Source organism: Aquarana catesbeiana, linkage group LG09, assembly GCF_042186555.1.
Source record: "Aquarana catesbeiana isolate 2022-GZ linkage group LG09, ASM4218655v1, whole genome shotgun sequence".
NCBI classification, from domain to species: Eukaryota; Metazoa; Chordata; class Amphibia; order Anura; family Ranidae; genus Aquarana; species Aquarana catesbeiana.
The window spans coordinates 286,602,126-286,674,214 of NC_133332.1; positions in this window are offsets into that span (position 1 = coordinate 286,602,126).

Consider the following 72,089-nt stretch of genomic DNA (forward strand, 5'->3'; position numbering starts at 1 on the left):
TAAGATTTTTATCCTTTAATATCACATTTTATTGTATTTATTGTTTGATAATGTATTGTATTTCTTTCCTCATTCCCTAATTACCATGATTGTAATATGCTGTGAATGTCCCCTTTGTCCTCATGCATGCTGGATTTTTATCTAATTATTTTTTTGTCCTTCATACGTATGTGCCTTCACTAACCTCCCCAGCATGGTCTACAGGCCCTATATTCACCTCATGTAGTCACTTAACAATGTATTTTGTCAGCTCCATAGTAGTGCTTTACCCCAAACACCCCCTAAAATGTTTTAAAATGTGATTGGTGCTTTAAATTCAGGCAGAGTGCCAGAGGCTTTTTTGTTGGGGTGTCCCCAAATCATTTTTAACCCTCCCTCCCCCCAACTGCTAAGTCAGCTGATACCAATTCTCTATCTATCCTCAATCATCTTTCTGCTGACTTTGCCAAATCCATAAACACTATGCCCACCTCTTTTGTGCTCAGATGTATGGATGAATTCCCCAAAGCATGTAGTGCAAGGGCCTGCCTGTTTACTTTCAAATGGTACTGTTTAATTTTTTTTTATCCTATTATTATCTTGATAGGTAATAGCAGAATGTCCAAATGTGCTGAAATGTGTACAGTGTGTATTTATATCTTTGTATTATAACACTTCTTACCTGTCCAGTGGGCTGTCAATAGTGTTACTAAGGAGGGGCTGTTTAAAGTAATACCCATTATTTAGGCATTCATCTCTCAATGAAGTGGAGAGGGTTACCTGTCCAAGAGCTCCCCCCCTATAATGTTAGAAATGGCCCATGAGAGGGGGTGGGGGAGGGGGAATCTGATAGGTGTACCTTATACTTTGGTGTTTAAAAATTCCCATTAATAAATGTTATCTTGATGTTGGCCAAGAATGTTTGTGTCTAATCTGCTTTCCATGTTTTAATGTGCAAAAAGACTAATTTTATTTGTTTTTCCTCCACAGTTTCCTTCCACGCCACAGGAATGGCAGACTGTGGCCTCCCACTTTGCCCAGCGGTGGGACTTTGCCAATTGATGGGAAACATGTCCACATCGTCCCACCATCCAACTCGGGGTCATACTATTATAATTATAAAGGGTTCAATAGTATTGTGATGTTGGCGGTGGTGTCGGCTAAATATGAGTTCCTGTATGTGGACGTGGGGAAGAATGGTCGGATGTCCGATGGTGAAGTCATCGCCCAGATGAAGTTTTACAGGTGTCTCCAGAATGGCAGCTTGGACTTGCCACCTCCAGAAGACAATGTGGAAGGACTCCCATTCGTCATTGTTGCGGATGAAGCCTTTGCGCTGGGGGACCACCTTTTGCGGCCATTCCCAATGAGGACCCTCACCCTGGACCAGAGGGTTTTCAATTACCGGCTGGCCAAAGCCAGAAGAGTGGTGGAGAACACATTTGGAATCATGGCCAGCCGGTTCTGCCTATTTCTTACACCCATCCATATGGCGGAGTATAACCTGAATCATATAATCCTGGCGTGCTGTGTTCTACATAACTTTTTACAGCAACATTCTGCCAACTATGCTGGATCAGTTGGGCCTGAGGCCGGAATTATAAATGAAACAACCCTGACGGCACTTGAAAGTGGCCGTCCTGGCTTGCCCTCCCTGAGTGCCCGTGATGTCCGGCTAAGATACCTTGAGTTCTTTGCGGGTAGGGGGGCCATCAATATGCCAGACAATTTGTGAAACCTTGATCAAATAAAAAAAAATTAAGCAAATCTTTGGTGACATTTGCTGCTTGTGTTTGTTTTAGCTGACCCTGACCGAAATGTGGTGAGTCCTGAAAATGGCGTGATTGAGTAACTTACAAAGCACTGTTGGGTGTTATTTACTAAAGGCAAAGACACTTTGCACTACAAGTGCACTTGAAAATGCACTGAAACTGCACTTGTAGTGCAAAGTGGATTTGCCCTTAGGAAATAACCCCCATTGTCACAGAAAACAAACACCAATTAGAGCACCACAAAAGTGTTGGAGCGTTGAGACAATAATCCACACATTCTTGATTAACAATCTTTTTAACACCTGCACAATCACATGTGCATTTAGAAAAGGTTTTTAAAACAAACCAACATGTTTGTTGTATAACAATTTTTGGGGTGGCATTATCAAAAATAGAAATGTCCATTTAAGATAAAACAGGCATGTTTCAAAACAACAAGAAAGACACAAATCTTGAACTTACAAAGTTCACATTTGGTAGAACTTGAAAGCAATATCAGACATGAGTATTTAGGAACTGTGTTTGATATTGCGTTCAGATGGGGTGAAGTCACCTCAGGAAAAGCCAAATTTTGAAGATGCACACCAATTTACGAATGTCAACATGTGCTAGCTGCCATCACGGGGTATCAAGGGACGTGTTTTGGGGGAGCAACCCCTTCCTCTCAGTTACTTTATTATTGAGGAAGGGGTTGCACCCCCAAAACGCGCCCATTGATCTCCCGTGATGGCAGATAGCACATATTGACACACTGTGTGCATCCTCAAAATTTGGCTTTTCTAAAAATCGCTAAAACATTTTTAACATTGTAGCACACAAAAAAACAAAGGGATTTGGAGGGGTTTTAAACTCTCCCCAAAACACCAATGATGTTCTTATTTTTTTTGAATAACATCATTGATGTTTTTCTTGAGGTTTTCCAATGCTAAATTACACCCCATGATCTCCCCGATCAGGATCTGTGCACTTTCCGAGGTGAAATGCCCTGGATCTACAACATCACCATCACCTAAAAAGAGAGAAACCAAAAAAAAACATGTATTATAAATATGCCGGCATCCATCTCTTACCTGAGCCTGTGGTCGCATACACTCACCTGTTGTGGTGACTAGTTCCACCACGTTTTCTTCCTCCTGCTTTTCTTGTGTTGGGGGTATTTCACCTTCTTCCAGAGGTGGGGAGTCTCTGGTCTCCTCGGATGAGGGGTGTCCTCCGAGTCTTTTCTCCCCTATGTAAAACAAAAATGGTATACCTAGCACACAGATATTTGATGGCATAACTATAAATAGGAAACATTGCTTGGAAGTGGGGTACAATTGTCTGTTTTGGCAGAGTTCCAAGATGTAGAATTTTGAGTGTCCTTTGTCAAGCTTCAATACTTTACTTGTCTTGTACAAGCTTCACAGATGGAGACATCCCTATAGTATACACTGGAGCACCTGTGTGGGCCCCCTAATAAAAAGGGTGTTCTTGTGTCCCACACTAGTGGTCCAGCGTCCAGATGTGAAAACTGCTGCTGAGTGTCCTCTCCTTACACATCTAGTTTGTGTCCTCTCCTTACACATCTAGTTTGCATTTCATTCTAGTAACAAACCCATCTACACAACCAAATTATTTTCATACAAGTAGGCCCTAAAAAATGTGGGCAAATGCATATGGCCAAAACAATGGTATTTTATAGGCCGAAAGAAAAATGTTTGATATGAACGAATAATGTACCCATGAACATGAAAGTTGCCATCTTAAACTGTACAACATTTAAGAAAAGCACATGGAGCAGCACGAACATAATAAAGACACAAAGAATAGGAACACAGCACAACTACTTACTTTTTTGCAGCACTCTCTGGATCTTTCTGTACTGCTCATGTTCTCGTAATTTCAGGTCTGACCACCGCTTCCTGAGCTGATCTTTCGATCGATGTACCCTGAAATTCCGGTGCAGACTTTTGACCACATTCGCCATGATCTTGGCCTTTCAACAGTGGGGTTGGGGTAAGGTCCATACTTCCCATCATAGTCGGCCTTCTTCAGGATGTCGACCATCTCCAACATCTCCCCAAAGGACATATTTGAGGCCTTAAATTGTCTCCTTCTGGATCGGGATGTTTCCGGATGCACGCACCTGCTGTGCCTCCGCCATGTGCTCTTCCCCCACTTCGCCGAACGAAAAGGGGTGGGGAAAAGACTAGAAAGAACGTCAGGGGCGGGCAGAGTTACACGCATGCACAGTGAGTATAAAGCATAACACGCGTGCGTAGTACGTACGATCTGTGAGCAGAGGAAGGAGCATCGGAGGCGCCGATCGTGAGAACAAAGGTAAGATCTAAACTTGGGCCTATACTGCTTCTAAATTGAAGCCTATATTGTAACAAGATTAGGAGAGTTTGGCCTGACATTAGGGTTTGTCTTGTGATGTGTCTTGCAGAGAAAATGGATGGCTTCAACTACCACAATTTCCTCCCCCTGTTCATAGACAAATACAGGGAGCTGCCCTGTCTGTGGCAGGTGAGACATCTTCATTATAATAATATACAAAAGAGGCAGGCAGCGCTGGAGAAACTGCTGGAGTTGGTGATGCTGGTGGTCCCCACGGCAACCATCCCCTATTTAAAAACCAAAATTGGTGGCCTGAGGAGCACTTATCTTAGGGAGCGCAAGAAGGTCACGGATTCCCAGAGATCAGGAGCAGGAGCAGATGACGTTTATGTCCCCAGGCTGTGGTACTATGAGAGACTGCGATTTCTGTCAGACCACACTGAAGTCAGGGAATCCCTCTCTACTCTTCCTTCCACTCTTCCTTCCACCCCAGCTGAGGCTTCCGATGTCCAACCTGTGCCTTCCAGCCAGGAAGAAATGGAGGAGCCCAGCTTGAGTGAGGTATAGCATTCTTCTACAGATTTCTGGACAATAAATAAACGATGTTTACTAGATGTCATTATTGATCACTAATTGCTGATTGAAAAAAGTGTTTTACATATCAATAGACAGTAGCGGGCACAAAAAATTGGGACAAGAATGAAAAATGCTGGGCTCAGAAGGATAGTCTGTTATATTTGCAACAATCAGGAGGTGAAAATTGTGTGAAAATTGTGTGTGATTGATGAATAAAAAACTAAAACGACGTCCCTTTTTCATACACAGGAAGACCTCAGCCAGGAGGAGGCTGTGGAATGTGGCAGACAGGAGGAGGCGGGGCTAAGTTGCAGCCAGGAGGAGGTGGGGCTAAGTGTCAGCCAGGAGAAGCCTGGGACAAGTCGAAGCCTGACCGAATCGCAGGTTCCTCCCCTCCGCCTTCCATACAAAAGAGCGAGGAAGGCGACTCACATGCAGGATTCAGCGCTCAGGCTCATTCAGGAGGCTTCTGCGTCCCTCAGAGCCTTACCCACTCCTGAAGAGGCCTTTGCCTGCATGGCTGCCACAAAACTGCAGGGCATGCAGGAGGGTCAACGCAAACTATGTGAGGACCTCCTTTATAAAGTCCTAAGTAAGGGGGTGAGTGGTGAACTAACACCCACTACCCACCTGAGTGAGTTGGCCCCTCCTCCTCCTCCTGCCCCAACTCCACCACCAGAGCCACAGCATGGAAGGAAGCGTGAAAGGAAGACCAGAGAGTGATGGCCCTGGGTTCAGTCTGGTCTGACAAAAGATGCAGTCTCTTGTATGACCACAGCCTGGGGACACAGATGTCTTCTGCTGCTTTCCGGATCTCTGGGACTTCTGGACCAGACTAGGGGTGCTGAAATTAATCGTTGCATTGATGCATCGCGATTCGGGTGTCCCCGATGCGGCATCGATGCATAAAACCCCGAAAATCGATGTTTGGTGACGTCATTAGTAGCCCCGCCCCTCCCGGGAAAGCGCTCGAGAAAATTTTTAAACCGTCTTTATTTTAATAAATATATTACAAAGGATGGTGTGCCCCCGCTGTATGTGCTTTTTTAAAAAACAATGTCACTTCATACCGAACTTCGCCGGTATACGATCATGTGACTCCCGGCCCGCCCCGCCCCTCTCCGCTCTTTTCTTCGCTCTCCGCTTCCGTCTCCTGAGTCCTGACGTCAGCGGGGATTTCTCAGTCTCGCCCGCCTCTCTTCTGATAAGATAACTATAGTCAGCGGGCGGGACTGAGAATTCCCCGCTGACGTCAGGACTCAGGAGACACGTGAGCGGAGAGCGGAGAGGGAAGAGGAGAGCGGAGAGGGGCGGGACGGCCGGGGGTCACATGATCGTATACCGGCAAAATTTGGTATGAAGTGACATCGTTTTTTAAAAGCACATACAGCGGGGGCACACCATCCTTTGTAATATATTTATTAAAAGAAAGTAATTGGGGGGGGGGTCAGTGATGGCTGCGTTTGGCGGGCACAGGTGGCTGCGTTTGGGCACAGGTGGCTGCGTTTGGCGGGCACAAGTGGCTGCGTTTTGGCACAGGTGGCTAAGTTTGGTGGGCACAAGTGACTGCGTTTGGGCACAAGTGGCTGCGTTTGGGCACAAGTGGCTGAGTTTTGGCACAGGTGGCTGAGTTTGGCGGGCACAAGTGGCTGCGTTTGGGCACAAGTGGCTGCGTTTGGGCACAAGTGGCTGAGTTTGGGCACAGGTGGCTGAGTTTGGCGGGCACAAGTGGCTGCGTTTTGGCACAGGTGGCTAAGTTTGATGGGCACAAGTGGCTGCGTTTGGGCACAAGTGGCTGCGTTTGGGCACAGGTGGCTGAGTTTGGGCACAGGTGGTTGAGTTTGGGCACAGGTGGCTGAGTTTGGGCACAGGTGGCTGCGTTTTGGCACAGGTGGCTGCGTTTTGGCACAGGTGGCTGAGTTTGGCTGGTACAAGTGGCTGAGTTTGGGCACAAGTGGCTGCGTTTTGGCACAGGTGGCTGAGTTTGGCGGGCACAAGTGGCTGCGTTTGGGCACAAGTGGCTGCGTTTGGGCACAGTGGCTGCGTTTGGGCACAGTGGCTGCGTTTGGGCACAGGTGGCTGAGTTTGGCGGGCACAAGTGGCTGCGTTTTGGCACAGGTGGCTAAGTTTGATGGGCACAAGTGGCTGCGTTTGGGCACAAGTGGCTGCGTTTGGGCACAGGTGGCTGAGTTTGGGCACAGGTGGTTGAGTTTGGGCACAGGTGGCTGAGTTTGGGCACAGGTGGCTGAGTTTGGGCACAAGTGGCTGCGTTTTGGCACAGGTGGCTGAGTTTGGCGGGCACAAGTGGCTGCGTTTGGGCACAAGTGGCTGCGTTTGGGCACAGTGGCTGCGTTTGGGCACAGTGGCTGCGTTTGGGCACAGGTGGCTGCATTTGATGGGAACAGGTGGCTGCGTTTGACAGGCACAAGTGGCTGCGTTTGACGGGCACAAGTGGCTGCGTTTGATGGGCACAGATGGCTGCGTTTGACGGGGGAGGTTCAGTATTTTTCAGTTTGTTTGCGCCCCCCAAAAAAATTTTGAGCACCAGCCGCCACTGGTCAGCACAGAGACAGTACAAGGAACTTCACAGGGCTGTTTGTCATCTGTGGATTCTATCCCTTTTGACCTCCCAGCAGCAGTGTGTGTGAATCTCTGTACCCTGTAGTGCACCGGATTAGTGCACTTTTTAGGGAGTGAGGTTATTTTTAATTCAAAACGGAGTTCCAGCCAATTTTTTGTTTATTAGAAGTCAGCAGCTACAAAAAAAGTGCATGTTCTGACTTTTAATAAAAAGACACTCACCTGTCCCACAATCCAGCGACGTGGCCACCCAAACCCTCCCTTCTTTCCCCCGCCTGTCCACAGCGCTGGCAATACTACTGTGGGCATCCGGCTGTGACAGCTTGCAGCTTCACAGCCGGGTGCGCATGTCTCACTGCGCTGTCCTGCATAGCCGGGCAATCTTTTGGGAACTGTGATGTGTCCCAGAAGATTGCAGGGTGGAAGGGCCACCTAGGCGGCCCAAGCGGAAGTGGGAGCTCGTCGGTAATCGTGATGCATCGTGATGCATCGCGGAATCGAATCGAATCGTTGACCAGATAATCGGAATCGAATCGTGAGACCAGTGAAGATGCGCAGCCCTAGACCAGACTGCACTCCCTTAGATATGGACTCCTCAGGCCACCAATTTTGCTTGAAAATAGTTGATGTGTGCCCTGGGGGCCAAAGGCTTCACCCATTTCTGCTGTTTCTCCAGTGTTGTGAGCCCTTAATAAATTAAATTTTTGTTCAATTATACACTCCTATGTGTGTTTGCATTCAAAAAGGACAGTTTGTTTGTGAGGAGGCAGGTACATTTCAAAATACAATGTGAAATTAACAAGGGACACCAACACCAAGCAATCTCCTACAGATTATAAATAATATAAGATATCAATGGTGTTGTGGTAACTTGACACACAAAACACACACAAAAATATTATAGAGTAAAACACAACAAAAAGAACAATAAAAACACAACCTTGAAAAACAAACCCCCAAAAAATACAAAACCAGCCTGGAAGAAAACAAAAAAAAATTACAAACCACCAAAAACTAATTTGGTCAGATGTGACAAATCTAAATATATTGAGGGAATCCCAATAAATAATAAAGAAATACGTTTGTGAGAACTCTGTGTGAATATGAACAGCAAAACTACTTCATTCTTCTCACATTATAAAGAAGAAGAGAGTGCGCTGTATTAAACAATTTTTGACATTGCAGCGTGACGAAAGTGCTGTATCCATTCCGAACGCTAATTTTACCCGACCGAGCTGTTCCGTCTCGGAATTTCTTCTGAGCATGCGTGTCACTTTGTGCATTGGAACTGGCCACACACGGTCGGAATTGACGCGATCAGATTTTGTGGTCGGAAAATTTTATAGCCTGCTCTCAAACTTTGTGTGTCGGAAAATCCGATGGAAAATGTCTGATGGAGCCCACACACGGTTGGAATTTCCGACAACACGCTCCGATCAGACATTTTCCATCGGAAAATCCGACCGTGTGTACGGGGCATTACAGGAACAGGAAGTACAGTAAACTACTATTCCCCCCTCCCCTGTGCAATGGAGATGAAGAGAGAAGGATATGTTTGAAGGCCACCCTGGGTGACGACCACAGCTCCCTCCATAGATACAATACAGTGAGTGTGTTTTCACCCTAGCCGAATTAATAGGTGAAAAGCAAGGGAAAAAAAACACAAATGCAGCCACCATCTCTAAGAACTGGTAAGCTACAAAAAATGTTTTTTTTTTTGTTTTTGGGTTAACATGGCAGAAAACCAGTTTGCTAAGTACCATGTAGAAGGTAAACCACACAAATTAAAATGAATTAATAACAGTTGGCAAAGAGCAGTATACCTAGCAGTCAAAAAGACATCGGACTTGAAAAAAACACAAGGTTTCAGTGGCTGGACCCCCCCTTTGTTAAGCAACTTCTACCTGACCTGGCTCCATGTTCTCGTCACCACCCATCCCATACAGTAACTTATAGCAGTGGTCATCAACCGTGTCCTCAGGGCCCACTAACAGGCCAGGTTTTCAAGATAACTGAAATACATCACAGGTGATATAATTTGCTGCTCAGTGATTGCAGTATTCTAGTCTGCATCTCTCCGAAGTAATACATAAAACCTGGCCTGTTAGTGGGCCCTGAGGACAGGGTTGATGACCACTGACTTATAGGACTGTTAACCTGATAATACATTTTGATGGGGTAATTTAGCTAATAATAATTTTGGCTTATGGGCAGTTATTTTGTTTTTGAATTAATGATTACAACACATGTGTGCACCTAGTGACATTCCAGAAAAAACCTTGGTGCATTATATCTGATCTCAACAAAAATAGTTGTCTTTATGCAATTGGACAATTTCATGTAACACAGCAGTTTTTCATGTACAAGGTTTTTACAGCAGACTGTCTGACGTGCTTAGGAAAATTATAGCCAGATCATGAAAATGTGTCTTTAATATTGTCAATTGACTAGCTCCCCAAACCATTGCAAACATAATGATAATAAATGCCTCTTTCGCATAAAGCAAATTGCATGTTAGGTTCCATTATATTTTTAACGCAGTCCATTTAAATTATTCCTACACAATGATTATGATGGTTTTTTTCATGAAAAATCTTTACTTTATCTACACCGAAAACTTCCGAATCCTTCTAAAGATCATGTTGTAAGATGAACCAAACATGAAGACTAAAGTGCCTCCCTTGACCAAGAATCCTTTCTGTCTTTTAATCTTCTGGAAATCTGGCTTTCCACCTTCCACAAGAAATGCCTAAAATTACAAAAGTCCAATATTTTAATCATTTGGTTCAATGGTGGACAAAATTTAATAAAACCTCCAGGACTCGTTAAACTAAATTCCAGCCTCACAACATCCAAAGACAGACCTGCAAAATAAGAAGAATACTTTCAAAAGGTTCATCTTTATCAAAGAGAAACATTTACCAGCAGACTCAAAGTGTGAGATACTCAGAGGTATTGCTTGATACAGCAGTGATAAAGAATATGACTCAAAGAGACAGAACATTCTGCAGTACTGAAAATGAGAATGGGAAGATCAGACTGCACAGAGGCAATGATTGTGTTCAATCTCTGAACAATGGCCAAAGAAGAATCAAACTTTTCCTGTGATGTATTCAGTAGTTGTAAATAGAACTCACACTCTGTGTAAATGTATAAGCTGAAAGTGAGGAACAGTACCTTCATCTGCAGTCACTGTACAATAGACTGTTGGGGAATAGTGCATTTGTTCTGTACTGCTGAAGAGCTCTTGTTACAGGAAATCACAAGAGAAAGAAATAGAGCTTAGTTATATACCAACCAGTAGTTGGGTCTGGAGAAAGATAGGGGGGTTGTAGTTGTCCTTTAGGCTGTACTGTTTTCTGTTGCTTGCACCTAAAAGTGTGCAATACCTATAATTCAGATGCAACTTTCTGCAATTGCAAGCTGTGTTTTCTGTGCATAGTAATGTTTGCAATTGTCAATAAAAAGTGATTAAAGATCAAGGAGTACATATAGCCAATACTTGCTTTATTAATTTTGAATAGAGTAGGAAAAGATTAAAAACATTTTGTTTTATTTTTATGTACAATTATGTAGCACTCTCTAGTGTGCTACTAGTGTGAGTGCAGGAAAATGTACATATTTACTCATGTTTAAAACCTGTGAGTTTTAATCTGGGTCAGGGTTATTAGAGTTCAGGGCTGGATGACTTATTCTGGCAGCTCTCTGGTGCCTCCCCCAGTTCTGGAAAGTTGGAGAACATTCTGGAACCTGGAGGCTAGGAGAGTTGTACTGCATATTTAGGAGAATTTAGCCGATCCCCAGGTGGTGGGCCTGGCAGGGCACTAAGTGAGCCCTTAAATATGGATGAGTCATGCCAGCAGGGGAGTCGGGTGGAAGATGGAGATTGAGTGCTGAGGGGACTGTCGGTGGCCCTTGAGGCAAACGCCCTAGTCTTGGGGGTGGGGATGCTCTGCTTCGGCGAGGGCTCGGATGCTGGCCAGGGAGGATCCTGACAACAGGAAAAAGCTTAGAAGGAGTCTTCCCTGAGAGGCAGCAAGAGCCAGGAGGACAGTCAGAGTACTACAGCATGGTGCAGGGACTTACCAGGGAAGAGACTGCCACATGTAGAAGGTCTCTCTGGAAGATAGCAGTGTGCTTGAATCTTCCATAACCTTGCCCTGGGAGATCTACAGAGAGTCATTTGGATATACTGGTGAAGAGAGTCAGTCGGGGAGACTGGTAAGGAAGCAGCCAGGTGGGCTGGTGGAGAAGCAGCCAGGTGGGCTAGCATTTCCTGCTGTGGGACCAGCGTCTACAAGGGAGATGGAGTTGCTCCTTGATGCAGTTCACAACACATCATGCTGCTTACTCTTTTGTGTCTGTAGAAAGTGTGGAAGTTACTGTTGGTTTGGTTGTGCAGCAGTGGGGAACCTTGTCATCTGCAACCCCTACAAGTATATCAAAGGTGACTCCATTAAGTGCGATCAACTGTTTATGCTAAGGTCCCTAAAGAGCACATCCAGCCATGATTTGAGGTTAGAAGGGTTTCACCTTTCCAAAAAAAATCTGCCTGGGCAGATAAGGGGCACCTGTAGACAAAAACAAACCATGTAGCTTTGACTTAAGTTGAATAATTCCCATGCTATAGGTGTGGACCATTTGTGTACCTCATGAAGCCTAACCTGAAAACTCTCAGGACGTTGCTATGTGAGGCTCAGCTATTACTGTTCACACCTTCAGAAGAGTGAGCTCTTTCTCTTAATCAAACTTTCTCACATGTGCTTTCTTTCCCCTGATGCCTTAGCTCAGAGCTCATGGTTCGCTCCTGTGATGGTGAAGGTGAACAGTAACAGCTGGGCCTTGCTTAGCCATCACAGGAGTGAATGCAGAGCTCAGAGCTACAGCATCAGGGGTGAGAAAGCACTTGTGAGGAGGTTTGAATTAGAGAAAGAGCTCACATCTGTGAAGGTGAACAGTACTCACTGGGCCTCACACAAAATCCTAGCAGTTTCCTGGGAGTTTTCAGGTCATGCTTCATGATGTATGTAGATGGTCTACACCTATAGCACGGGAATTATTCAGCTTTAGCCTTCATTCATACTGAACGTGGGTTTGAAATCATGTGAGTTCAGCTGAACTCACACGATTTCAAACCTGCATTTCAGTGCGAGCTCGACGGTGATTTGAAAGACATCTGTGCGGGTTCATGCACAGATGTCTATTGAAATTGCTCCCGAAGTCACCAAAAGTAGTGCAGGAACTACTTTTGGAAATCTGTGCTGAGTCGCAAAGTCTGCATCCCACCGATTGGGACAGTGCCCTTGCTGGAAATAGGCTGCGATTTGACATGTTAAATCGCATGTGAAATCACGCCGATGTGAACAGAGGCTTAGTCAAAGCTGGACAGTTTGTTTTTATCTACAGATGCTCTTTATCTACATAGGCAGTTTTTGGGGAAAAGGTGAACTAACTCTTTAACCTTAAATAGGAACTGTAGTCTGCTCACATAATTTTATAATAAAAATATCTTTGTCATTCTGAAGCTTCCCTCCAACCACTTGACATATTATTTTATATATATACTGAAGCCGCTGCCTGTTCACTTCCTAGATACAAATCACACACATACACACAGATAGGTTGAACTGGATGGACCTGTGTCTTTTATGAACCTTATAAACTTTGTAACTATGTCTGTTTCCCATTCAGGGCATTTCCCTAAACTTTCTGAACCAGAGATGCATTGATGAGTGAGAGGCAATCTCTAAAAAGTGAAGGTAAATCCCCTATTTGACATTTGTCATGTATAAAATAGGCAACTGAACAATTTTGGACTTTTCACCAGGACACATAGAAAGAGTGACTCTTCCTAGCAGGTAGCATACTTGACAGTGGTTCTAGTTTTTCTCTACTCTACCCAAAACAAAAACAATTGTCTATACATGTTAGGTACATTTTTGTTTTGTTTGTATTTTTTTACAGTTTTACCATTTTTATTTTTGTTGTACAATAAATATTTTTGGGGAGGGGTAATAGAGTTTTTATGGGAGGGATTAAATTCCATATCCAGCCAAAACCTTTTTTTCATTTTGGATAGTACGGGGAAGGGTTAGAACCTTGGTCAGGTTTTAAATTCTGCTGATAAGGAGATATCTCCTCATTTCCAATTCTGTCTGATACAAATCACATGGGCAGGAAATTAGAAGTTTCTTTAATGTGGACACCAACATTTTATGATACACTAAACATTTGGATTTTACTTTTCTTTGCTTGTAGTGCTAGGGGCTAAGGGTGAATGTCAGTGTTCACATCTTTGAATTTTAAGCCAAAATCCATAGCGCAGTAGAAGCGAGTGCAACTAACCTTCATACAACTCAGTAATGAATCACTGACAAAATCATGTATTCATCATTGATTTGAATGAAGGCTTTTTGATACAATTGGTAATATACCTTATAAATTTAGAACTGGTAAATGTTACGGTTTGAATTTTCCATGAGGAGGACTATGCCTATTGTGTATGTAAACCCTAAAAATAAAGTTCTCTTATTTGCTCCTTTTTATGCCCCGTACACACGGTCGGATTTTCCGATGGAAAATGTCCGATCGGAGCGTGTTGTCGGAAATTCCGACCGTGTTTGGGCTCCATCGGACATTTTCCATCGGATTTTCCGACACACAAAGTTGGAGAGCAGGAGATAAAATTTTCCGACAACAAAATCCGTTGTCGGAAATTCCGATCGTGTGTACACAAATCCGATGGACAAAGTGCCACGCATGCTCAGAATAAATAAAGAGATGAAAGCTATTGGCCACTGCCCCGTTTATAGTCCTGACATACGTGTTTTACGTCACCGCGTTTAGAACGATCGGATTTTCCGACAACTTTGTGTGACCGTGTGTAGACAAAACAAGTTTGAGCCAACATCCGTCAGAAAAAATCCTAGGATTTTGTTGTCGGAATGTCCGAACAAAGTCCGACCGTGTGTACGCCCTATTAGTCTGTTAAATATACAGTTGAAAGTGTTTTGGTTAAATTTTTTAATAAAAAAAACAATCTGTTCATCCTAACAGAAATTCAGTGCTGTCCTGTGCCCTCCTGCTCTACAGAACACTTTTCCCCTATGTTATGGAGATTAAGAGAGTATTTCTGTAGTCTTAACATACTTCCTCTGCTGCGATGGCAACACTGCTTCTACACAGATATAGTACAGTGAATGGATGCCAGTCTAGTTACTGGCAGGATCACCAGTTGAAAAAAGTCAACAAAAAAAAGAAAACAAATGCAGCCACCACATCTAATGACTGGTGAGATGTAATACATTTTTGTTCTTGGGTTTAGAATGAATATATCTGAATTCTGTTCCCCAACAACTGTCTACAGAGGTGCTACATCTTTCATCCTGTCAATTGACATTTATCACAATCCAAGAACCCATTCTAAAAATTTTAGAAGTGTGGAAATCCTATCATTTGCATTGCTTGATCATCATATATGCAAAAGATTGGTTAAATGGAGAGATTTTAAAAGTGTGTAAATGTGCCTTGGAGACGTTATATGGGAGGGTTAATAATAATTTGGGTATCTCCATAACTCACAAGGTTTGTTCTGTAAACATATAAGTGACACAGCTGCTAAGTATAATTGCATATTTATATCATAAAACAGTGCACATATGTGTGGGTTATTCACTGCACAGAGCATATGCCTATGCACTGTCTTCACTAGGTGATGTGCCATAAGCTATGTGTCTCAAACTCTTTGTAAGACTTCCATTCCTATCACTTGAGGTCTTGAGGTCTCAGATGTAGCAACAGCTGCAATGGGAGATTCCTGTGGAGTAGTGGAAGATGTTTAAATGGTAACTTTCGTGAGGAAAAAAATAGCAAATAAAGAAAAAATAATATAGCGCATATAATTGGGACACTAATCATTGTAATCTATAATCACCACTAATCACTAATCATCATGTTGTAATTGAATGTTATTAAAAATTACCTTTCCTTTTCAATCTGCAGCCACTGTCATTTTCTGATAAAGCATTGCAATATGGCTACCTGGAGTCTCCTTCACTTTCCTTATCTCATCATCCTTACCCTGTCCAAGCCCACTTGGCAGTAAGCTGCAGCTGCAGCAACATCACTGGAAAATCATTTTCCCTCCCTCTTGTCCTCTCTCTCTTTGCTACATGCTCTCTCTTCCTCAACATATCTTGCAGCAAGTTGCTGATGGTGTAAAGCATCTGTGATAGTGAGCCCTTGTAGATCACCAACTCAGGGTTCCCCAAGGTGTGGGGTCTAAGTTCCAGCCTGCTTCTTCACCAGGGCCCCTGGTGGGGATGGACTTGCAGCAAGCTGGAACCAGGTTGTGGCACCCAGGTATACCCAGCTGAGGATTCAGAGACCACTTGTGTGTGCAGAGTATAAACAGCAGGAGACAATAGGAAATTCACAAGACAAGCCAAGGTCATGACAAGCAGCAAACAAGCACAGATGAAGAACAAAGCCGGGATTAGTGCTCAGGTAGTCAGGCACAGCATACACAAGTAGCAATCTAATGGGAGCTCAGAGAACTGTGAAGTTGCTCAGGTAACGTGGGCTACACTGCGCATGTCCAAAATTGGCACGCAAACTAGGAGGTGGACCAGGAAGTGATGAAAGGGAAGGAAATAAAAGCCTACAGAATAGCAGGTGATGTCCATAGGTCACACATGTGAAAGGAATCAGGGTACAAAAAGCACTGCAGCAAGGAGGTAAGAATACACAGGCAGGAAACTGCAGGCTAACTTGATGACAGATGGTATGCTCAAATAATTCAGACCATTCTTTCAATGCCAATTTACAGGCCTATGATGGAAATAGATGTTGAGAACGAGGATAAAAGGGTGCATTTGCAGTTTCTGAAGGCTCTGTGCTAACCTGTGCCTGAGAAAAGAAGGAGAAGAATGAGGCTTGGTTATCCACGAAACCACCTCCTCTGCATGCTTTGGCTGTATAACATGCCCACTGTCTGAAAATAAAGGCAGACATACACTACCTCTCAAAGGTACACAAACTGCTCACCCCTAGCTGTATGTAAAGGCCTCCCAAGCTTGGTGACAAAAGTGAATTGCCCAATTCTATTTGCAGCTCTGGCAATAAGGGAATCGAGGAAGTGGTGCTTTGGTGCACTTGACATTGTGGTAATTGAGTGCAAAGGGTAGTTTTGCTTGTGTCATCAACAAGTCCATTCTGCAAACCAACAAATTACACACTATCAAAATAATATAGGAATAAATATACCTTCCTGCCAACCCTATAACAATAGAACCCCAAACCCTATTTTTTGTTTTTTTGCAGAAAAAAAAAGAAATATGTGAAAAGATAGAAAAAAGGAAACCAATACAACAACCCCAAGAAAAACATTAGAAAAGATGGGCCTGCAGCTATCCCTAACAAAGACTGTTGTGTCTATTCAATGGGTTGTACACACCACAAAGCAATTCACAGCGGTGAAGCACTGAACAGCACACTGAATACATGGGGGTACACTTTTCCATCTATAGCCCGCTACACTGCATTCCACTGTAGTGTAGTGTCGGCAATATACAGCAATATACTGTATATCAGTGTCTCTCAAACGTTTTTGTCGCACCAAAAAGATCTAAAAGTTTTCACAGCACACCTGAAAAGATTTTAACAATTTTTGAACAAACTTAGCCTATTATAGTCTATGTGAATAATATGTATTATATAATATGTATAATAGTCTAGAGTGAATAAAGAGGAGAAAAAGGCACTGCGCCACTGGATGTGTGGCAGTTAATTGTGGCTAAAGTCTATTTTTGTAACCAGTTCTTAAAAGTTCATAAGGGGGAAAAAAAAAAGAGAAAATTCACCTGGGCTGTCAGTTCAAGTGTTGAAGCAGACTCTTAAGTTAAAGGGGTTGTAAAGTTTCGTTTTTTATTTTCTAAATATGTAACTTTAAGCTAGTGCATTGTTGGTTCACTTACCTTTTCCTTTGAGTTCCCTTCTAAATGTTTTTTTTCTTTGTATGAATTTCTCACTTCCTGTAAGCTTGCCCCCATCATCCGAGCCATTCTGGTTGGGGGTTAGTCAGCGTGCTCGCCCCCTCCCTTGGGACTACATCCTCACGGGGAACATTCACAGCATCTCCCCGCAGGGATGTAGTTCAACAGCGTCTCCCCGCAGGGATGTAGTCCCAAGGGAGGGGGCGAGCATGCTGACTAACCCCCAGCCAGAACGGCTTGGATGATGGGGGCAAGCTTACAGGAAGTGAGAAATTCAGACAAAGAAAAAAAAACATTTAGAAGGGAAATCGAAGGAAAAGGTAAGTGAACCAACAATGCACCAGCCTAAAGGAACCTATTTAGAAAATAAAAAACAAACCTTTACAACCCCTTTAACATTGCAGTGTAGACAAAAGAGAAAAGGGGACGGGCGCCTAAGTGTAGTATATCACAACATTTATTAAAAGAATCAACAAACATCCACTTACATGAGGGAGTATACAGGTACATCATAAATAGAAGGTGCTTCTGTGGTGCTGGTGAAGTTGGTACAGGGCTCGCGCTTTCAGAGAGCTTGAGAAAGGAGTGTTGTGGCCTCTCTATGGACTAGAGCGTATGCTCTGAAATGCGTTGCATCATGTCCCCCTGGTGATCGACTTCCAGCGGACCCTGCGTGTCACGCTGCGCTCCAACACTTGCAGACCACCATCAAGTCCTCCCACTCTGACCGCTGTTACAGTCTTTGCTGATGGCTCCCCGAAATATTTTTTAAAACTCCCATGGCACACCGGCAAATCTCTCACGGCACACAGTTTGAGAATCACTGCTGTATATAGCACTGCATAGCTCTGTACCTAGTATAATAGTACTGTACAGTAGCACTTGTGATTAGTTAACTCCTTTAATACCAGGCACTTACACTCCCTTCCTGCCCAAGCCAATTTTCAGTTTTCAGCGCTGTCGCTGTTTAAATGACAATTGCGCAGTCATGCTACACTGTACCCAAAACATAATAGCTCAGTCATAAATGACTTGAGCTCCAATATAATAAATATAACAACAAATCCCCCTTTCCATAAAAGGAAGACAATACCACCTAAAGTGCCTTGCGACAGGGAAGGGAGGGTGGAGAGCTCATTGTGCTGACTCCTGACCAACTGACAAATAACTCAGTGTCCTTTACATAGTGAGCCCCCCGATTCTAGATGGGACCATAGATAGAACTTCTATATGTTTCAAACCAAATAATATTCAAGACTTAATAACCTGTGGGTTGAATAGGCCATGCCCTTTATTATAGGTATAATAATAATTCATAAATTAATAATTAAGATATGAATTATTAATTTATGAATTAATAATTCATATCTTAATTATTAATTTATGAATTAATAATTAAGATATTAAATTTGAATGATCAATACGTTATATAAGCTCAAGCTAATACTTTAAAACAAACATAAAATCCTACACGCCAGGCTCAAATGAATGAGACTGGCACACCCCCCAGGCCACAGCCAACTCCACACAGGTTTGACCGTCCAGATTAAATATATCAAGAGCTCGAGCTAATACTTTAAAACCAACATAAAATCCCACACGCCAGGCTCAAATTAATGAGACTGGCACACACCCCCAGGCCACAGCCAACTCCACACAGGTTTGAACGTCCAGATTAAATATATCAAGAGCTACGTCAGACAAATGAATCTTATGAGGTCTATACAAACCCAGTAAGCCTCCTTCAAGTTCCATATGTCGAAAGGAAAATCCATTAATGGTAGGCATAAATTTCATCAATGACCTATTGACACGTTTGCAAATTTTATCGAAGTAGCTAAGCTCTGTAGACATCGACCAAAGTAAACGAGGAATAATTTCAGAAAAAACAAAAATAGTATTAGGTAGCACTGCATGAAAACACGATAAATCCAATTTGATTTAAGCTATCAAACCCAAGGTATTACAATGACCAATATCATTACCAGACAAATGCAAAGTGACAATTCGTGGAACCAGCCATTGTCCTTGTAGAAATGATAAAGTGCCATGCAAATCCTTCCATTGCATACCCCGTCTCCCGAACCAATGTGCTGTATACCTATCAGTCGGCAAACCCAGATTGGAACCATAGACTCTCTGTTCAGCGCGTTTCTTTGCCCAAAATACAAACCAATGGCCGGCAATCCACACATTACATAAGTTACCTGAAACTAAAAGGAAAAATTAGGCCGCACATAAGATCTAAAACAATTAGACTTCCATCTACCAATGTTTTTTATCACAGTTTCATTAAATCCCAGCATGGCCGCTTCTGTGGCTGCTCCAATTCTGAAGGAGTGTGATGTAATATTCAGTTTTTCCAAGTTCAATCGGATTAAACACTTCTTCAAAACAGCCGAAAACTGATACACTGTCACAGGTATCCCATCCATATGAAGGAGAAAATGATTTGAAAAAGACGGTCAAAAAGTCAAAAAATGTTGTAGAAGAGAAAACACACAAAATCGAGAACCTAAGTTTTTTCTTAAAGTGATCCATCTACCACGACCCAACGGATCGGTCTTACTCTTAAGCAATAATATGTGGACAGAATCCAATTTTAACAGAACATCACTAAACAAAATACCAGATCCGTCTCCCAGTTTATGGGGAAGTAACTCAGAAACCAGAAACGCACCAAAAAAACAAAGGTAAAAAGCCAGTTGAAATAATAACGCTTCATAGGGCGAAAAACAGACCTCTCTAGTAGGGATGAGCTTCGTGTTCGAGTCGAACCCATGTTCGACTCGAACATCGTCTGTTCGCCCGTTCCCCAAATTCGTGTGGCGCGTCACGGCCCATAATTCACTGAGGCATCGCAGTGCATTGCTGACTGATGATTGGCCAAGCATGCACTATGACCCGCATGCTTGGCCAATCACAGCCTGAACAGAGAGCCGTAATTGGCCAAAGCCAAGGAGGCTTTGGCCAATTATGGCTCAGGGGATTTAGTACACGCCCCACACTATATAAGGCCGCCTGCACGGCGGCCCTGTGTAGTGTGTGTTCCGGCGTTCATTGAGAGAGAGAGAGAGACAGACAGTGACAGTGTATTGTGTATATATATGCATCCCAGGTGTTGCATATATATATATACACTGTATTCAGTTTAGCTAGATCCGTTCTTGTTATCTTCCTACTGACAGGCAGGCTTGTCTTGTTACAGTATTTACAGCTACCTGAAGAAAATTACTGGTGTTCTTTTGATCCTATTAGTACCACAGTCAGGCAGCTAGACTATTTACAGTTAGTGCAGTGCGTCCTGCTCACAGTGTTCAGCTAAAACTACAAGTTAGTGGGGTGAGTCCTGCTCACAGTGTTCAGCTAAAACTACAAGTTAGTGGGGTGCGTCCTCCTCACAGTGTTCAGCTAAACCTACAAGTTAGTGGGGTGCGTCCTGCTCACAGTGTTCAGCTAAACCTACAAGTTAGTGTGGTGTGTCCACCTCACAGTGTTCAGCTAAACCTACAAGTTAGTGGGGTGCGTCCTGCTCACAGTGTTCAGCTAAAACTACAAGTTAGTGCAGTGTGTCCTGCTCACAGCGTTCAGCTAGATCCATTCCTGTTATCTTCTTACTGACAGGCAGGCTTGTCTTGTTACAGTATATACAGCTACCTGAAGAAAATTGCTGGTGTTCTTTTGATCCTATTAGTACCACAGTCAGGCAGCTAGACTATTTACAGTTAGTGCAGTGCGTCCTGCTCACAGTGTTCAGCTAAACCTACAAGTTAGTGGGGTGCGTCCTGCTCACAGTGTTCAGCTAAACCCACAAGTTAGTGGGGTGCGTCCTGCTCACAGTGTTCAGCTAGATCCGTTCCTGTTATCTTCTTACTGACAGGCAGGCTTGTCTTGTTACAGTATATACAGCTACCTGATGAAAATTATTGGTGTTTTTTTTATCCTATTAGTACCACAGTCAGGCAGCTAGACTATTTACAGTTAGTGCAGTGCGTCCTGCTCACAGTGTTCAGCTAAACCTACAAGTTAGTGGGGTGCATCCACCTCACAGTGTTCAAGCTAAACCTACAAAAGTTAGAGGGGTGCGTCCTGCTCAGAGTGTTCAGCTAAACCTACAAGTTAGTGGGGTGCATCCTGCTCACAGTGTTCAGCTAGATCCGTTCCTGTTATCTTCTTACTGACAGGCAGGCTTGTCTTGTTACAGTATATACAGCTACCTGAAGAAAATTACTGGTGTTCTTTTGTTCCTATTAGTACCACAGTCAGGCAGCTAGACTATTTACAGTTAGTGCAGTGCGTCCTGCTCACAGTGTTCAGCTAAACCTACAAGTTAGTGGGGTGTGTCCTGTTCACAGTGTTCAGCTAAACCTACAAGTTAGTGGGGTGCGTCCAGTTCACAGTGTTCAGCTAAACCTACAAGTTAGTGGGGTGCGTCCACCTCACAGTGTTCAGCTAAAGCTACCTGTAGAAGGTTGGTGGTGTTCTCATACTACAGGCAGGCAGTTGATTTTGCTAGCTGCAGTATCAGTACATATATATATATATATATATATATCCCAGCTTAGTGCAGCTACAGGCCATTAGTATGTCTGGAAGGCCAAGAAGGAGAGGCAGACAGTCACAAGCCAATAAGAGAGGGCAAGCAGGCTCTGTGTCTAGTGCTGGTTGTGGAGACGGTGCATCCTCATCAGCACGTGGCCGTGGGACACGCTTGGCCTTTTTTTCGGCAGCTGGCCGTGTTGAGCCGCAACATGCGGAAGACTTGGTCGAGTGGATGACCAAGCCGTCCTCATCCTCCTCATCCTCTCTCACCCATGCCCAGGGTACTTTGTCTGGCAAAGCAGCGGCCTCTTCCCTCGGCTCAATGTCATCAGTGACTCCTTCCCTAGCCCCACCATGTCCTCCTGAGGAGTCCCTCGAACTGTTTGACCACAGTGTTGGGTACATGCTCCAGGAGGATGCCCAGCGTTTGGAAGGCTCTGATGATGATACTGAGCTCGATAAAGGCAGTAACATGAGCACGGACAGAGGGGGTGCCCAAGAAGGACAGCAATCTGGCAGTCATGCTCCCTCTGCTGCAGCATACTGCCAGGTTTGCTCCAGTGATGAGGAGGGAGGGGATGATGAGGTCACTGACTCAATGTGGGTGCCTGATAGAAGAGAGGAGGAGGAGGAGGTGGCACATCATAAGGGCAGCGCATTGACTGCATCACACCCCAAAGCTCCACATGTGCAGGGCGCTGCAGTCTCTGCGCATTATTCAAAAAGTTCTTTGGTGTGGGCCTTTTTTGAGACGAGTGCATCAGATCGCACCGCTGCTATTTGCAACATATGTCTCAAGCGAATCTCGCGTGGCCAAAACATCTCCCGCTTGGGTACCACATGCTTGACCAGACATATGTTGACCTGCCATGCAGTTCGTTGGCAAGCGTATCTAAAAGACCCACACCAAAGAACAAAGAGGACCTCTCCTTGCTCCTCATCAGCTGAGATTTCCAACCCCACTATTTGAATTAAATTGAAAAGGGGTATGGCGCTCCCTATGGGGTTGAATGGGTCAGTGTATGGGGGGGTTATGTTATATCCCCAGGTGATTTCCCCTACTATGATCCTAATAGAGGTACCTAAATTATAGGTCTATAATTATATATATATAACAGCAAAAGTAAATAAATGATTAGACAAGGAGCTGTCTTCAATGGTAGTTCGAACAAGCCCTATAAGTAAGGGATGTGTGCTGAGGCCCCTACAGCTGTGATAGGTCTGCACCATATACCACCACAAAGTGAAGTGGCTATAACATATAACATATAAATGTAAAACATACACTGACCCATTCAACCCCATAGGGAGCGCCATACCCCTTTTCAATTTAATTCAAATAATCAGCGGAGAATCCTTAGGGAAGCTCTTTTAGGGGGGCAGCATACCTAAACGATTGTTCTAAGCGCAGCTTTCACATTTATTTTATCCAACCCCACTATACCTTCAGTCCTCTCTGAGCCCTGCACTAAGAGGAATGAAGGTGTAGAATTAGGTGTGTCACAGCCAAGTACTTGTGGGCAATCTGCTTTTGGTACACTGACGTCAGATTGTACCAGGCAAATTTCCCTGCCCCAGCTGCTGCACCGCCGAAAGAAGTTTTTGCTCCCAGCCATCCACATGCCCAGCGGTTAAATGCTAGCTTGGCAAAATTGCTAGCACTTCAACTGCTGCCTTTTCAGTTGGTAGACTCTGCCCCCTTCCGTGAGTTTGTGGAATGTGCGGTTCCTCAGTGGCAGGTACCCAAACGCCACTTTTTCTCACAGAAGGCGATTCCGGCTCTCTACCGGCATGTGGAAGGCAATGTCCATGCCTCGCTGGACAGGGCGGTCAGCAGTAAGGTGCATATTACCGCTGACTCATGGTCCAGCAGGCATGGGCAGGGACGTTACATAAGTTTCATGGCGCATTGGATGACTCTGCTGGCAGCTGGGAAGGATGCAGGACAAGGTGCAGTAGTGTTGGAGGTTGTTCCGCCACCACGCCTCCAAAATGCTAATGATTGTAACACACCTCTCTCCTCCACCCCTCCTCTTCTTCTTCCTCCATGGCCTCTTCCTGTGCTCTGTCCTCGGAACCAGCGGTGCTCCGTAGCCTTTCAAGGGGCTACGCAAGTACGCAAGCCAAAAGATGCCATGCGGTGCTTGAGCTGGTGTGCTTGGGGGACAGGAGCCACACTGGGGCAGAGGTTCTGTCAGCTCTGCAGGGGCAGGTTCAGAGGTGGTTGACGCCACGCCAACTTAAGGCAGGAATGGTGGTTTGCGACAATGGCACCAACCTCCTCTCTGCCCTCCGACAGGGACAAATGACCCATGTGCCCTGTTTGGCTCACATCCTTAAGTTGGTGGTGCAGCGGTTCTTGGGCAGGTACCCGGGCTTACAGGATGTCCTGAGGCAGGCCAGGAAAGTCTGTGTGCATTTCCTCCGGTCATATAATGCCAGTGCTCGGCTGACGGACCTCCAAAAGGAGTTTAACCTGCCCAAGAACCGCCTAATCTGTGACATGCCCACCAGGTGGAACTCAACGTTGGCCATGCTGCAGCGGCTGCACATGCAGCAGAGGACCATCAATGAGTACCTGTGCGACTATGGCACCAGGACAGGGTCAGGGGAGCTTTATTTTTTTTCCCCACGCTAGTGGGCCATGATCAGGGATGCATGCACTGTCCTGTCACCATTTGAGGAGGCCACAAGGATGGTGAGCAGTGACAGTGCATGCATCAGTGACACTGTCCCCCTTGTCCACCTGTTGGAGCACACGCTGCGTGGAATAATGGACAGGGCACTTGAGGCAGAACAGAGGCAGGAAGAGGAGGACTTCCTTAGCTCTCAAGGCCCCCTTTATCCAGACAGTGTTCCTGCGTGCCCGCCGATCACACAGGAAGAGGACGAGGAGGAGGAGGAAGATTTGTGTCAGTATGGAGGTGGAGCCTGGCACTCAGCATCAGCAGCAGTCTTTAAGGGATCAGTCCCAAGAAACACATGGACTTGTACGTGGCTGGGAGGAGGTGGCTGCGGACCATGTCATCCTTAGTGACCCAGAGGACTCCGGACCGAATGCCTCAGCAAACCTACGCTGCATGGCCTCCCTGATCCTGCAAAGCCTGCGTAAGGATCCTCGTATTCGTGGTATCAAGGAAAAGGACCAATACTGGCTGGCAACCCTCCTTGATCCACGTTACAAGGGTAAGGTTGTGGACCTTATCTTGCCATCGCAGAGGGAGCAGAGGATGAAACATCTTCAGGAGGCCTTGCAGAAAGGTCTGTGCAACGCGTTCCCAGAGACTGGGAGGTTACAAACTCCTGTTTCTGGACAATGTGTTGCTGAGGCTTCGGTCAGTCAAAGAAGGAGCGGTGGAGAAGGTGGCCGTCTGACCGATGTGTTCAGACAATTTTTTGGTCCGCAGCCCCAAGGTATGATCGGTTCCAGCAACCATCGCCAGCGTCTGTTTTACATGGTGCAGGAATACCTAGGGGAAAGATCAGACTTGGACACCTTTCCCACCGAAAATCCTCTGGGTTACTGGGTCTTGAGGATGGATCACTGGCCAGAGCTTGCACAGAGCTTGCAATTGAGCTACTGGCCTGTCCTGCATCCAGCGTTCTTTCGGAACGCACATTCAGTGCTGCTGGAGGCGTGGTACCCGATCACAGGGTGCGTCTGTCCACCGACTCGGTCAATCGACTGACCTTCATAAAAATGAATCAGTCTTGGATCACCACCAGCTACCAAGCACCTGATGCTGATGTAACCGAAAAAATTTTTTTGAAATCTCAGATCCCTTCAAAGACTGCCTATGCTGATGCTGAGTGACTATCCCTGAGTAATTATCCTCTTCCTCCTCAATCATCACGCTGATAGCTTGTAAGAACATTTTTGGTTCTGGGCGCCACCACCAGTGCCTAAGGCACAATTTTTCAGCCCCTGTTTAACAGGGGCGTGTAATTACAATTTTTGATGCAATACTTTGCAGCAGGGCTCGTTCCTGCGTTCCAACTAGAGTGTCTGTGAGGGGTTGCAGTGTTGTGGCACCAGCACCAGTGCCTAAGGCCCAATTTTTCTGCCCCTGTTTAACAGGGGCGTGTAATTACAATTTTTGATGCAATACTTTGCAGCAGGGCTCGTTCCTGCGTTCCAACTAGAGTGTCTGTGAGGGGTTGCAGTGTTTTGGCACCAGCACCACCACCACCACCAAAGGCCCAATTTTTCTGCCCCTGTTCAACAGGGGCATGTAATTACAATTCTTGATCTAATATTTCACAGCAGGGCCCATTTCTGCACCCACCAAGAGCGAGTGAGGACTTACAGTGTTGTGGCACCACCACCACCACCACCACCACCAAAGGCCCAGTTTTTCTGCCCCTGTTCAACAGGGGCATGTAATTACAATTCTTGATCTAATATTTCACAGCAGGGCCCTGTGAGGGCTTACATTGTTGTGGCCACAACAACACCTAAGGCCCAAATTTCTGCTGAGTATATAGGGCAGGCCCCTACTTTCAAACATCTAACTTACAAACGACTCCTACTTGCAAACGGAAGGAGACAACAGGAAGTGAGATGAAATCTACCCCTAGGAAAGGAAATTCTCTCCTGTAAGAGTTAATATGGGAAAAACATTTCTCCTTTGCACTGATGCTTTCCAATCCTTGTTCCACAAAAAACCCCAAATTCTCAAAAAACATTTGTCATTGGGACAAAAAGTGAGGTGAAATCTTCTAAAGAGGAGGAAAGACAGCAAAACAAATGTCACAGGGGTGATAACCCTTCCCTATGTTTTCCAAAAAGCTTAAAAAATATATTTTGGCTGGAGCTAAACACGTTAAAAATGTACCCGTTCAAAATGACAAACAGATTCTACTTAACAACAAACCTACAGTCCCTGTCTTGTTTGCACCGCCTGTATACTGCTGTTCAGAGTATATAGGGCCTGGTGGCCCCACACCTTTCCTTATTTTAATTTGGGTGCAGGGTTCCCCTTAATATCCATACAAGACCCAAAGGGCCTGGTAATGGACTGGGGGGTACCGTTTGTCTCACTGATTTTCATCCATATTGCCAGGACCCGACATTACATTAAACCCAGTGAAAAAACAAGTAAATATCTGCGCTAACTGAAAAGAACACAAAAAGCAGCTAGCATAGTTTGTAGATTGCATCAAACATAAGTATAAAAGTCCAAATGCAGCGCTAAAATGAAATAAATGTCCAAATAATGATAATAGTCCATAGAACTCAATCAGCAATAAAAGATGATGTGAAACCTCCACCAAGCTTCAGTGTGTAAAAGGAAAGCACACCACACCCACGTGCTATCAGTCTGCTTACCAGAAAGATATAAAAAATAGGCGATGTACTCATATATTGCAGAGGGTCAGCAGCAAATCCAAATGGCACACTCCATCATGGGCAGGCACAGCATGGAAACAATCAGGTCACCACATATCAGAAAGCTCAGGACTCGTATTAACGATGGACAGGTTGGTGCAGTCATCAGCAGGAACAAACCAGCAAACAGAAAGCAACAAATAGTGAAGCCCGTAAGGTAAAACAGTAGTAGTTTATTGTAGTCTACTTACAGGTATGAAGTAAAAATCATCACAGAAAACAGGAATAATCCGCGGTTCTCAGCGTACTTGCATTGACCAGCCTGACATGTTTCATCCTATGTGGATATCATCAGAGGCGTGGCCAATGATGCAAGCACGCTCAAATATATAGTGCACTTCTTAAGTCATATATTTTTTGCCGAAGGTACATAAATGTCTGGTTAACCCTCCGGGAAGGCCCATCATAAGCGGGTTGGACTCTATTACCTCCAGAATCGGTAAATATATCGATGGTTTTCTACAACCTCTTGTATCTGGCACCCCTTCCTACATTAAAGATTCTGCACAAGTAGTTCGCACTTTTGAAAATTTAGAATGGAAAGAGGGATACATCATGGCCACTGCTGATGTGGCATCCCTCTATACCATTATCTCCCATCTAGACGGGCTAGAAGCGGTGGAACAGTTTTTGAATAGAGATGCTGAATTGATCCCTGCCCAACGGGATTTTATCCTGGATTTACTGAGATACGCCATGACTCATAACTATTTCTGGTTTGGAGGAGTTCACTACCTCCAGAACAGAGGTGTTGCCATGGGTGCAAAATTTGCACCAAGCATGGCCAATCTGTTCATGGCTAAATGGGAGGAGGATGTCGTCTATTCCAACAGACGATCGGAATTGATCTTCTGGGGGAGATATATAGACGACATCCTCCTCCTGTGGGATGGCGACATGACGTCGCTTACTACCTTCATGCATCAACTCAATGATAATCCATTGGGTATTGTTTTACAGTTTGAGAGCAGCACCAGCAGAATTAATTTCTTGGACCTAACTATACAAGTCAAAGATGGTGCATTTAATATGTCTACCTTTTTTAAGAGTACCGATAGGAACGGATATATTGGGCAGGGTAGCTGTCATCACCCTTCGTGGCTCAAATCGGTACCTAGGAGTCAATTCCTCCGTCTACGGCGGAACTGTACCCTTAAAGAAGACTTTTTTATACAGGCTGCCACTTTGAAAGAAAGGTTCATTGAAAAGGGGTATTCACCTGATGAGTTGAGTACAGTTATCAATGAGGTGGGCGCTACAGATCGAGCTTCGATCTTACAGATCAAAGAAAAATCCTCGTCAAGTGAGATTGATTATAATTTTTCAATGGTCACGACCTATTCTCAGCAACACTCTGAGATTAAAAAGATTTTAACTAAACATTGGGGAGTCCTCAAAAATGATAAGGTGTTGGGTCCGGTACTTCCTGATCGGCCACAAGTCATATTTAAAGGTGTTCCCCCTCTTAAACTCCAAGTAGCACCCAACATTTTAGACGCCCCTAATAGAGTGTCCTTTTTTCAAAAATCTAAAGGCTATCATCCTTGCCGCTGTTGTAACGTTTGTGCTATCAATAAGAACAAGAGCAGGAAAATATGCCAGTTTAAATCTCATGCCACGGGTAGAGTCTTTGATGTTAACACCTTCATTACTTGCACCTCGCTTAACGTGGTATACTTATTGATTTGCCCCTGCGGTATACAATATGTGGGCCGTACAACACGGGCTATGCATGTTAGGGTAAATGAGCACATCGCCAATATTAAGAAGGGATTCCCGAAACACACTGTCTCCCGGCACTACTTGGAATACCACAATAAGAACCCTATGGGAACGACCTTTGTGGCCATCGATAGGTTTAACCCTCACTGGCGTGGGAGTTCGTCCAAACGGGAAATTTCCAAATTAGAGACCCGCTGGATATACGACTTAAAATGCTATACCCCTTTCGGCATGAACGTCGACTGGGATGTAAATTGTTTTATTAATAATAGCTAATATATACTTTTTTTAGTACATGTATTTTTGTTTATACATGTATATGTTTTGACACTTGGGGGCAGTGTCCATATTTATATTGCTATTATTTTTTATATTTTTTATTATTTTTTATTATTTTTCATTCATTTTATTATTATTTTTATTCATTATTTCACCCTGGTTATATGCACATATTTTTCAGGGTTTATATTATCGCTATATTAGACTGAGAACTTCCTCCTTTTTTCTCTGTAATATCCGATATATTCTTTTTAAATTTTATACTTTGTATTGGTCTATGAAGGTTTTTATATTGTTGATGTATAATAACATTTGATTAATCATTTTATAGTTATGTAGCTGCTGATGTGTTACACGTATGTGCCTTGATAGCTATTTCCGGTTCGGGTGTCACTCACCTTCCGGATGCTGTTACGGCACATGTGCAGTCCCTTATTGTTTTTTCCCCTTTTGGCTGGCGGTGACTTTGTTCCGCCCATCATGGGGAGAACACATTTGGGCGGGTTTAGGCTGTTGTTTTTTGCCTTGCACAGCTTAATTTCACATATATGGTTCATGTTTTATTTTCTCCTTCCCCTTCCTTTTTTTTTTTTTTTTTTTCCCCTGGTTCTATTGTTCCATGCATGAAATAACTCCTGGTTGGTAAGATCGTACTGCGCATGCGCGGTCGAGTCGTTCATACCAACCAGCAAGGACGGCATTAATCAGGTCTTCCCATCCTTTATAATGAATGGATGTGCTGGCTGGTTTTGTCTTCCTGTTGCGCTGGGACACGCGGCCGTACTGCGCATGTGCGGCTGGCTGGTTTTGTTTTCCTGCCACGCTGGAACGCACGGCCGTACTGCGCATGTGCAGCCGATCGTGACTGTCCTGGCACTTCCTAGTTTAAAGACAGCACAGCCGTAGTGCGCAGGTGCTGCCGATCGTGACTGTCCTGGCACTTCCTAGTTTAAAGACAGCACGGCCGTAGTGCGCAGGTGCTGCCGGAATGTGCTATTAAAAACAGCTGTTGTATGTGTCATGCTGTCCTATCAGGGGTCAGCATGACTTAAGAAGTGCACTATATATTTGAGCGTGCTTGCATCATTGGCCACGCCTCTGATGATATCCACATAGGATGAAACATGTCAGGCTGGTCAATGCAAGTACGCTGAGAACCGCGGATTATTCCTGTTTTCTGTGATGATTTTTACTTCATACCTGTAAGTAGACTACAATAAACTACTACTGTTTTACCTTACGGGCTTCACTATTTGTTGCTTTCTGTTTGCTGGTTTGTTCCTGCTGATGACTGCACCAACCTGTCCATCGTTAATACGAGTCCTGAGCTTTCTGATATGTGGTGACCTGATTGTTTCCATGCTGTGCCTGCCCATGATGGAGTGTGCCATTTGGATTTGCTGCTGACCCTCTGCAATATATGAGTACATCGCCTATTTTTTATATCTTTCTGGTAAGCAGACTGATAGCACGTGGGTGTGGTGTGCTTTCCTTTTACACACTGAAGCTTGGTGGAGGTTTCACATCATCTTTTATTGCTGATTGAGTTCTATGGACTATTATCATTATTTGGACATTTATTTCATTTTAGCGCTGCATTTGGACTTTTATTACATTAAACCCGCAAGCAGTTTTAAATGAGATTTTTTCCTTTAAAAATGACATTTGGTGCAGGGACTGTTCTAAACACGGGAAACACGCGCCACTTTACAGGCATACTATAGACACCCCCCCAGGTACGATATTTAAAGGAATATTTCACTTTTATTTTTTTTACTTTAACTGCTTGCCGACTGCCGGCCATCAATTGACGGCCAGGCGGCGCAGCTCTCGTGGCGGGCGGGCGTCATATGACGTCCTCGCTTTCCTAGGCCACCAGGGGGCGTGCACGCGCCGCCGCCGGCGATCGCGCGCGCCGTGTCACTAGGCACCCGGTGCGTGTGCCCGGCGGCCGCGATGTCCGCCGGGCACCCGCGATTACCGGTAACACAGCAGGACCGTGGATCTGTGTGTGTAAACACACAGATCCACGGTCCTGTCAGAGGAGAGGAGACCGATGGTGTTTTCCCAGTACAGAGGAACACCGATCGGTCTCCTCCCCTAGTGAGTCCCCGCCCCCTACAGTTAGAATCACTCCCTAGCAACACAGTTAACCCCTCGATCACCACCTAGTGTTAACCCCTTCCCTGCCTGTCACATTTATACAGTAATCAATGCATTTTTATAGCACGGATCGCTGTATAAATGTGAATGGTCCCAAATATGTGTCAAAAGTGTCCGATGTGTCCGCCGCAATATCGCAGTCACGATAAAAATCGCAGATCGCCGCCATTACTAGTAAAAAAATTTTAAAAAATAAAAATGTTATAAATCTATCCCCTATTTTGTAGACGCTATAACTTTTGCGCAAACCAATCTATATACGCTTATTGCGATTTTTTTTTACCAAAAATATGTACAAGAATACATATCGGCCTAAACTGAGAAAAAATTTATTTTAAAGAAAAAAAAATTGCATATTTATTATCGCAAAAGGTAAAAATTATTGTGTTTTTTTTAAAACTTGTCACTCTTCTTTTGTTTATAGCGCAAAAAATAAAAACCGCAGAGGTGATCAAATACCACTAAAAGAAAGCTCTACTTGTGGGGAAAAAATTATAACAATTTCATTTGGGTACAGTGTTGTATGACAGCGCAATTGTCATTCAAAGTGCGACAGCGCTGAAAGCTAAAAAATGGCTTGGGCAGGAAGGGGGCGAAAATGCACTGTATTGAGGTGGTTAAGCATCATTAAAATCACTGCTCCCAAAAAAACGGCCGTTTTTAAAAGTTTTTTTTGCATTGATACATGTCCCCTGGGGTAGGACCCGGGTCCCCAAACCCTTTTTAGGACAATACCATGCAAATTAGCCTTTAAAATGAGCACTTTTGATTTCGAACGTTCGAGTCCCATAGACGTCAATGGGGATCTAACGTTCGTGCGAACTTTAGGTCCGTTCGCAGGTTCTGGTGCGAACCGAACCGGGGGGTGTTCGGCTCATCCCTACTCTCTAGTAGTGTCTCCAATTGAGGCTAATAATTCCCCAGAAATAGGTAACCTTCAGGCACCTTCATTCGTTTGCAGTAGCCCTTCAAGGCACTTTTCACAGCAAAGAACTATAAGCAAGAGCCAGACATATGCATGAAAAAGGAAATACCCGCTAAAATCTTCACAATATAAGAGTTAGAATACAAACAAGACATAAGGTAGTGAAGGAAAGACAAAGTCAAGCCTTCCGAGAAGGAAGCTTGTTGTAACCCTGACGACATCAGAAAGGAACACCATAACGACCACGCTGCCTTGTAGGACGCCCATGTGGTAGGAGCTACAGAATTCCTAATCACTTGAAGTAGAGGATCTACACAAGGTCCCATAAGTGTAGCGGGCAGGATGTGCAATTCAGATCCGTGTCCGGCACCAACTCCCTGAATTCCGAAATCTGAAAACGGGACAAATGATCAGCTATTAAATTCTCAATACCAGGTACATAACGTGCTTTAAGCCATATATTTAAGGACAAGTATCTAAAAACAATTTGCTGTAAAATAATAATAACTGGTAGAGACTTAGACGATAAACAGTTAATAGCAAATACCACTCCTTTGTTATCAGAGTGAAACAGAATCCGCCTATTAACAAAATGGACTCCCCAAAGGTCCAATGCAACCAAAACAGGAAAGAGTTCTAAAAGAACAATATTAGAAGTCAATAAATTAAATAAGTGCAGCGCAAAAAATCATAAAGTATCGAATAATCTAATAAATGTCCTTAAATATGAAAAGGTGAAAGTAGCAGGTAGCGGAAGGTAGCAAATAACTCTCTTCTGGGGATACTGGTAACAAACTTAAATCCGTGCGGTAAATGTGAAAAAAGGTTGCGCTTACCAGATCCAATTGACCCCTTGATTATAGGGGGTCCGAAACAGCTTAAGTAGGTCCGTGGCAGACTGCTGGGCTAACTGGAATCTGTAGAAATCACCTCAGATCAGAAGTATTAGATCGAAATACCGCTGGATACTTTCTGTTCTTTCTCAATTAGGCTAAATCTCTCGGAGGGGGAGGAGGTCCGTGTGGAGATGCCAGGCGAAGAAGTAGAAATCCCCAGGAGCAGTAAATAACATAAATAAAAAAACTTCTAAGAGCGATCCGTGTAGAAATCAGTGTTCAACATTTAATCAGCAGTTTAAAACCAGAAGACGCTAACAGAGCGCCAATGAATACACGTGCTGTGGCAGTGAGCAACGATAAGACAGACTGCTTATGACAGAACAGCTGTCAGCAGGAGAATGCTGCGGGTGACGGTGGGCGGTATGATTTGACCACCGTCACCCGCAGCATTCTCCTGCTGACAGCTGTTCTGTCATAAGCAGTCTGTCTTATCGTTGCTCACTGCCACAGCACGTGTATTCATTGGCGCTCTGTTAGCGTCTTCTGGTTTTAAACTGCTGATTAAATGTTGAACACTGATTTCTACACGGATCGCTCTTAGAAGTTTTTTTATTTATGTTATTTACTGCTCCTGGGGATTTCTACTTCTTCGCCTGGCATCTCCACACGGACCTCCTCCCCCTCCGAGAGATTTAGCCTAATTGAGAAAGAACAGAAAGTATCCAGCGGTATTTCGATCTAATACTTCTGATCTGAGGTGATTTCTACAGATTCCAGTTAGCCCAGCAGTCTGCCACGGACCTACTTAAGCTGTTTCGGACCCCCTATAATCAAGGGGTCAATTGGATCTGGTAAGCGCAACCTTTTTTCACATTTACCGCACGGATTTAAGTTTGTTACCAGTATCCCCAGAAGAGAGTTATTTGCTACCTTCCGCTACCTGCTACTTTCACCTTTTCATATTTAAGGACATTTATTAGATTATTCGATACTTTATGATTTTTTGCGCTGCACTTATTTAATTTATTGTATATCATTGAGGTTGGTGTTTTCCTCCTAGTGTTCAGCCTGCATACTGTTCTTTTACATTTGGTTTGCGCTGATTGTTCTTTCATTTAATATTAGAAGTCAAACCTGCAACTTTCCACCTAGCAGGCCATACTTCCGCTGACCAATGACCCTTCCAAAACGCGCCATATCCGCAAGACCCAGCTGCGTCAATATACAAATCAAGCACTGATGCTAGACAAAACAGAGATTGCCAAAGGGAACAACCATTAAAATTGCGTAAAAACTTATACCAAACAATCAAATCATCCTGGATGTCCTTAGTAATCCTGACAAAATGAAACGGAGAAGACAAACCCGAAATAGCTCTAAAAAGACGTTTGGAAAAAATCCTACCTATGGGCATCACCCTAGAAGCAAAAGCCCGCAATCCCAATAAGGTTTGCAGAATCTTCAACCTAACTTTATCTTTTGCCAATACAAAATCCAACAATTTTTACATGCGCACAACTTTATCCAGCGGCAAACGGAATTCCATGGAAATAGTGTCAATTTGTATCCCCAAAAATTTGAGACACGACATTGGATAAACAGACTCCTCCTAAACCAAAGGAATGCTGAATTCCCGACATACAATTTTGAATTTGGTAAAAAGATACAAACAATCAGCGGAGTCTGATCTACCAATAAACAAAAATTCATCAAGATAATGAAGTAAATTGTCAGAATGTGCACAATGACTAACAACCCATTCGACAAAAGATGAAAAAAGCTCACAGTAATGACATGAAAGGGAGGACCGCGGAGGGGGCAGGCGGCGGAGCCTAGCGGAGCAGACATGCATTGTTAGAGCTCCACACCGCTGAGGAGAGAAGAGAAGGACAAAGCGGAGCCTGCAGGCTCAAAAGGTATCCATTTGAACCTTTTTGCCCCAGGGAACAAACTGTGAAAGTTTGGGCAGGAAATATGGTACTGGGAGGAAACCGTGGCAGAAATAAAAATCACCTCACAAAGAGCTCACAGGCACTCACTGCAGCTGAAGCAGCTCCAGTCACCTCACAAGATACAGCATCAGGGCGCTCTCACAGACAGAAAATGTCACAGCAAGACTCTCCATTTGAGTCAGATACAGAACAAATCCTCTCACAAACTTCTCCACAAGCCTCCTCAGTATCCCCAGTAATATTATTACAATTTGAAAAGATGCTTCATAAGGCTTTAAAACAAACCTCAGACCAAATAACAAAAAGCCTAACCAAAGAAATAAGAGAGCTGGGAAACCGCACCGCAGCCTTAGAAATAAAAATGGATGAAATTGAAATTACAACCCAAGAAAATATAACAGAATTGGAACAATTAAAAAAAGAGAATTTAATACTTCAAACTAAGCTCGAAGATTACGAAAATAGAGCCAGACGTTCAAACTTGCGCATAAGGGGAATACCTGAAACTGTGACAGACCTGCAATCTACTATTACTGCTCTATTACAAGAACTAAAGTCAGATATCCCTGTTGAACGTTTAGAACTGGACAGAGTACACAGAGCCCTCACAGCCAAAAAGAAAGATGGACCCCCACGTGATATAATCACAAAATTTCATTATTACAGAACGAAAGAACAAATACTAATTGCTGCAAGAGAAAAAAAGGAACTTAATTTTCAAGGACACAATTATCAAATTTTTGCTGACCTATCCCAACTTACTATTACTAAAAGACGATCCATGAAACCCCAACTAATGGAACTGCAACGTCACAACATTATGTATCAATGGGGCTTCCCCTTTTCAGTCAGATTTAACTACCAAGGTACAATTTACAGAAGCAGATCAGCAGATGAACTACAACAAACTCTTTTAAAATTAAATCTGACAGAACCCACAAGCAGCAACACTCCCACACGCAGAAGAATGGCATCATCTTCACCTTCAGGCAGCACCCAGAAAATTTCAGAACAAAATGGGAATCATCATTCTCACAAAAGAGGCCGTTATGCCACATCATCCATAGACCAAGAAGATTCAATGGACTGACATCCTAATTCCTGATATCTCTTCATTTATTATGCTAAGAGATGGTTCTCTATAAAAAACCTATATTTATAACTGAATGTAACTGCATTCTGATAGTCACACACTGTGTGGGATCATGTTACATTCCAGTTATATTTCTTATTACTTCTGATTCATATAGCCTTAGAATATATAAGTGAAATAAGGAAATTCATGTTCAGTTATATATTATCAGGTAATAACAATAGATTTATTACTTTTTAGGACAAATATGTTCAATAATCCAGAAGTAATGGAAGCTTTTTCTTTCTTTTCTTAAACAAATATATTATTACCTAACTAGTTCCTAGAATTATGTTTTTGTTTATTCTAATCTGAAGCAATACAACCTCAATTTTATGAGTTAACATATCTAAACAGTTACATATGAATAAAATATGTAATTGTTTACTCTAAAAGGGTTAAAATCCCAAAATAATTCAAACTATCTTCATCAATACCAAAGTTATTAACAGTACCTTTCTAACTGAATTATTTAGCCTAGGGCAAGACTAACCATATACAACCACCCTGGAATAAATAATTTCAACAAAAACTATATTCTGCACTCCAATTAATGAAACATCATTTTGATGTCTTTTGACATGGCACTTCTCTCCTGTAAACGGAAGATCCGTGTACCCCCATTAGCCCTCCTCATTCTCCCAACCATATTATGTGGGAGTGTGACGAAGGCACTTATTCCCCTGAGAGAGATATTTATTCTCTTTCACGGGTAAATTGTGATTACTTGCAAAAAATAATTTATACAATGTATCATCTAATCTCATATGTTTTTTGTTTACTCTTTACTCCAGAATTCACTGGTTTCTTTTCTATCTATTCATCTCTTCAGTCCACACAGGTTGATCTGCGCAGTCAGCTCTGCATAACAAAAAGTAAGTCAAAACTATTTGATCTATTGCCATGGCACCACTGAATATACTTTCCCTGAATGTTCAGGGAATAAATGTCCCTCAAAAAAAGGACCAAAGCCTTCCGTACTTTCCATAACAAGAAGGCTCACATAGTATGCCTCCAAGAAACACACTTCACCAAAGATTCTACTCCAAAATATATTTCTCCTTTTTATCAACAAATTTACACAGCTTCTGCCTGTACCAAGCAAAGGGGAACTCTAATTGCATTTCACCGATCCACACCATTCACCTTATCATCAGAAATTAAAGACCCAGAAGGTAGATACCTGATACTCATGGGTTATATAATGGATACAGCAATCACGGTGATTTCCTACTACGCTCCTAACAAACAACCTACACCATTCCTCTCACATATATTACAAGTGATTAATACACACAAAATAGTGATAATGTGTGGGGATTCGAACCAGGTCCTCCTCCCATTTCCTTTTACACCATCCAAAATAACCTCTAGATTACCTTTTTCTCAACTTCTTTCCAAATACAATCTGGTAGATTCATGGAGAGAAAGTAACCCAATGAAAAAGAAATTCACTTATTTCTCGCACCCTCATCAAACCTTCACCATAATAGATCATATTTTTCTAACAATAGGAATGATACCAGAAATTATTGCATCAGATATAATTCCGATTCCGTGGTCTGACCATAATGCAGTATACACTACTATAGCCTCAGCCATACCAAAAGCGCATGACCCAACGTGGTACTTACCGGACATAATGCTCAAACACCCACTACATCAGATGGCCATTGAACAAGCTTTAAAGGAATACATATCAATTAATAATACAACAGACAACTCCCCAATAACACTGTGGGAAGCTCATAAGCCTGTCTTGCGTGGTACAATACAAAGACAAATGGCACTATTTAAACGGGAACGCAAAAATCTAGCAAAAAAACTAGAACTCAATTTTAATGCAGCCTACATATCATTTCAAGATAATCCATCTCAGAGTACAAAATCTCATCTGGAAAAATCTAGATTGGAATACGATCTATTTCTCACTGAGTCAGTTGATAAATCCCTCAAACGCTCCAAACACAATTTCTACATGAATACAAACAAACCAGGTACATATTTGACTCGGGCATTAAATTCAACTAACAAATCTTTCAAACCAATACGTTTGAAATTATCAAAAATGTTTACACTTGTAATCCAGTTAAAATAGTCCATAAATTTCACTCACATCTCGCAACTTTATACAAGACAAACAATGAATTTAATCCTACAGAGGCTGAATCCTTCTTCTCAAAAATAACCTTACCTGAGTTATCTCTGAATCAAAAAAGCAGTTTGGATGAGCCTATAACTATAGATGAAGTTGCTAACGCCATAAAAGACCTAAAACTTAACAAAAGATCAGGCCCAGACGGCTACTCGGCTTTATACTATAAAACATTCTCAGAAATACTCTCTCCCATTCTCACTGAAACTTTTAACAAACTTCTAGATGGACATTCTTTTCGGCAAGAAACACTAATGGCAATTGTTTGTATGATCCCAAAACCCCTTTCTGATGATACTTCCTGTGTGAATTATCGGTCTATCTCTCTGTTAAACCTCGATATTAAATTATTAGCAAAAATAATAGCAAAACGCCTCAATAGCATTATAGGAAAATTAATACATAGAGATCAAGTAGGCTTCATGCCCAATAGACAGGCAGGCGATAATATACGCAGGGCAGTGTTATTGGCACATATTGCTAAAAAACGGAAAATCCCTTTATGTTTTCTATCTCTCGATATTAAGAGGGCATTTGACACAGTATCCTGGCAATATATGCAATATTCATTACAAAAATGGGGTTTTGGACCCCACTTTTTAACATGGATCAAAGCATTATATAATAAACCCAAAGCCTATATAAAATATGCTGGATACAAATCTGAAGCCTTTAATATCGAAAGAGGTACCCGACAGGGTTGCCCATTATCTCCCTTATTATTTGCCCTTATACTCGAACCCATGGCCCAATACATCAGAACAAACCAAACTATAACTGGCATTGAAGTAGGAGGTATTACACACAAATTATGTATATTTGCAGACGATATATTACTTTTTCTATCATCACCACAGGTCTCTGGTCCTAACTTAATACCAGCTCTTGATGGATTTGCAGCCCTATCCGGCCTTATGATTAATCCTAAGAAATGCCTAGTGCTTAATATTTCACTCACAAACATGGAATTGATCCCGGCTAGGGCTGCACTCCCATTCACATGGGCAGAAAAATCAATCCCATATCTTGGAATTCATTTAACAGCATCTCATTCTGACTTATTCCCAACCAATTATCCTCCTGTATTAAGACAGATCACAAATCTAATAAAACAATGGTCGCAACTTCCTTTATCCTGGATAGGGAAGATTAATGCAATCAAAATGACTATTGTACCCAAATTGCTTTATCTATTCAGAGTCCTCCCTATTCCAATTCCTTCCTATTTTTTGAGAATAGTACAAAAAAGAGCAACTTCGTTTATATGGGGCTCTTCTAAACCACGTATACCTATACACACACTACATCTTCCCAAAAATAAAGGAGGCCTGGGATACCCTAATTTTTACTAACTACTACAGAGCAGCACATTTGGCCAGTCTGTCCAAATACCATGCAAAACAGGAAATCCCATTATGGGTATTTATAGAGGCTTCAGAAAATGACCCTCTATTAATATCAAATTTATTATGGCTTGATCCTAAAGACCGCTTTAAAATTCATAATCCCATAACTAAACACTTCTTATCTCTCTGGGATAAACTAAAAACCAAATATCAGTTACAATCTCCACACAATCCTCTCCTTTCTTTTATCAGAAATCCGGCCTTTTATCCGGCATGGATCTACCCAAATTCTTTTAAAGCTTGGACAACATCAGGCATTCAGACACTAAATGACTTCATAGCATCTAAATCATTCCTTTCATTCCCATCGCTTAGAGAAAAATATGATCTACCAAACTCTGAGATATTTAGATATCTCCAAATCAAAAATTTCTATACACCATTCCTAAAGGGGGATACACCATTATCCCAATTATCCATTTTAAATCAATCTGTACAAAAGATCCATTTGCTAAAGGTACAATTTCATCACTTTATAATCAATTATATGGAGTAGCAAATCTTAATAGACCCTCTTACGTTCAGAGGTGGGAGGAGGACCTGGGACGAACTTTAGAAGACACGGACTGGTCTAACATATGGCTCACATCTAAGTCATCTTCACCCAACATCTTAGCACTGGACACAAATTATAAAGTCCTAACTCGCTGGTACCTTGTACCCGCTAGAGTGGCAAAATATTCACCTAATACCTCAGCTCTTTGTTTTCGAGGATGCCCAGAAATAGGCACATATTTACACATATGGTGGACGTGCCCAGTAATCCAAACCTTCTGGAAGGAAGTCTTCATGATTGCATCTAAAATATTTTAAAAAATAATACAACCAGATCCATATTTAACTTTACTTAATCTAAAACCGGAATGGTTAGCACTCTCTCAATTCAAACTTATGATCCAACTAATAACAGCTGCAAAACAAACAGTGGCCAAGGCATGGAAATCTCCTACATTGGTACTAGCAGAAACAATTCACAGAATGAATAATACAATGTCCCATGCTAAGATGGTAGCCATCGATCAAAATCAAATTCCAAAATTTGAAAAACTTTGGCATCCTTGGATAAAACAACAGTTCCTGTCAAACTTCAATGACTCTGTCCTGTTGCCATGGTAACAGATTAAATGACTTACAGAGACACCCATTCTAAGGCTTCAAAGAGAACTAAAAAGAATAATAAACTGACGAGCGGGACAACCTTGTGGACCATACCTCTACCTTTCAACCCTTTTTCTTCTTTCTCTTTCCTTTTCTCCACCTTACGATTAAAGCTCATTATCAGAATTTATTTGACCTATATACACTCTACTTGTAAACAATATGTATAGTAGGTATAAATCATTTAAATACCTACAAAAGTAACTAAGGAAATGATATATATCTTTAATTTAGGTTTACGTGAACCCAATGTTTAATATTTGAAATTTCATGATATTTACCTATATAAACCCTACTGTAAAACAATGAGCTTACTTTATAGATCCTTGTAAACTTACTTTATGTATCTTTATAACATTGTATACTCAATAAACTTCTTTTGACAAGAAAGGGAGGACCGCATAGGAAGACATTGATCAAAATAAAATTCATGTTGAAAGTAAAAACCTAAAGAACTGAACGCATCCGGAATTATAGGTAATAATCGAAATGCGGATTTGATGTCCACTTTCGCAAGTAAAGCAGAACCACCCACCTTTCCAATCTTCAACAATGCATCATCAAAAGATGCATATTGAACAGAACAAAGGTCGGGATCGATTTCGTCATTGAACGAGAACCCTTTCGGATAGGATAGGATAGGTGTTGTATCAACCTAAACATATGCGGTTCTTTCTTCGGAATAATTCCTAAAGGAGAAATACTAAAATTAGAGAAAGGAGGAACAGCAAAAGGACCCGCAATTCTTTTTTTTTTTTTTTTATGCCACCTCAGTGATTCCATTAGAGACTTCCTCCACTTTATCAGTGTCATTTCTGTCTCTTTTTATTTTTCACATCATGTGTAGCTTCTATGCAGGTATACAAAACATTTGTTATCTTAAATCCAATAGAAAATTTATCAAAAAGATCTTTCTTCTTATTTTCCCAATCACCCCCCTCCCTCCTCCCCTCCCCCCCCCACCCCCTCCCACCCCCCCCCCCCACCTCTGTGCACACCTATCTAATATCCCCCTCTTTATTCAAATCGAATTTTCAGCCCCTCAGTAATACTCCATGAATTGCCAGATGTTTTCCCCTACTGTTGCAGCCTTTTCTCCATATCTTCCTTCCTCCATAAATCAAATACCTTCCACTGCATCCACCCACTCCCATATTAATGGGCATTCTACCTTTAGCCACTTTTTTGGGATGATCTTTTTCGCCGCGTTCAGCAGGTGTGGAACTAGAGAGTTTTTATACTTTTTTACCTCCCCTTCTATTCCATGATGTAATACTAACCAGGGGTCTGCCTTTACTTCTGTCTTAGTTATTTCTTTGATATACCTCAAGATTTTTACCCAGTAGTTTTTAATTCCAGGGCAATCCCACCATATATGGGCCATATTGCCTATGCCTTTACATCCTCTCCAACATTCCGATGTTTTATCCTTTTGAAATTTACAAGTTCTATCTGGGGTGGCGTACCAGCCCGATAAGATTTTATAATTTAATTCAGCGACATTGGTGTCCATCGACGAACCATGGACCAGTTCCATTACTTTCCTTAACCTATTGCTGTCTATCTGCAATCCTAATTCTTTTTCCCACTTTGTGATAAATGGTGGTACCTTCCCGCTACCCATCGTCAATCCTATTTTATAAATTTTAGATATTATGCCTTTGGTACTATTTAGCATGCATAACTTTTCCAGTTCTAATAGCTCCTCCCCTGACCTTATTGGCTGAGGGAGTCGGTTGACGAAATGGCTTAGCTGAAGGTATCTCCAACAATCTAACACCCATGTTTCTTTATTGTGCTCTAATTCATTAAATGCAACTATCTTCCCTTCTTTTATTATATCTCTCAACACTACTCTTTCATTTTTTATCCAACCCCCACCAATTTCCTTTTTCCCCGGTGCAAAATAATCATTTTCCCACAGTGAGATTAAGGGGGAATTATATTCCTTATTTATTTGTGTATATACCCTGTCCCAGGTTCTCAGAACTACTTTTGTCAGTGCGTGTGTGTTACTATCTAGTACTCTATAATGTGGGGGATTCCAAATCATGTGTCCTAAATGTGCTTTACTCAAACTATTTTCTATTTTCACCCATCTTTTCTGTTTATTTTCTCTGTTCCATTCAATCACTCTAGACACCAATATCGCTTTATAATAGCCCTGTATATCCGGCAACGCCAGGCCTCCATTCTTTTTTTCCTGTTTTAAGATATCAAACGCCACTCTCGCCCTTCCATTTTTCCAAACTGTTTTCATAATAATTGATTTAAGTTTTCTAAAATAATATTGGGGGATATCTAGTGGGAGCATCTGTAGCTTATATATGATCTTAGGTAGATATATCATCTTTATGGCGTTTATGCGTCCAAGCCACGAAAATGGTTTGTTCATTATCTTTTTACTTTCAGCTTTTATTTCCTCTAGCAATGGAATGAAATTTGCTTTATTTATCTTCCCCAATGAATTTGCTAGCTTTATGCCCAAATATTTTATTTCTTTTTTCCATATAAAATTAAACTCCTTTTTTAACTTACTTTCCTCCTCTTTGTCTAAGTTAATATTTAGAATTTCTGATTTTGCCAAGTTTATCTTAAAGTTTGACACTTCCCCATACTTTCTCAATACTTTAAGTATGTTTGGCATAGTAATTCTCGGCTTGGATATGAAGAGCAACATATCGTCGGCAAATGCCGCCACCTTATGCTCCTCGTCCCCTACCCCGAAACCCCCAATATCCGGGTCTCCTCTTATCACTGACAGCAGAGGCTCCAAGGAGAGGACGAAGAGCAAAGGGGACAAGGGACACCCCTGTCTCGTCCCATTTACCATCACAAATGTCTCTGAGAGGGAGCCATTGATTTTTATTGCGGCCGTAGGATGACTATACAAAGCTCTTATCCTATTTATCATTTTCGGGCCCATTCCGATGTATTGGAGGGTTTGGAACATGAACCCCCAGTCTACTCTGTCAAATGCTTTTTCAGCATCTATAGACAAGAGCAGACCTGGGGGTCCCTTGTCCCTGATATGCTGCAGCAGAAGGAGTGCACGAACCCCATTATCCCTCCCCTCTCTCTTAGGGGTGAACCCCACTTGATCCGGATGGATCCATTCACTCATTCTTTCTTTCAGGCGATTCGCTAATACTCTAGCATACAATTTTACGTCTGTGTTTATGAGTGATATAGGTCTATAACTTGAACAGATCGTGACATTTTTTCCCTCTTTTAGAATGACCGTAATCTCAGCTTTAAGGGCCTCTCTGCTTAGCTCAAAATCTATCCCTAAGCCGTTCATGTATTCGCAGAGTCTCGGGACTAAAATATCTTTAAATTTTTTGTAATAAACATTAGTGAATCCATCCGGACCAGGACTTTTCCCTACTGCTGATTCAGTTAATGCTCTATTTACCTCATCTACTGTTATTGGGCTATCTAAATTATCTTTATCATTTTCTGTTAGTTTGGGGAGGTTAGCTTTCATTAAGAAATCTGCTATCTTCTTTTGCTGTACCCCGTCCTGCTTTGTATCTTTGCCTACTGAATATAGATCTTTATAATATTCTCTAAAGGATTCCCCTATTTCCCTCGTTGTATGGACCATTTCTCCTTTGCTATTTTGGATTTTTTCTATATAATTTCTGTTTTTTTTCTTTCTCAAGACTTTTGCCAGAAATCTACTGCTCTTATTTCTTCCTTGATAGTTTTCTCTTCCTGCCTTAAAAAGTGCTTTTTTTGTTTCTATATCCATACAGTCTTTTAACTCCTCCCTTTTTAGGACTAACTTTTGATATATTCTCTTATCTTGGCCCAATCCTGCCTTATGCTCCTGTTCCAAATTATATGTCTCTACCGTTAGTTTATTGATTTGCTCTTTTGCTTCTCTTTTCCTTCTAGCTCCCATTTTCATAAATATCCCCCTAATATAGACCTTATGGGCTTCCCACAGGGAGGACCCCAATATTTCTCTGGTATCATTTATTTGAAAATAGTGATTAAGTTCCTGTTCAATTATCTTAACATTTATTGCCTCTTGTAAGAGATCTTCCTCTAATCTCCAACCTGCTCGCCTTCTCTGGGTTTCTGAGACATGCATAGCCATCCTAACAGGAGCGTGGTCCGACAAAGTAGTGGCTTCTATCTTAGATTCCACCACTCTGTCTAAGAGTGAATGTTCGATCCATATATAATCAATCCTAGAGTACGTCCCATGCACCGGGGAGTAGAACGAGAAATCTTTCTTATCTGGGTTCATAATCCTCCAAATGTCTACCAGTTGACAGGAATGTAGCTTACATTTCAAATTTCTCAATCTCTCGTTCATTGTCCCCGGCGCACGGGACGTACTGTCTACTTCCGGTTCCATACATAGATTGAAATCTCCCATCACGATCAGACCCCCTTCTTTAAACTCCATTAGTCTTTCCAGTGTTTTCACCAGGAATCCACTAGCCTCTATGTTTGGCGCATATACATTGGCCAGGGTACACTTCCTGTCACGTACCTGGTAGGTTGTGAGCCTGAAGTGCAGGAAAAGACCTCCCTTACAGCTCCCACTCCCGTTCCCCTGGAATGGAGACAGAGGGCCAGGAGTGAAGAGTGGTATGGGTGCCTGGCATGCTGGACTGGAACACAGCAGAAGGTAGCCTGGAATGCTGGACTGGAACCAGGAACAACAGCAGGTAATAGCAACTGGAAGCTGGACTGGAACCAGGAACAACAGCAGGTAGCAGACTGTAAGCTGATGAACACAGCGGAGGGTCAACAAGCCGGTGGTCAGTAATGTTCGGACAGCAGAGGTACCAGGGGTAATACAGAGGGATGGTCAGGCAAGCCAAGAGAGTCTGGTGCAGGCAGATAGCAGGATCGTCAAACAGGAAGCCGGGTCAGATAACAGGAAACACAGATTAGATCAGGTAACACTCACAGAACGCTGTAGAGCAGACAGCGGGGATGGAGTGTGACAGGCAGGTTTAAATAGCCCGCCGGACACCAGCGGGAGTGCGCGCGCGCGTGCCTGTGCGTGACCGCACCCGTGAACGCGCGCGCATGCGCAATGGGACCCGTGGCCGGGTTCCCGTGCGCCTGGGACGCCGGTTACTGGCAGGATCTTCGTGACATTGCCCCCCCCCAAGGGGCAGCCTCCGGATGCCCCTTTGAAAAAATCTCTCTGGATGAGCTGTTTTAAAGGCTTGTAACAGGTCTTCAGCATGAATATTATCCTCTGGTTCCCAAGAATTCTCCTCTGGGCCAAACCCCTTCCATTTTATTAAGAATTGGTTTTGATTACCTCTTTTCCTGTGGTCCATGATAGCCTCCACCTCGAATTCCTCTTCCCCATCTACCAGGATTGGATCAGGAGGATCCGTACTTCGACCTGGAAATGGGTTAGTAATAGATGGTTTAAGCAGGGACACGTGAAAAACTGGATGTACTTTTAGTGAATCCGGAAGTTCAAGTTCATATGCAACTTCATTAATTCTCCGTTTAACAGGGAATGGTCCAAGAAATTTGGGACCCAACTTCTTGGAAGGGCAGGCCAACCTAAGGTTTATGGTGGACAACCATACCTGATCCCCAGGTGCAAGTAAGAGCTCACCTCGCCTCTTTTTATCGAAGGTCGCTTTGTTGTACTCCTGGGTTCTGGTCATGGTGTCCTGTAAAACTTGGTTGTTAGAGGTAAAGAAATCCAATTTCTCCTGGACTGCGGGTACCGTGCATTCTGGAAGAGAATTTGGTAAAAATGAGGGATGGAAACCATAATTCGCAAAAAACGGAGTTTGCTTGATAGCAGAGTGAATAGAATTGTTATAAGCGAATTCAGCCAATGGTAAAACAGCAATCCAATTATCTTGGGAAAAAGAAGAAAAACAGCGCAAATATTGTTCAAGAGTCTGGTTTGTTCTTTCTGTTTGCCCATTAGTCTGGGGGTGATAAGCCGATGAAAACGAGAGTTCAATGTCCAAGGTCTTACACAAAGCCCTCCAGAATCGAGAGGTAAATTGTACCCCTCGATCTGAAACGATGTTAATTGGTACCCCATGGAGCCTGACAACCTCTTTAATGAATGCTTGTGCTGTTTCTGTAGCTGAAGGGGTACCCTTCATTGGGACAAAGTGCGCCATCTTCGACAACCGGTCCACTATGACAAAGATTGAAGTGAAGCCCCCGGCCGGGGGTAGTTCTACAATAAAATCTATCGAGAGCATTTTCCAGGGTCTATCTGGGACAGGCAAGGGTTTTAGTAGACCCCATGCCCTTGTTTTGTGCCCTTTGTTCCTAAGGCAGGTGGTACAGGACTCTACAAACTCCTTACAATCTTTGCGCAGCTGAGGCCACCAGAAGGTGCGCTGAACCAAATCAGTGGTCTTAGCCACACCAAAATGCCCAGCCAGCGCATGATCGTGACAGAGCTCTAGTACTGGAACTCGTAGTGTTTCAGGTATAAAGATCCTATTCTCATGCCACAATAACCCATCCTTAACCTGGAGTTCTGTCTTAATGGAAGATTCTATATCTGCGGAGGCCTGTTTAATCCGGGAAAGCAGGTTTCCCTGAAGTAGAAGAAAGTTCCCTGGAGACAAAATGGTGTCTGGAGGGGAAATCTCTTGAGGTTTGTGGAACATCCTAGACAGGGCGTCTGGTTTGGTGTTCTTGGAGCCGGGACGGTAAGTGACATGGAAGGAGAACCTGGAGAAAAAGAGAGCCCACCTGGCCTGACGTGGTTTCAACCTCTTTGCAGACCTCAAATACTCCAGGTTCTTATGATCTGTAAAGATTAGAACTGGATGAGCGGCACCCTCCAACAGATAGCGCCACTCCTCCAATGCTGACTTGATTGCCAACAACTCTCTGTCACCTACATCATAATTTCTCTCTGCCGTGGATAATTTACGAGAAAAGAAAGCCACAGGATGCAGCAGGGCCTTGGTTCCCTGTCTTTGGGATAATACTGCTCCTACAGCAATTTCAGATGCATCCACTTCTAGAATAAATGGCAGAGAGGAATCTGGGTGTTTCAGTACAGAGGCGGAGGTAAAAAGGCCCTTGAGAGTCTCAAAAGCCTTTTGAGCCTCGGCCGACCAATGGAAGCGTGTACCCTGTTTGGTAAGCTGTGTGATGGGTGCAATGATAGCTGAGAACCCCTTAATAAATTTGCGGTAAAAGTTAGCGAATCCAACGAATCGCTGGATTCCTTTCTTATCCGTCGGGACTGGCCAATCTAGAACAGCCGTGACCTTCTGGGGGTCCATTTTAATGCCCTTACTGGAGATGACCAACCCTAAAAATGGGATACTTTCCTGTTCGAATTCACATTTTTCAGCCTTTGCATACAGACCGTGTTGTCGAAGTCGGCCCAATACACTCCTGACGTGCCTACGATGGGATTCAAGGGAACAAGAGAAAATCAATATGTCATCTAAATAGACAATGACAAACAGGTCTAAAAAGTCACGTAGCACATCATTAATAAAGTATTGAAATGTGGCAGGGGCATTACACAGGCCGAAAGGCATCACTAGGTATTCAAAATGCCCATAACGGGTACGAAAAGCGGTCTTCCATTCGTCACCATCCCTGATACGAACTAAATTGTAGGCCCCACGGAGGTCAAGTTTGGTGAATATGGTAGCCGTTCCCAGTCTCTGAAACAACTCGGGTACTAAGGGGAGAGGGTACCGATTCTTCACAGTAATCTTGTTTAGTTCGCGGTAATCCACGCACGGCCTGAGAGTCTTATCTTTTTTCTGCACGAAGAAGATGCCTGCACCTGCGGGGGACGTGGATGGACGAATGAAGCCTCTTTTGAGGTTTTCATCAATGTATTCCTTCAATGCCCCTTGCTCCACTTCAGTCAGGGGGAATATTCTTCCAAAAGGAATTTCAGCACCAGGAAGCAACTCAATGGGACAGTCATAGGCCCGGTGAGGGGGTAACACCTCTGCCCTCTGTTTACTAAATACGTCCAGGAAATCATGATAGGCTGAAGGAATGGATTGAAGCAGACCAGGATCTGTATCTAGGCATAACAGGGTAGAGTTCTCCTGGATGTTCTGGGTTCTGCAAAACTGTTGGCAGTAAGTAGAGGAAAAGGTCACCTCACCCGTGATCCAATTTATGTCCGGATTGTGGGCCTGTAACCATGGCATGCCAAGTATTATGGGGAACAGAGGTGAAGTGATGATGTCCAGGCGCAGCTGTTCCTGATGCATGTTGGAAATGAGAACAGGTATTGGCATAGTCTCATGGGTGACAGGTCCAGACTTGATAGCGGTTCCATCAGCTAGATGGATAGAAAGTCCATGAGCTTTAGGTGACAAAGGTATTTGGTGTTGGATGGCAAAACGAGAATCCATGAAACAGCTGCAAGCTCCTGAATCAATAATGGCGGTGACTTGTAGATCCTTCCCTGGAAGCTGTAGCAGAAGAGGCAGAGCAAGGTGAGTGGTATTTTTAACCAGGGATGTTACATAGTCAGTAGATAGGGATAAACACTTACGGATCTTGAGAGGACAGTTCCTGACGTAGTGCCTGGGTTCCCCACAATACAGGCACAAGTTATTTGCACGACGACGTTGTCGTTCCTCTGGGGTGAGCGAAGGTCGCAAGACACCCAGTTGCATTGGCTCAGGTAAGTTAAACGTGGAGGTAGGTGGTGTTGATGATGGGTGATGTGGAACCTTAGGGGTAACCCAAGTTGGACGAGGAGACCCCATAGCTCTCTCCGACCTGCGTTCTCGTAGTCGTCGATCGATCTGGATAGCTAGATCGATTAAAGCATTTAAAGTCTGTGGTGTACCCACCCTGGCTAGTTCATCCTTCAGAGGATCAGAAAGTCCCAGCCGAAATTGATAACGGAGAGCCGCATCGTTCCAGTTAGTATCCGCACTCCACTTCCTAAATTCAGCCACATAATCCTCTGCTGCTCTGCGACCTTGTTGCAGGGTGTGTAGAGCCGCTTCTGCAGTTACAGATAGCTGGGGGTCATCATATAGCTGACCTAGTGCGGCAAAGAAAGTGGAGAGGTTGGTCAGAGATATGTCTTTTTGCTCTAGGAGGCGATGGGCCCAGGTTTGGGGGTCACCAGAGAGCAGAGAAATCACATAGCCCACCTTTGTAGCCTCCAGGGAAAAGGTACGTGGCTGAAGAGCAAAAAATAGTTCGCAAGAATTGCGGAAGGCTCTGAACTTATGGCGATTTCCGAAGAAACGTTCAGGTGTGGGAACCTTAGGTTCCGGAGGGAGCATTACCACCATTGAGGAAGGCCCAACTGAGGGAGCAGGAGCAGAGGAAGCTCCCTGGGCCCCAATGGGATTAGACAGGGTTAACACTCGTTCCTCCAGTCTGGTGTATCCTTGCTGCAGACTTTTGACTGCTTCAGTCAATCCTGCCAGGTGTGCACAGAGTTCCTCCATGGGAGATGTTCCCTGCTCAGGCTCAGACATGGCTGTCTGCTACTGTCACGTACCTGGTAGGTTGTGAGCCTGAAGTGCAGGAAAAGACCTCCCTTACAGCTCCCACTCCCGTTCCCCTGGAATGGAGACAGAGGGCCAGGAGTGAAGAGTGGTATGGGTGCCTGGCATGCTGGACTGGAACACAGCAGAAGGTAGCCTGGAATGCTGGACTGGAACCAGGAACAACAGCAGGTAATAGCAACTGGAAGCTGGACTGGAACCAGGAACAACAGCAGGTAGCAGACTGTAAGCTGATGAACACAGCGGAGGGTCAACAAGCCGGTGGTCAGTAATGTTCGGACAGCAGAGGTACCAGGGGTAATACAGAGGGATGGTCAGGCAAGCCAAGAGAGTCTGGTGCAGGCAGATAGCAGGATCGTCAAACAGGAAGCCGGGTCAGATAACAGGAAACACAGATTAGATCAGGTAACACTCACAGAACGCTGTAGAGCAGACAGCGGGGATGGAGTGTGACAGGCAGGTTTAAATAGCCCGCCGGACACCAGCGGGAGTGCGCGCGCGCGTGCCTGTGCGTGACCGCACCCGTGAACGCGCGCGCATGCGCAATGGGACCCGTGGCCGGGTTCCCGTGCGCCTGGGACGCCGGTTACTGGCAGGATCTTCGTGACACTTCCATCCCTCCAGAGAGCCCTTCAAAAAGATGTACCTCCCTCCCGGATCCACCAATCTCTCCTTTTCTTTAAAATTCACTCCATTAGCTATTCCAATTGCCACTCCTCTGCCTCTTGTTGTTATTGAATCCCCATAAAACCAGTTTGGAAAAACTTTTGACCATAACTTAATCTTTGAGTAACACGTTAAATGGGTTTCTTGTAGGAACACAACCTCAGCTTTGTATCTCTCCAATTCCCCCAAGATCTTATGATTCTTCATAGTATTATTAAGGCCCTTTACACTGTATGTCAAAAAATTCAACTTCCTCATCTCCTCAGTATTTTTTGTTGGAACAGCATTACTGAACTAAAACTAGATTTCCTTTCCCTTCTTTTTTCTTTATCCTTTTTTCTTCCCTTTTCTCTTCCTTGTGCACAGAATTCCCCTTCTCCCCCCCCCCCCTCCCCTCAGCCATTCCTTGGCTCCCCATTCGCCAGGTACCATGGATACCATGGAGCTGACAAATCTTTTGTTGAGGTGCAAGTCTGAGTGTGCCCCCTACCCCCTTCGTGCATGGTATTTTAAGCCGAAAAAGGGGTAGTCCAATGTCCGCGTTCTCTCCTCCCCCCCCTTCTAGTTTCCCCTCCCCCCCAAATCCAAAACTCCCCCCCATCCTCCCCACGCTCTAGATCATTCTTCTATCCAACCCGGCAATTCTGGCTCTTTCATTTCCAGTTTTCTGCAAAAGTCCTTCAATTCTTCCGGGAACCTCAGTCTTGCTGATCTTCCATTTTTAAAGCCTATTAGGCACGCTGGGAACCCCCAACTATATTTTATATTTAAGTCTCTCATCTGGTCTAATAGAGGTCTCAGGAACCTTCTCCTTGCCAGAGTTTCAGGGGCGAGGTCTGTAAACACTTGGATCTCTGACCCTTCAAATTTTAATGGGGGTTTATTTCTCATTTTAGATATAATTGTCGCCTTATCTTCATAATAAGTGAACCTTATTATTACATCTCTCGGCCTTTGGTGCTCTGAGTTGTATAACCTTCCCACTCGATGTATCCTTTCTGTTTTGGGGAATTCCATCACCTCATCTCCTAATATTGGGCCAAGTATTGAGGAGATCACGCTCCTCAGATCTTCTCCTTTCTTTTCCGGAACAAAGCGGAGTCTTATATTCTGTCTTCTGTCCCTATTTTCCTGGTCCTCGATCTTATATAAAATTTCCCTTTGATTTTGCCTGATACTTTTTATTTGTTCTTTGAGGTTCATTATTTCCCTTTCAGATTCCTCTGTTTTCCTTTCCGTCGCTTCTACTCTTTCTAGGAGACTTCCTAGGTCTGCTCTCACCAGGCCTATTTCTAATTTGATTGAATTCTCAAGCTTTTTAAACATCTCACTTAGTTCTTCTTTTAAGAGCATCTGGCCGCTTGTTCTTATTTCCTCCACCTGGCTTATTTCCGCTTCACCTTCCATTATAGAATTCTCCCTGGACTGGGCCTTTTTATCCCCAGTTTTATTTGGGGTTCCCCCCTTTCCCTCCATCTTCGATCCTCCCTGGGCCCCTTGCTCTCCACTTCTTGGGCTCCCACCTTGGGACATAAACTGTTTTATCGTACTTCCTGCGACCTTATCCTTGGGGGTTTTAGGTGCTCCCCCTTTTCCTGTTTTGGATGCAGCTTTACTCATCGCTCCCTTCTTTCTTGACCCTCCTGTTGGCTTCCCCAGTTTTGAATCTAGCTTTCTCCGTTCCCCTAAGGGACAAACCTCTTACTGAGGTGTACGACCAAGCAAGGTGTTGTTCTTCCCACACTGATTACCGGGGTGGGGGGGGGGTGAGGGGGTCGCCACTCTGTGTCGGGTTTCCTGACTCCTAGTCCCTCCGCCTCTGGGGAATCCCAATCTAAGTCTTCCACTTTGGGCTCTTCTATTTATTCTCCCGGCTTTTATAATATCACCGTCCTCTTATATTTTATTTCATGCCCTTTAGTTTGCAGTTTCTTCTTCTTTTTTTTTTTTTTTTTTTTTTTTTTTATATTTAGTCTCTTATTTATTTGATCAATACTCGTAGTATAATTGCTTATGTTCACTTCCTCTGTATACCTCCTCTCCCTTTATACAGTGGATGGCATTTCTTATTTCCCCCTTAAACAAGCTAGCAGGTAATTCCCTTCCACACAGCTTAACCCTTCAGATGTTCCAATACCTTTAATTACCGTCCTCTTTTACCTCCTGGTTATTTGAATTAAACCATATTCCGGGACATCACAGGGAGAAATGGAGCAGAAAAAACAAAGCCAGAGAGAAATCAATCAGATTCTACATTACCATCTTCTGGGTGTCAGTAGGATTCGTTCCTGATCCTCCGTATTTCACATGAGAGGTGCGGGGGGGGGGATAGGGGGGGGAGGGGGGCGCCATCCAAACCTCTTGTGCACGCTGTCATATCCACCTACGGCCACACTCCTTACTTTCGGTTTCGTTTTCCTCGATCCGCTCTACAGCGGCATAAGGAGCTCTTTTTCCCAGTCTCCACTGGGGCTACCCTTGCGGCGTGCGGGGGGTCTTCCTTTCCCCCTCGTAGGTCAGAATAATCCCCTATACAGCGGCGTCCGAGAGTGCGCTCTCGGGGATCCTAGGAGAGCCGCTTCTCCTGCCGGCACTCTCACCTCACTCCCTCCGTGATGCGCACTACGTCATCACGTCCCTCCGCCTGGTAGCAACCAGGACCCGCAATTCTACTGTCAGCAACTTCTTTATCAATTTTCTTCTGAACTTCAGCCATATGTAATGCAACAGAAGGAAGGTTATCAACAACTGTACAACCAGAACCAGTAAATGACGGCAGTACAAAACCCTGTAAAAAAACATTATGCAAATGAGTGCTTTCCGACAATCTGGATACTGCATGAACCATAGCAACATGTTTTGAAGAATCCCCGGAGTGGTTGCTTTTGAGAAAAAGCTCCTTGGAAGCACCTGTTGAACCTGTTGACAATTTTTTAAAACATCACGATGCCGGGTGTGGACCAGCGCAAAAATTGCATTCATGCTTATATTTACAAGAATTGGAAGAAGTGGCAGCCCTAGATGTCACTGCTACCCCTAACAGCCGGGAGAGCAGCCCATCTAGTAGAGGTGGTGAGGGGAGTGCAGGTAGGCCTAGACAGTTGGTGGTTATAGGGAATTCTATAATCAGAAGGACTGATAGAATAATTTGTCGCCAGGATCGCCTCAAGCAAATGGTTTGCTGTCTCCCTGGTGCTAGGGTTCGGCATGTGGTGGACCGGGTGGATAAATTACTGGGAGGGGCTGGGCATGACCCAGCTGTCTTGGTCCACGTTGGAACCAATGACAGTATACATGGAAGGTGGAGGCTCCTTAAGAATCAATTTAAAGAACTAGGCTGCAAGTTGAAGGGAAGGACCTCCAAGGTGATATTCTCTGAAATATTGCCTGTGCCATGTGCAACACAGGAAAGGCAGTGGGTGATTAGAGAGTTGAATGCATGGCTAAAGACCTGGTGTAGGGAGGAGGGATTTGGGTTTCTACAGCACTGGGCTGACTTTTCATTGGGGTGCAACCTATATGCTAAAGACGGTTTGCACTTGAATGGAAGGGGGTCTGCTGTGCTGGGGGAGAGGTTTATAGGAAGGCTGGAGGAGTATTTAAACTAGGAATGAGGGGGAGGGTGAACTAGAATTACATCAAGAAGACAGGTCAGTTAGGGGTCAGACATTAATGGAGGGTGGAATGGGGACAGATGGGGGGAGGGTTATGGCAGGTGTCAAGAAATTTCCCATGTTGCAAACAGCCATTGGAAACTGTAGTGCCATTTGTACTACTAAAAATTATATGAAAAACACCAGACCAAAATGTAATAATGCATTATTTGTTCACCAATGCCAAAAGTCTGCCAAGCAAAATAGGTGAATTAAAAGCTCTGGTGCATGAGGTGAACTATGATGTAATCGGTATTGCTGAAACTTGACTTCAATCCTCACATGACTGGGCTATTAATATTCCTGGCTATGCACTCTTTCGGACAGACAGGGTAAAAAGGAAAGGTGGCGGGGTCTGTCTCTATGTGAGAAGTGATCTCAAAGCAAGTGTGAAAGAGGACCTGATTGATGGAGAGTGTGATGAGTCTGAAGCATTATGGGTGGAACTGCATATAGATGGGCGTAGTTCAAAGTTAATCATTGGAGTTTGTTATAGACCACCCAATGTTAACGAGGAGGTGGAGACTCAGCTCCTTGCACAGATGGAAAGGGCTGCAAGGGCTGGGACAGTGATAATAATGGGGGATTTTAACTACCCAGAAATTGACTGGAGTAATGGCACTGCTGGGACAGTTAAAGGGCAAAAATTTATAAACCTAGTACAGGACAATTTTATGGTCCAGTTTATTGAGGCCCCAACTAGGAATGAAGCTCTGTTGGACCTGGTAATCTCAAACCATGCAGAGCTTATTACTAATGTTCAGATAAAGGAACACCTGGGTAGCAGTGACCATAACATGATTTCATTTGATGTTAGCTGTAAACAAGAAATACGTAAGGGAAATATAAAAACACTTAACTTCAAGAGAGCAAATTTTCCAAGGATGAGGGCTGCTCTCAAGGACTTAGACTGGGAGGGAATATTGGCAGCGATAAACACAGAACAGAAATGGGAATTCTTCAAAAAGACTGTTTGGGACCTCACTGCGAAGTATATTCCCATGGGCAATAAGTTTTAAAGGCTAAAATGAAAACCTATGTGGCTCACGGTCAAAGTTAGAAAAGCTATAAACAATAAGAAAAGAGCTTTTAAAAAAATATAAAAATAAAGGAACACTAGTGTTGTTTAAATGCTACAAAGAATTTAACAGAATATGTAAAAAGGAAATCAAGGGTGCAAAAATTCAAAATGAACGACAGATCGCAAAAAATAGTAGGACAAACCCCAAAAAATTCTTCAAATATATTAATAGTAAAAAGGTGAGGTCTGAGCATGTAGGCCCTTTACAAAATAATCTAGAGTGGGTGACTGGGGACAAGGAGAAGGCTAATTTATTAAATACTTTCTCAGCTCTGTGTATACAAAAGAGCATGGGGAAGCTCATGTCCATAATGGGGGTGGTATTGACACAGCCCCCGATGATCCACAATGGCTCAAAAGGGATATGGTCCAGAAATATTTAGACAGAATAAAGGTGGATAAAGCACCTGGACCTGATGGCATCCACCCACGGATCCTAAAAGAATTGAGCTCTGTAATTTCAAAGCCATTGTATCTAATTTTTAGGGACTCATTAATGACAGGAATGGTACCACTGGATTGGCGCAGGGCGAACGTGGTGCCTATATTTAAAAAGGGATCAAAGTCTTTACCAAGTAACTATAGACCTGTTAGTTTAACTTCTATAGTCGGGAAGATACTGGAGCGTTTAATAAAAGACCACATAGACAAGTTCTTGCTGGAAAAAAACATTTTAAGCAACAGACAGCATGGGTTCATGAAAGACAGAAGTTGTCAGACAAACCTGATTTCTTTTTATGAAGAGGTAAGTAAAACCTTGGACAGAGGGGTGGCTGTGGACGTGGTTTACTTGGATTTTGCAAAAGCGTTCGATACAGTTCCGCACACACGGCTCATGTGTAAGTTAAAGTCTACAGGCTTGGAAATATCAGTTTGTAAATGGATAGAAAACTGGCTAAAAGACAGAATTCAGAGAGTAGTGGTTAATGATTCTTACTCTGAATGGTCTAAGGTTATCAGTGGTGTACCCCAAGGTTCAGTGCTGGGACCCTTACTCTTTAATATCTTTATAAATGATATTGGGTCTGGGATCAAAAGTAACATTTCTGTCTTTGCAGATGACACCAAGCTATGCAGTGGAATAACGTCCTTACAGGATGTCTCCAATTTACAAGCCGACCTCAATGCACTGTCTAATTGGGCGACTATGTGGCAGATGAGGTTTAATGTTGAGAAATGTAAAGTTATGCACTTGGGGGCTAAGAATATGCATGCATCATACATACTAGGGGGAGTACAACTGGGGGAATCCATAGTGGAGAAGGATCTGGGGGTTTTGGTAGATCATAAGCTCAATAATAGCATGCAATGCCAAGCTGCGGTTTCCAAAGCGAGCAAAGTCCTTTCTTGTATTAAGAGAGGTATGGATTCCAGAGAGAGAGATATCATTTTGCCCCTGTTCAAATCATTAGTAAGACCTCATCTGGAATATGCAGTTCAGTTTTGGGCACCAGTTCTCAAAAAGGATATCGGGGAACTGGAGAAAGTGCAGAGAAGGGCAACCAAACTGATAAGAGGCATGGGGGAGCTCAGCTATGAGGAAAGATTAGAGGAACTGAATTTGTTCACTCTTGAGAAGAGGAGAATAAGGGGGGATATGATCAACATGTTCAAATATATAAGGGGTCCATATAGTGAACTTGGTGTTGAGTTATTCACTTTACGGTCAACACAGAGGACAAGGGGGCACTCTTTACGACTGGAGGAAAAGAGATTTAATCTCCAAATACGGAAAGGTTTCTTCACAGTAAGAGCTGTGAAAATGTGGAATAGACTCCCTCCAGAGGTGGTTCTGACCAGCTCAGTAGATTGCTTTAAGAAAGGCCTGGATACTTTCCTAAATGTACATAATATAACTGGCATTTATAGGTAAAGTTGATCCAGGGAAAATCTGATTGCCTCTCTGGGTTCAGGAAGGAATTTTTTCCCCTGCTGTAGCAAATTGGAGAATGCTCTGCTGGGGTTTTTTGCCTTCCTCTGGATCAACTGTGGGTATAGTATTGGGTATATTGGATTGTACGATTTTTTTTTTTTTTTATGGTTGAACTGGATGGACTTGTGTCTTTTTTCAACCTGACTAACTATGTAACTATGTAACTAATTGAGCCATTTACACTGCCCATCATTAAATTGAAAACAAATACCTCTCCTATAAACAGTAGTTGGAGCAGGATGTTGTTTGATGAATTGTTTTTGAGGCAACAAAAGATTGAGAAACAATCCTACATCTTTAACTCCCCATTTCATGGACTTATGCACGGATAATTTGTGACAAAATGATTCATCGTAAGCAAACCATGAACCCAAGAACCAGGGAAATTTTTGTAGGCTTCAAGAATGATTTCCACATGCTGAAATAAACCACAGCACAAATCAGACCTCTTCTCCCTTCGAACTCTAGCAAAAACACAGAAAGCCTGAAGCCAATTGTTAAAGGATCTTGGTATTTTGCTGCGTTTATCATCCTTAAAATCATCTACATACCTCTTATCAGTTCTGTATTCTTTGACGAAGGGATCAAAGACAGAAGGTCAATATAATCGCCTCTCCATATCTTTTCTTTAATATTACTATTCAAATGAAAACCTAAAGGCGACAATTCACACTTAATCACCTCTTTTAGGCAAGCTTCAGGAACATGTAATAAAGAACCCGTAACAGAAGGAGTATCTGCAGCATTGGTTGCCGTAGCAACCGAAGTAGAAATAGGAGTACCCATAGACGTTGGAGCAAGCCACACTGGGGCAATACTAGGATCCAACGGGGGCAACGAATAAACATTTTTAAAATTAGTAGAAAATTTAGACATTAAATCACACATAGAAAAAAAAAATCCTTAAAGTGTAACATTTCCGTGGACTCACCCTTGGTAGTCATAACAACAGGGATGGATGCATTATTAGCTTCAGAAGGATGATGTCGCAATGCCATCTCGTCCGTTTCCCTTGGGCGACGATCGCCATCTGTGAACAGAGCAATCTCAGAGCGAGTACAATCATCATTAACTATGACCGATCATGTGACGATAAACATAAGTAATATGGTGGATAGCCAAGTAATATAAGATGTAACTCAGCTGACGTATTGTACTGTGGTTTTATACGGCTGTATTTGTGTATTTCAATTTGCATGTAATATTTTTCTTCAATAAAGCACTCCTGATTGTTAAAAAAAAAATCTATGACCGATCGATTTGCAGATGAATAATCATGTATAATATTGTCATCAATATTAAAAACCAATCGTTCTGTTGTCAAAGATAATTTAGATCTATTATGTGACTTTTCTGCAATTTTACCTCTACTTGCAGGCACTTGCCACACCGGGGAGTCGAACCTGCAAGGCCTCTTGTGAGATCTAGTAGACAGCCATCCAGGATTCCCAACTGTGTCATCACGAATGTCATTAACAGCAGTGGGCGGAACGAGCTCCAGCTCCGGAGGCGGGACCGTGATGACTTCGGCCGAGAGCTGACCTGTAGGAGGAAATACACTGAGTGTATATGACCCGGAAGTTCCTAAGGCAGACTGGGGGAAACCAAAAGAGCACACACTGATCCCCACAGAAGATGAACAGGCCCTGGCATCATGTACACCACTTCCCGAATAACGGGGGGGAACGATCGGTAAATCTTGAGCTTCAGAATGAGAAGAGAAAGATAGGCAGCGGCGCATCCACTCGTCCCCGTCCTTGGCAGTGGCCCGGTCCATCATCCTCCTCAGTAAGTTCTCCATTTCAGTGGCATGGACAAGCTTCTTTCTGTGTCTTCTTTCTTCTGCCTGTGTGATGACGCATCCTCTTTCTTATACCTGCTCGTGCCAGAGGACCATTTATTGGATAACTGTCAGCACTTTAATCCAATCTCAGCTAAGTATTTTTTTATTATTAATTATTTAATAAAACTTTATACATATGAATTGTCTCTCACGATCCCATATGTGGTGGGGGTGGGGACATGTTATGTCCCACCCCCCACTTTTAATCCTCCACATGTCCGCTCTCCTACCCTTCTTGTTGTGACCCCAAAGGCGACCTCCCTGACATCACTTCCAGGTCAAGCTCTTGGTGTGCCCGGCTAGCTTAGCTGGAAAAGGAGGTTTTGCAATGTGATCTGCATTGCAAAACATTCAGTGAAACACAAGGGAGACATGCAGGGTCTCATTAACCACTTCAGCCCCGGATGATTTGGCTGCTCAATGACCAGGCCATGTTTTGCGTTACGGCACTGGGTCACTTTAACTGACAATTGCGCGGTCATGCAACATTGCACCCAAACGAAATTGACCTCCTTTTTTTCCCACAAATAGAGCTTTCTTTTGGTGGTATTTGATCATCTTTCCCAATTTTGACAATTTTGAAAAAAACACAATATTTTGTACTTTTTGCTATAATAAATATCCCCAATTTTTTTTTTAAAAAAGCTAATTTTTTCCTCAGTTTAGGCTGATATGTATTCTTCTACATATTTTTGGTAACCGAAATCGCAATAAGCGTATATTGATTGGTTTGCGCAAAAGTTATAGCATCTACAAAATGGGGGAAAGATTTATGGCATTTTTATTATTTTTTTTTTTTTTTTACTAGTATTGGCGGTGATCAGTGATTTTTATCGGGACTGCGACATTATGGAGGACAGATTGGACACTTTTGACACATTTTTGGGAGCACTGGCATTTATACAGCGATCAGTGCTATAAAAATGCACTGATTAATGTGTAAATGTCACTGACAGGGAAGGGGTTACTGCTGACACGTGGTCCAGCAAGCATGGGCAGGGACGATATATTTTGTTCACAGCACACTGGGCAGCGCTGCTTGCAACTCGAAAGGATGCAGGACAGGGCTTGGTGCTGCAGCTTGTTGTGCCCCCACGTCTCCATACAGCTGGTGGTGATGATGCCAGACCTGTGAGCTCTACCCCCTCCTCCTCTTCCTCCTCCGCCACCTCCATGCCCTCCTCAGCAGAATTGTCCCAAGAATATCAGGTACCCCCTAAGCGTTCAAAGGGCTATTCCCAGAGCCAGGCTAAAAGGTGCCATGCGGTGCTTCAGTTGGTGTGTTTAGGGGACAGGAACCACACCGGAGCAGAGATTCTTGCAGCTCTGCAGGGACAGGCCCAGAGGTGGTTCACACCACGTCAGCTGGAGCCAGGAATGGTGGAATGGTGGTGTCCGATAATGGCTCAAACCTCCTGTATCCAAAAAATCTCTAATCTTGTTACCAGCACACTACATTGTGACCTCATCATACACACTGGCTCCCCAACTGTTGCTGAGCAAAATAAAGGCAGCTTGCAGGGAAAATGATTTTTTTGGCTTTATAAATGCAATTATTGCTGCAGCAGATTCTAGACATGGTACAGATCTGCCACTTTACAGACACTATATTGGAAGGAATTTTTCATTTTTATGCTTCCACTTGAAAAATCAAAAAATCACTGCTCATTTAAAAATGAAGTTTTTCACAAACTTTTTTTTATTGATACATGTCCCCCAGGGCAAGATCCAGAGTCCTAAAACCATTGTATGCCCAATTACTCGTTATTCGGGTCTGAACTTTTGCGGTGTTCGGTCCATCCCTAGTTAGTAATGCATGTCACATTCATTATGCAATACAAAAATCAGGAATGTGTTCTTTGCCTGCATAGTTTGTGTTAAAGGGTGTCCCTCATTCTCATCTTAAAAGATGGGATCGTTACAATTATTATTATAATTATACAGGATTTATATAGCGCCAACAGTTTACGCAGCGCTTTACAATATAAAAGGGAGACAATACAGTTATAATACAATAAAATAGAAAGAGGATTAAGAGGACCCTGCTCAGAAGAGCTTACAATCTAAGAATTAATGTACATTTAATTATTTAGGGGTGATGTCTGCCCCTTATCTCACATAGGTTTCATACCTCATTACATTCGTCTGTTTAAAAAAACTTTTCCCTTGAGGTCTTGCAAAAAAAATAAAAAATCTTGCAGGAACTTGGAGGTGGCAGGGCTTTTATTCCAACAGACAAGTGTAATGTGGCACAGTGCATGCATGAGATGAGGCGCATCATGTCTGTGCCTCATCTTACCCATTCCCAGCACAAAATTACACTCATCTGTTGGAAAACAAAAACAGTTTATTTGCCCCGAGTCTAGCAGTTTAAAAACGATCTCTCCCAGGAAGGCACTGGTGACATAGCCCTCCCACAGGGCGTCTATGATGCCCTCCCTACATCACCAGCGACTCAAAAACCAGGAAGTGGGATTAAGATAAGATTACCCTTGCCAATGTTTTTTTTAAAGAATTGCATTGTATTTTAAATTCAGCGTGAAGAGCTGCATAATTCTTTTTTTTTTGGGGGGGGGGGGGGGGGGTAAGATTACGCTTTAATCTAATCTTAGTGAGCATGGTACAAAAAACACCCAATGAGCCCTATATCTGGCTTATTCTCTGAAAATAAATCCACCAACCCTCTTAAAACATCTGAAATGTGTTAGCATGCTGTTTATGCAGACATTGATGCAACAACTATTCTCATATACTGCGACTGATAGTTCTGCCACTAGGTGGTACCTTACTATAAGATGGTGGAGATAAAAAAAAATCAGTATATCTGACATGCAGGTGGATTTTCTTCAGAATTTGCTAATTTGGATGTTGACTTTCACTATACCTAAGTTTTATTAATTTGCGGTTATGTTTTCCTCAGACATCATTCTGCACTGCATATTTATTACATCTTCATATCTTGTACAGTGGAACCTTGGATTACGAGCATAATCCGTTCCAGGAGAATGCTTGTAATCCAAAGCATTCACATATCAAAGCGAGTTCCCCATAGAAGTCAATGGAAACGAAGATAATTTGTTCCACATTGAATTCTATTGCATGCAATAACACATGTGGCCAGAGGTGGGGGGGGTGCCCGAGAGCCTTCGGAAATACTCGGGGACAGCTCAGCTGAACTCGGAAACCCTCGGAAAGGCTCGTATACACTCGGGAACAGAGAATTTCCGAGTGTTTCCGAGTATTTCCGAGTATTACCGAGTAATTCCAAACGGCTCAGAACGGCTCCGAACCATTCCGAGTGTCACCGGTGCCCCCGCACCTCTGGCCAAATGCAGTACTGCACACCCCACACCTGCTCGCAACTGTCAGAGAGGTTACCTGGTTGGGCACCGGTGCGCGCCGGTGCGCACTGGGGCGCGTTGGTGCATGTGTTCCTGTGCGTGCTGGGGCGCGTGTTCCTGGGGGCACCGGCGTGTCTGGTCTGGCCGGCCATGGCGTGCAGGGTGGCGTCCGGGCGCGCGCGCGCGTTCGCCTATGGGCGTTACTGTGGGCGTGCCTGGTAGTGCTGGCGTGCACGCCGGTGTTCGGGGGCGCGCTCGGGCGCGTGTGGGTGCGCGGGCGCATGGGCATGTGTCTAAGTTCCATGATCCTCTCTGTGTTCCGTAGCTCTGAAGTTTTGACCTGTTTCGACCCGGCTTGCCTCTTGGACCTCCCTGACTGCTGCCTGAACCCGACCCCGGCTTGTTTGACCCCGCTTCTGCCTGCTCCCTTTGTACCTCTGCTGCCAGCCCGTTGCTGACCTCTGCCTGTGTGTGACCAGCCTAGTAAGCTCCTGCTCAGCACCAGTTCCAGTGTTTCCTGAGTTCTACCTGCTGCTTGAAAGACCACCTTTCTCCAGGATCCATACACCAGGCCCTCATACCACTCCGTACTCGCGGGCTTCCTGTCTGCTCTATCAGGGGCCTCGAGTCGGATACGTAAGGGAGCCTACCCTCTGCCCAAGCGGACTCACCTGTCTGGTAAGTGAGGGACCTGACAGCAACACTCGTAAATCGAATCGGGATTTTTTTTTTTTAAAAGTAGCTCGTCTTTCAAAACGCTCGTTAACTGCGTTACTCGTAAACCAAGGTTCCACTGTATTTGGATATTTTTGTGGGTGGCTACATGACTAATGGTTTGTTTAGATTTGTTGACACTGAGCACAGAGCGGACACTTTATAAAGAGTAATTGTACTATAATGCTTTTATAATATTTTTTTCTAGTGGAATCATATGGTTATGATAATTTTTTTTTCCTGTGCTCCTGTTGTTTCTAAAAAATAAGATGGGCTCAGCCCAGTACTATCGTGACTGGTAAAAGTCATATATACAGGATCTTTCCAACAAGATTTTTATCACACTTTTCGAAAATGTGTTTGCTAACCAGCTGATTTCAAAGTTGGGTGTTTGAAAGGTTTAGGAAGTGTCTCTTTTTAATACAGCTAACACTCATTCAATGCTGTAATTAGACAAGTTCCCAACACTGCCAAATATTTTTGAAGTGCAAGTCTTTGAGAACATATGGATTTTACTTTTTTTTTAAGGTTTCTTGGAAAGCAGTTCTGTCTGATTTTAGTATCTTTATATAATACCATACTTAGGTGAGTAAACCTTCTTCAGAACCTAGCAAGGTTTTTCAAGCTTGTACTTAAATAGACACGATCGGAATTTCGGCACGCAAAAGATCTGATGAGAGTTTTTAGTCGGAGAATGCGACTGTGTGTATGCTCCATCGGACTTTTGCTGGCCGAATTCCAGCCAGCAAAAGATTGAGAGCATGTTCTTAATTTTTCGGTCGGAAAAAGTTCCTATCCGAAAATGCGATCATCTGTGGCAATTGCGGCGCGCAAAATTCCTACGCATGTTCGAAAACAATTCGACGTATGCTCGGAAGCATTGAACTTCATAGTGTTGTACGTCATCGCGTTCTTGACGGTCCGAACATCAAGAATGCGGTGATGTACAACGCGTACGATGAACCAAGAAAAAGGAAGTTCAATAGCCAGTGCGGCTCTTCTGCTTGATTCCAAGCATGAGGGGAACTTTATGAGTCGGAATTGTGTACACACAATCGGAATTTACGAGAACGGATTTTGCTATCGGAAAATTTGAGATCCAGATCTCAAATTTTGTGTGACGGAAATTCCGATGGAAAATGTCCGATGGAGCCTACACATGGTCGGAATTTCCGACAACAAGCCCCCATCGAACATTTTCCGTTGGAAAATCCGACCGTGTGTATGGGGCATTAGTGTATGTAAATTCTAACAATTAACTTTTCATTTTGGCTCCCTTTTGGTAGACTAAATATGATATTGAAAGTTTTTTGTTATATCTGTTCAACACGTACAAAAAAGACCTGTTGACATTTTCTGAAATCTTGTCTGATGCTCTCTGCCTGTGCACAAGGAGAGGTTATGGAGATGAGAAGTCTGATTTTTGCTGTAAAGAAATAAAGAGAGCAGCGCATCAGTGTGTTTAAAAAAAATAGAAGATATATTTATAAAATAATATGATGTTCTGCAGGGCCCATCCTAGGGTCACAGGCGTCTGGGTGCAGAAATATTTTGGGCCCCCCCACGTAGGCGTGTTCATCTTACTAACTTCTCCCCTTTACAAATGTTTCTATGGCAACAACTCATACACAGAGATGCTCCCCTAAGAAGTCTTCATTATCCTGGGATCCTCCCATGATCTTTTAACAATAAAGAAAAATACAGGAAGAGAAACAGAGTACTCTAATGGGACCTGGAGGGGGTCTAATACACACAGAGAGAGCTTCTGTGATGCCGCGTGCACACGATTGGAATTTCTGTCAGAAAAAACTTGGATGGTTTTTCCGACGGAAACCTTTCGAGAAAGTCACGTGTGTGGTGACGCAATGCGTCAGAGAGGAGCCAGGTGTAGCCGCTTCCGGGTACGGCCGAACCCAGAAGTATTCATCCATACCGCTGTTTTTATCGATCTATACATGTAAGTTACTACTTGTTTTGTGGGAATTAAAATTTTTAATAATACACTATGGAGCCACCTTTTTCTTTCATCATTCATCCTAACTGCATTTGCTGAGGGTGGGAGAGCGCAACCTTGTGCTGGATATCGTGTGTCCCCATGTGCCCCATTGTGACGAATACTGGGGGTTGATCACCTGTGGATTACTGCACCCATTGCTGGTTCATGCTCGATTCGGCCCATTGGGGGCCGCTGCTAGAGGTGAGAAGCTGGGGGAAACAGATTTTAGTTGGATGAAAAAACCATCATAGACATTTTCGCCATATCGATCGTATATTGCACTTGCACTTTTCTTATACATTCTTTGAACTATTATCAGAAGATCTGACCCTATTGGTAGTGGGAGTCACAGTACATGGTTCATTGGATTGCACCCATCACTTTTATCATTACCTTTTTGCTTTTTTGGACATTATTCACACACATTGGTGTGTCACATTATTGCTTATATATTTATATTTTAAATTTTATGCACATCGTTTGATTTATTTGTTATATTCACCTTTTTGCACTTTGTTAATATACATTGCACTTATCCAGATTGAGTATTTTGCTTAAACCAATATTGTACTTTATTATTGATCTAGTTTGCACTATTTTAGAATTTATTTATGCAATATGAATTGTATTTTATGTACTATTTGACACTTTTTTATATTCAATCATTGTTATGCATTGATTATATATTGATTTCATCACTTCTTTTATCAGATATTTCACTCAGGTCAGGTAGCGCCACATACCTTGTTTATTATAGTACAGCGCGGCCGCTCCACGCACATCGGACAGAAGGATTAGTGGAGTCTAGTACCGGAACTTGTTCCGGTACTGGGCTCCGTGGATTTGCGGAACAGCGGGATTTGCTTGTCCCGGCAAATCCATGACAGTTGGGGGCCTGGGAGGTATGCGCTCCTGTCAGTTGCCGGCAGAGAGAGCAAGCATGATGGGTATCCGCAGCACCCGCTACATGCGCGTCACCTCTGGACACAGACAAGGAGAGGAGGAAGGGCGAGGGGAGCACTCTGGAGCTTCGGCGCCCCCACCTCTGCGGCGCTTGGGTGCGGAACACCCTGCCCACCCACCCAGGATCGACCCTGATGTTCTGTGCAGTCAGGTGCACTCTCTATGTAGCCAGGTGCTGGACTACAGAAACATGGAGAAGGAGTCATTTCCCTCTTTAAAATCAGTTTACTTTCATTTTCTGCTGTTATACTAAATGTAGTGTTGCACTGTCCCCTACAGTCAGCAGAGGGAGAAGTATAGCCAGAAAAGCCTATGGAATCCTATGCAAAGTACTGAGGATCTGAGGAAGTCGAGGAAGTAAGCCATATTGTGGGGCTTATGGACCCATTGTATTATAATGTCCAAGAGACACTGAGGCAAGGACTAGCAGTGAAGCTGCTTTTCTGAGACTGTACAGCTAGGTTCTTCTTCTTGGCACCAAGGGAACCAATGAGCGCACATCTGCAGCATACTGACCAGACTTCTGAGAGGCCAGGCCAGACCTGCGAAGATACCCGAGGCAGCACAGCATAGACCAGTGATGGTGAACCTTGGCACCCCAGATGTTTTGGAACTACATTTCCCATGATGCTCAACTACACTGCAGAGTACATGAGCATCATAAGAAATGTAGTTCCAAAACATCTGGGGTGCCAAGGTTCGCCATCACTGGCATAGACCATAGCAATCACATCTGCACCGTTGCTGCAGGGAGACCAAAGCATCCTCTCACTCTCTGCTTCCCACCACTGAATCTCCAGAAGCATTCTGTGGAGAAACTGAGGGGCCCCCCTTTCTACACCAAGAGATCACAGCTGCACTACAGGGACTAGGACACTTTCTATTGTTCACATTGCTAGCAGGGACTAAATTACTGGAGGCAGGACACTGAGTATACCTATACCACTCCTTTGCCGCAGTTTTACTGCACCTATACTGCATACTGGTTTATTGAAACTGTCATTAAGCGCATTAATGCTTCTTAAAGGGCACCAATGGTAGGTGGCAGAAGAAAGAACTGCCCCTCCCATAGATCCATCTTGCAAATCCCCTTTGTTCCCTTCTCCCCTTTTCCTCATTTTTCTAGACAGTGAACATCTAATCGGTCTAGGCCTACCATAGTTGCGATTATTGCACTTTGGGGGCCGGTAAAGTTCCTGTGTTTGATAAATCAAGCTTTATTACTGCTCACTGCTGCACTTTAGGTGACCTTGTTACTGTTTATACTGATCTGGACACCAAGTGTTGTCTCATGACTAGTCCTTATCACTAATCACCCTGTATGCTAAATCGTGTCAGTATCAGGTGACAATATATTACGTGCGCCTTCACAAACTGGTTCAGTGCCTGCTTCTTTGATATAGTACTGCTACTGGGTACTAGTATTACTTTAAGGGATTTTCTGTGATATGGTATGTTTTGTGCACTCAACCTAGTGTGTCAGAGAAGCTGAAGTTCTTAAGGAGGTCAAGGCAAAGAACAGATGACCCATCCTAACCAGCGGCTCCTATGGGGGTAGCACTACATCTACTTTCTTTGTAGTCCTGTTTATTATGCCTGCAGCCATACTGTGTGCCAGCAAGGCAGCCAATTGATGATGAAGAGTGAATGTGACCGTCAAGCTATTGTTTGATATTTACCTGCTCTCTGTGTCCCTATTGAGGAGTTTTCTTCCCTTTCCTGTTATATCAAGAGACAGGGAGTTGTGTGAAAACCATGTTGAAAGGGTTTTTAGATGAAATGGTTTTCTTTTTTTCTGGTGGTTCTTAATTTTTATTTTATGTTACTAGAGCCTTTTTTTTGGTTTGGCGTGCTGAAAGCACAGCATTCACTTGTTTCTAACAATCTGTTCTTGGAGATGTCTTATGTTTGCAGCACATCACTTCGACACTTCCATAAAAAAATAAAAGTGGAAGAACAGCATGCACCTAAGCCACCTCACATATCACTCACATTTAACTCACCCCCTCGCCTTCATTCCCATAGATAAAATAAAAAGTTAGGCATACACCAGTTAGGCCAGATTAAAACTGTATTGCAGCAGTTGAACACTGCTGTACCTTGTGCAGTTCCTTAAAGGGGTTGTAAAGGTATACATTTTTTCACCTTAATGCATTCTATGCATTAAGGTGAAAAAACTTTTGATAATACCGCCGCCCCCAGCCCCCCCGTTTTACTTACCTGACACCTCAAAAACTCGCCTGCTCGTTCCCGACCTCCATTCAGCCGATCAGCCTGGTCGCTGATTGGCTATAGTGGATGGATTGAAAGCAGCGCAGCCATTGGCTCGCGCTGCTGTCAATCACATCCAATGACGGGGCGCGCGGGGGGGGGGCGAGTGATACAGCGAGCGGCTATAGCCGCCGGCTGTATCACGGGAGTGCGCCCGCAATAACGAACCACCATGCGAGGGAGCTCGCATTAAGGTGGTTAGTTATTGCGGGGAGGAGCTGAGACAGCCGCCGAGGGACCCCAGAAAAGCAGGTTCGGGGCCACTCTGTGCAGAACGAGCTGCACAGTGAAGGTAAGTATAACATGTTTGTTATTTTTAAAGAAAAAAAAAATTACCTTTACAACCCCTTTAAGTCTTGTATTGAAACCCCTACCTGTGCACTTTGTCTCCAGTAAATGACTATTGCAAATTGGATGCAGATTTCGCTGCATCCAATTAGAATAGCAGGAGATTGTAACCGACTCTCTATGGAGCCCGTTCACACATCTATGCAGCGAATTGCACAGGAGTCCTGTTCGTCTTTTGGTCCGTTTCAGGTCTGAATTCAGGCCAAAATTCGGGCTGAAATCAGACCTGAATGAAGACGCACCGGACTCCTACTGTGAGCTGCTGCATTCTATAGTATGAACCCAACCCGAAACTGCTATTTAAAATTGTCCTGCTTATGGCCAGTTATACACAGCTGTTAACTCTGCAGTAGCTTAATTTTTGTAGTAAAACCCCTACCTGAGCTCTTTGTCTCTAGTAAAACTTGGGCATACAATTGCTATATAAAATTGTCCTGCTGCTGGCCAAATTTACACTCAGGTTCTAAGGGGGTAGGGTAATGGGGTGGTCATTACGTCCTCCATGTTCCCCTCCTCATTGGGTGCCAAGCAAAGGTAACATGCAGGGCTGGATTAAGAGCATCATGGGCCTGGTGCTGAGGATTATGGTGGGCCTTTTTATGAAAATTAATAAAATGAAGATGCAAACAATTTTTTGCTAAAGCAAATTACATATATTAATTACCATTAAAGTACCAAAACAGAAACATATTGAAAATATTTCTCTACAACGCTGTACCCATATGACATTTTACCATTTTTTTCACACAAATGTTTTTTACGCAAACGTTTACTGTACAAAATAAGGTCCGTTGGCATGGACCATAGAGTGAGTACATGGATTGAAAATTGGCTACAAGGGCGTGTTCAGAGGGTGGTGATAAATGGGGAGTACTCAGAATGGTCAGGGGTGGGTAGTGGGATCCCCCAGGGTTCTGTCCTGGGACCAATCCTATTTAATTTGTTCATAAATGACCTGGAGGATGGGGTAAACAGTTCAATCTTTGTATTTGTGGAGGATACTAAGGTAAGCAGGACAATAACTTCTCCGCAGGATGTGGAAACATTGCAAAAAGTAGATGATAGGCTCAGCAATGGCATGCAATGCCAAGCTGCTGCTAACAAAGCAAACAGAATAATACTAACATATAATCACACATGTCACTTATGGGCACTGATAAGGTGGCTCTGATGAGGCAGCACTAATATGCGGCACTGATGGGCTTCACTGATGGGCACTGATGTGCGGCACTTATGGGCACTGATATGGCAGCACCGATGAAGCGGCACTAAGGAGGCAGCACTAATATGCAACACTGATAGGTGGCACTGATGAGCTGCACTGATGGACACTGGTAGGTGGCACTGATGGACACTGATAAATGGCACTGATACATGGCACTGATAGGTGGCACTGATGAGCTGCACTGATGGACACTGATAGGCGGCACTGGCATTGATAGGTGGCACTGATGAGCTGCACTGATAGGGGGCACTGATAGGTGCCACTGACAGGTGGAACTAATCAGCTGCGCTGATGGGCACTGATAGGTGGCACTGACACTGATAGGTGGCACTGATGAGCTGCACTAATGGGCACTGATAGGCCTAGGAGGCACTGATGAGCTGCACCGATACCCCCCCCGCCCTTCCAAATGGTTAACCCACTTCAGCCAGTACACTGAGCTGCACAAAAGGATAGCAACTTATCTGCCTGACTTCCCCAGCCCCATGCAGAAGCAGCGTTTACTTGTAGTTGTACTTGTTGTACAGCGCTTCCCCCTCCTTGCTCCTTGCTTGCAGTGGAGGCACCCGCACTCCTTTCCCCCGAGCCTCTCGGGCCTGGCCTCTGGATGACGTCATGCCAGCCGGGACTTCAAGCTCCACCTGACAGGGAAGTGTGCTGGAATCCTTAGGGGAGGAGCGTGCTCAGCCTCAGCGCACTGGTACAGAGGCTATGCAGCGCAGCATCCTCGGCAACTGCAAGGCAATGTATGTAGGGGCTGCCGGCCAACACACTGTCTGTATAGGGCCGGCGGGCCTATAATTCAGCTGTCTAGCGCCTGCAACCTCTGCAAGGAAATGTTGAGGCTGGCAGTTGGCGGCCGGTAAGTGTGTCTGTATTGGGCCGATATTATGGTAGGGGCCTAGAGCTGCAGCTCCAATAGCCCCTACATTAATCCGGCCCTGGTCACATGAGAAACCTACCCTGAGGTGGGTTGTTCTGGGTTACACTAGCCACTTTAAATAGGGTCAGCGCATTACACAGGGGGTACCTTTACTTTGAACAGATGATTAACTTGATCAGACTCTCTCGGTCTACTAAACATTAGCAAGGTTACATGTGCATTTGGGAGGGACACGCAGAGCCCTTGCCCTCTTCACCTGTCCAGCATATCACTGCTATTTTACTCCAGTAACAGTATGGAGCCCCGCGTGCACCTGTTGTTGACTCCATGCATGCACTTCACTTAAAGTGGTTGTAAACCCACAAAAAAAACCACTGCAAAACAAAGCCATAATGAGCTAGTATGCTATGCATACTAGCTCATTATGAATTACTTACCTTAGATCGAAGCCCCCCGCATCAGTCCTCGTACACCGCTCCGGCCGGCAACATTGCTCCCGGAGTTACTTCCAGGTATTGTGGGCTCCGGCACTGTGATTGGTCGGAGCCACGATGATGTCACTCCCACGCATGCGTGCGGGAGCCGCCAGTAACGGCGTACGTGCCATTGCTTCAGTGCACAATGATGTCGGCACATGCAGATACAGGGGATATATGCAGGTTTAGGAGATATCCGGGGTAGCTATAGGTAAGCTTTATTATAGGCTTACTTGTAGTAAAAAGTGGTTCTAAAGGGTTTACAACCACTTTAACTCTTCCTTTTCTGTACCTGTGTACAGGATGAGGGCCCCAGCGGTGCAGATCTGCTCGTGAT